Raw genomic sequence first — 71,922 nt, 5'->3', positions numbered from 1 at the left:
ATGTGGCCCTGTGCAGCCTGTTCTAGTTGGAGGTGTCCCTGCTGAGTGCAGGGGGGTTTGGGGAGCCTTTTGAGGCTCCCTTCCAAGCTGATGCAATGTGATTTACAAAGACAAGCAAAGAGAGGACAAAAAGGGTAGATCTATATCACCACACACCAGCATGGCCCAAAGAAGCAAAGGACAGAAGTTCCATCTACTGGGATCTTGTTCTCCTCCAGTATTGCAGATCCATGTTATGACTTCAATGGCAAGGAGGATTTGGATGAGGTACTAGGCACAGGCACACACCATTTGTGGACAGGGGGCAAACTGGTGGAGGATCCTGCAGCCACCCAGATGGCATCTCAGCCTGTGTCTTCAGTGTTGCTGCCAGTAAAAGGGAAACTTCAGGTGTGTCCAAATGCATGCTGCACTACTCCATGTATAGGCACAAGGCAAATCTGCACCCAAAAGCAGCCCTCTTATTCACTACATTAACACATTTAATGGAGAATTGAACCTTCTCCCTTCTTTCTTCCCTGCTCCCATTGCTGGTACTGGTGTGGTGATGGCACCAAATGATTTTCATATGTTGTGCTGCTCTGCTTCTTTCTTAAATCCTCTATGCCATGTGTCAGACTTGAGAAGCCAGAGCGAAGCAACACACAAGGGTGAGAAGAGAAAAGCAAGGTCTTCTCTCTGACAGACAGCCTGCCATGTGGCCTAGTCCCTGTCACATACTTCCAAATGTTTCACTTATTACTTTTCCAAACCCATTGAACTAGCAGTGGCCTTTCCAAACTGAATAATAAATGCTGACCAGAATTAGGACTGCACGTGAATGACTTCAATCCCAGCTGAACCAGAACCAGAAGAATACTGACACATACATCCTTTCCTTGGCTTGCTTTTGCTTTCTCCTTCCTCAGGACCTCTTCATCTCATCTCTACAGGTTGTCTTTCACTTTTCCATCAGTCTCTGAGACTCTTCTTTCTTCCCCTTCCTCGTTTTGCAGTGTGGCCAGGCCATTCACCAGCTGAAAACTACAAAGTCATCAGGAGGGCCAAATATTAATGGAGACAACAGCAAAGAGCAGATCTAATCCAGTGGCCTGGATCTCACACAGTTTCAGCCAGGGGAAGTCATTGTGCCCCTGTACTCTGCTCTGCTTAGGCCACACCTTGAGTCCTGTGTCCAGTTCTGGGCCCCTCAGTTCAAGAAGGACATCGAAACACTTGAAGGTGTCCAGAGAAGGGCAACAAACCTGGGGAGGGGTCTGGAGCACAGCCCTGTGAGGAGAGGCTGAGGGAGCTGGGGTTGCTTAGCCTGGAGAAGAGGAGGCTCAGGGGAGACCTTCTTGCTCTCTACAGCTACCTGAAGGGAGGCTGTAGCCAGGTGGGGGTTGGTCTCTTCTCCCAGGACACCAGCACCAGAACAAGGGGACACAGTCTCAAGCTGTGCCAGGGTTGAAGTGAGGAGAAAGTTCTTCACAGAGAGTCGTTTGCCATTGGGATGTGCTGCCCAGGGAGGTGGTGGAGTCACCATCCCTGGAGGTGTTCAAGAGGGGATTGGATGTGGCACTTGGTGCCATGGTCTAGTCATGAGTTCTGTGGTGACAGGTTGGACTTGATGATCTTTGAGGTCTCTTCCAACCTTGGTGATACTGTGACACTGTGATACTTTGACTTAGTGACTGGAAAAACGCAGCTGAATGCCAAAGCTACACCAGGCCACAGGAAGATAGCAGAGGTTGAAAAGGAGGTAAGCTTTGTACTGTCAGACCCAATTTGAAGCCTGGGCTGGCTTCAGTCCCTCAGAAAGACCAGGCAGACCCGTCCTGTGAAAGTCTGAAATGTAATGACTGCTATGTTCATCATTTCCAGTGACATTTTGCACAGGAATTAGTTTAGGTCTGCAAGCAAAGGAATAGAATAGAATAGAATAGAATAGAATAGAATAGAATAGAATAGAATAGAATAGAATAGAATAGAATAGAATAGAATAGAATAGAATTAACCAGGTTGGAAGAGGCCTTCGAAATCATCAAGTCCAACCTATCCTCCAACACCACCTAATCAACTAACCCATGGCACCAAGCACCCCATCAAGTCTCCTCCTGAACACCTCCAGTGATGGTGACTCCACCACCTCCCCAGGCAGCCCATTCCAATGGGCAATCACTCTCTCTGTGTAGAATTTCTTCCTCACATCCAGCCTAAACCTCCCCTGGTGCAGCCTGAGACTGTGTCCTCTTGTTCTGGTGCTGGGTGCCTGGGAGAAGAGACCAACCCCCACCAGGTAGTTGTAGAGAGCAAGAAGGTCTCCCCTGAGCCTCCTCTTCTCCAGGCTAAGCAAGCCCAGCTCCCTCAGCCTCTCCTCACAGGGCTGTGTTCCAAACCCCTCACCAACTTTGTTGCCCTTCTCTGGACTTGTTCCATCAAGTCAACCTCCCTCCTAAACTGAGGGGCCCAGAACTGGACACAGGACTCGAGGTGTGGCCTAACCAGTGCAGTGTACAGAGGCAGAATGACCTCCCTGCTCCTGCTGGCCACACTGTTCCTGATGCAGGCCAGGATGCCATTGGCCCTCTTGGCTGCCTGGGCACACTGCAGGCTCATGTTCAGCCTACCATCGACCAGCACCCCCAGGTCCCTCTCTGCCTGGCTACTCTCAGCCACTCTGCCCCCAGCCTGTAGCACTGCATGGGGTTGCTGTGGCCAATGTGCAGAACCTGGCACTTGGATGTGTTCAATCTCCTGCCCTTGGACTCTGCCCATCTGTCCAGCCTGTCGAGGTCCCTCTGCAGAGCCTCTCTACCCTCCAGCAGCTCAACTCCTGCCCCCAGCTTGGTGTGAGGAAAAGGAACGAAATCCCACCATTGTTTATTGCTTTCTTAAGCTGAAGGCTCCTTTGGGTCAGCCATGCTTAATAGGTATTGTTGAACCTGTCTTACCCCAAAGTCTAATTTCCCTTTCAAAAAGTAAAACTTCAAAATGACACATTTTATCTCCACAGCCTTGTAGTAATGAGTTCCACAGTTTGAGTATGTATTTTGTTTTAAGTCTGCTACTTGATCTCCCCTGAGTGCCCTCAATAGTGACTTGAGAGTCCCTCTTACTCTCTGCTTTTGTTTAATTTCATCTTGCTGCTTCCTCTCACTATAAAACCAAATATTTCCCCCTCTTAAATGAGATTGCTCTTCAACTGCCACCCTCTTTCTTTTTTGTCTTTTCCATTGCAAAAATCTGGAGGCTTTTCTTTTTGTTTTTTTTTCTGCTCAAAAACTACTCTGCATCCTCTTCAACCTGAATTCCACACCACTGAAGCTGGAAAACTGCACTTGAGACTCCCATGAGGCTATTCTGACCACTGGGGCACTGTATAAAACAGAGACAGTGGCAATAATTCCTCTTCCAGATGTGTTTGCTCTGGGAACAGCAAATTTTCACAAAGCTGTATCTTGTTTTTCTCTGCACAGCCAGCCTAGAACAGTCCCCTCTATGTGCAACCTATAGAAAACAATGCTCAGACTGCTGCTTGCTTTAATGTTCCACTCAACTTCCTTACATCCATCTACCATATTTTCTGCCAGCCCCTGAAACTTACTGAGACATCTTTTTGTACCCTGGCTCTGCCTCTCCTTGGACACACAACTCTGCTCTGCAGCCCAGACTCCCAGAGACTACCAGGCTGCAAATAGTCCTAATAACAGCACTAATACTAGCATTAATACTAGTGCTAATACTAACACTAGGGTTGATACTAGGATGTTGAGTTGCTGGAAGGTGTCCAGAGAAGGGCAACAAAGTTGGTGAGGGGTTTGGAACACAGCCCTGTGAGGAGAGACTGAGGGAGCTGGGGTTGCTCAGCCTGGAGAAGAGGAGGCTCAGGGGAGACAGGCAGAGGTTGGTCTCTTCTCCCAGGCAGCCAGCACCAGAACAAGAGGACACAGTCTCAGGCTGCACCAGGGGAGGTTTAGGCTGGAGGTTAGGAGGAAGTTCTACACAGAGAGAGTGATTGCCCATTGGAATGGGCTGCCCAGGGAGGTGGTGGAGTCACCATCACTGGAGGTGTTCAGGAGGAGACTTGATGGGGTGCTTGGTGCCATGGGTTAGTTGATTAGGTGGTGTTGGATGAGAAGTTGGACACAATGATCTCAAAGGTCTCTTCCAACTTGGTTTATTCTATTCAGTGGTGTCCCCCAGGGATCAGTGCTGGGCCCCATCCCCTTTAACATCTTCATTGATGATCTGGATGAGGGGGTCGAGTCAGTCATCAGCAAGTTTGCAGATGACACCAAGTTGGGAGCAGATGTTGGTCAGTTAGAGGGTAGAAAGGCTCTGCAGAGGGACCTCGACTGACTGGACAGATGGGCAGAGTCCAATGGGATGGCATTCAACGAGTCCAAGTGCTGGGTGCTGCACTTTGGCTATGGCAATCCCATGCAGAACTACAGGCTGGGGTCAGAGTGGCTGAGAGCTGCCAAACAGAGAGGGACCTGGGGGTGCTGATTGACAGCCGCCTGAACATGAGCCAGCAGTGTGCCCAGGTGGCCAAGAAGGCCAATGGCATCCTGGCCTGCCTTAGGAATAGTGTGGCCAGCAGGAGCAGGGAAGTCATTGTGCCCCTGGACTCTGCTTTGGTTAGGCCACACCTTGAGTCCAATGTCCAGTTCTGGGCTCCTCAGTTTAAGAACATTGAGACACTTGAATGTGTCCAGAGAAGGGCAACAAGGCTGGGGAGAGGCCTTGAACACAGCCCTGTGAGGAGAGGCTGAGGGAGCTGGGGGTGTTTAGCCTGGAGAAGAGGAGGCTCAGGGGTGACCTCATTGCCCTCTACAACTTCCTGAGGGGTGGTTGTGGCCGGGAAGGGGTTGGTCTCTTCTCCCAGGCAAGCAGCACCAGAACAAGGGGACACAGTCTCAAGCTGTGCCAGGGGAGGTTTAGGCTGGATGTTGGGAAGAAATTCTTTCCAGAGAGATTGGCCATTGGAATGTGCTGCCCAGGGAGGTGGTGGAGTCACCATCCCTGGAGGTGTTCAAGAGGGGATTGGATGTGGCACTTGGTGCCATGGTCTAGTCATGAGGTCTGTGTTGATAGGTTGGACTCGATGATCCTTGAGGTCTATTCCAACCTTAGTTATACTGTGATACTATTCTATTCTATTCTATTCTATTCTATTCTATTCTATTCTATTCTATTCTATTCTATTCTATTCTATTCTATTCTATTCTATTCTATTCTATTCTAAAAGCATCCAATGAATAAACTGGGGGGGGGTGGGGGGAAGCTGTAACTACAGTTGAGAATTTGGGAATTTTTAACATCAGAAGGAGAGAAAAATTCAGACTGACCCTAACCCTGCAGACACTGCTGTGAGCCACTTAGGTCCTGTGTGCAGAGATTCGTTTCACCATCTGAAACCAGAAATGTGTGAGTTTTCAGCTGATACTTTCCCTTTAAGAAGGCACAGTAATTAAGTCATGAAAACTTTTTAATCTCTGCAAAAAAAAAAAGAGAGATGTGCTTGTAAGTAGAGCAATACCCTAAACAGAGCTGAATGCTCACTCATGCTGGACCTTTAGTAATAGACTTGCATGTCGCTGTCAGATGATTTGTGTCCATAAGATGCCTCGTTTTTCATATGTAATTTAGGCAGTTCAAGCCATGAGCATTATCCTGACCTAAAAGAAAGGGGAGGGGGTGGGGGTGGGGGTGGGGAAAAAAGTCTTCATGTACACAGAGTTTTGTCTTATTCTAGCAAAACTCCCCCATGGAAGAGCTGCTGTGCTTCAAACGCCCCACTAATGGTACAATAAATTACATTTTCTCATTTGGAACATTGTAATAGATTTCTCTGCAGAGTGATTTATCATGCAACAATTAGGCTCCCCAGGGAATGAGATGACCATTTTAAATTTTATCAGCTTGTTTCAATAAACTGTTAATGTGACCCTAATGTTTGGGAAGCACTTTAATATAATCAGATTTCAGTTGTTCAATCTACTGACATTAATGGCTAGCTCATTAATCATAGGATTCTCACTGAGGCCTCAGAGGCTGTGCTAAGTTCAGTGGACCAGCTCTTACAATAATAAAAACAACAGGCAATTTTCAACAGGGGTGGGGGGAGGGGAAATCTCACTTGAACTGCAAAACATTGGCTTTTGTCATCCTCCAGGAGTTGACAAGGGCATTTAATAAACTCCCAAAGCCTGGAATAACAACAATTTTTTTCGTGCAGTTCAGCTTTACTTGGAAATTGCTCAATTAAAAACGATACAGCCAGAAGAAGTGCAGCTTCTGCTGGAAACCAGCAGTGGAAGCCGACATAAGAAGGACATGGAGCTGCTGGAGCAGGTCCAGAGGAGGCCACAAAGATCACAGTATCACAGTGTCACCAAGGTTGGAAGAGACCTCAAAGATCATTGAGTCCAACCTGTCACCACAGACCTCATGACTAAACCATGGCACCAAGTGCCACATCCAGTCCCCTCTTGAACACCTCCAGGGATGGTGACACCACCACCTCCCTGGGCAGCACATTCCAATGATGAATGACTCTCTCTGTGAAGAACTTTCTCCTCACCTCCAGCCTAACCCTATCCTGGCACAGCTTGAGACTGTGTCCTCTTGTTCTGGTGCTGGTTGCCTGGGAGAAGAGTTCAACCCCTTCCTGGCTACAACCTCCCTTAAGGTAGTTGTAGAGAGCAATAAGGTCTCCCCTGAGCCTCCTCTTCTCCAGGCTAAACAACCCCAGCTCCCTCAGCCTCTCCTCACAGGGCTGTGCTCAAGGACTCTCCCCAGCCTTGTTGCCCTTCTCTGGACACATTCAAGTGTCTCAATGTCCTTCTTAAACTGAGGAGCCCAGAACTGGACACAGGACTCAAGGTGCGGCCTAACCAAAGCAGAGTCCAGGGGCACAATGACTTCCCTGCTGCTGCTGGCCACACTATTCCTAATGCAGGCCAGGATGCTATTGGCCTTCTTGGCCCCCTGGGCACACTGCTGGCTCATATTCAGGTGGCTGTCAATCAGCACCCCCAGGTCCCTCTCTGTTTGGCAGCTCTCCAGCCACTCTGACCCCAGCCTGTAGCTCTGCATGGGGTTGTTGTGGCCAAAGTGCAGCACCTGGCACTTGGACTTGTTGAATGACATCCCATTGGACTCTGCCCATCTGTTCAGTTGGTCGAGGTCTCTCTGCAGAGCCTTTCTGGCCTCTAACTGACCAACATCTCCTCCCATCTCCCAAGATGATCAGAGGGCTGGAGAACCTCCCCTACAGGGATGGGCTGAGTGTTGGAGCTGTTCAGCCTGGAAAAAAAGATGCTCAGGGAGACTTTAAAGCAGTCTTCCAGTACCTGGAGGGGGCTGCAGGAGGGACTTTTGACAAGGGCTGTAGTGATAGGATGAGAGGGAATGGATTGAATCTGGAAGAAGAGAGCTTTATACTGAATATTAGGAAGAAATTTTTCCTAGTGAGGGTGGTGAGACACTGGAATAGGCTGCCCAGGGACACTGTAGATGCCTGGAGGTGTTCAAGGCCAGGCTGGATGAAGTCTTGTCTGGTCTAGTGGGAGGTGTTCCTACCCATGGCAGGGGGGTTAGAACTGGATGATGCTTAAGGTAGAGTCCAACCCAAACCATTGTAAGAATCAATGAAGAAATCAGCAGCAATTCTGCTCTAACATGTCCATTTAGACATTGAAGAGATTCCCTGTTAGAATTTGCAGCTCAATATCTAGGGAAATTTTTATGACTATCTTTATAAAAACCTTGACCCTAGGTGTCCTTATAGAAGGTTAGGAAACACACAGTCATACATGCCAGGGCAAATCAGAGGTCTAGGTATGCTTGAAGGAAAGTTGAGCCTTTTGCAAGGGCAGATGAACAACCAACCACTTTGATATTTATTTCCTTTTGTTAGGGAAGGTACTAAAAAGCAGTGTGAGAAGAGGACATGAGGAGATATTACAACAGTTCCTGAGTGAGTGAAACAGCAGTAAAACAAACTAGTATCAGAAAAAACTGTGAACTGAATTCAATAGAAGAAGCTGTTCCCTTATACAATCATAGAATTGTTAGGGTTGGAAGGGAATTCAAAGATCATACAGTTCCAAATCCCCTGCCATGGCCAGGGCCACCTCACACTACAGCAGCTTGCTCACAGCCACATCCAGCCTGGCTGCAAAAAACTCCAGGCAGGAGGCTTCCACCACCTCCCTGGGCAACCTGTGCCAGGCTCTCACCACCCTCATGGGGAACAACTTTTCCCTAACATCCAAGCTGAATCTCCCCATTTCTAGTTTTGTTCCATTCCCCCCAGTCCTATTACTCCCTGACATCCTCAAAAGTCCCTCCCCAGCTTTCTTGTAACCCCCTTCAGATACTGGAAGGCCACAATTAGGTCTCCTCAGAGCCTTCTCTTCTCCAGACTGAACAACCCCAACTCTCTCAGTCTGTCCTCATAGCAGAGCAGCTCCAGCCCTCTGCTCATCCTTGTGGTCCTTCTCTGGACACCTTCCAGCACCTCCAGATCCTTCCTGTGCTAGGGGCTCCAGAACTGGACTCAGAGCTCCAGCTGTGGTCTCAGCAGAGTGGAGCAGAGGGGCAGAATCCCCTCCCTGGCCCTGCTGGACACACTTCTCTTGCTGCAGCCCAATCCTACAAGCTGATTCAATAGCTGACATCCCACCTGGGCAGCAGTAGAGTGGAAGCTACCTCTGCCTCCAGAAGAAAACACTCTTACTAATGAAGTGTATTTTGGAAATGAAGGAGTCATCAGCTGCTTGTAGCTCCAACACACAGCCTGAGAATGCCAACCAGCACTAAGCACTGAAAGAATTAATCTTAGAAGTTGATTTTAATAGGTCTTGGTTTCTTTATTGATAGAGCAGTCTGACTTAGGTATATATAATTGATAAGTTATTCACCTGACAGTCAATAGACTTAATGTGTACTTAGTTTATTTGCTGAGTTAATCTGTCTGAAACAGGAAAATGGTAGCAAGCCAAAGAAGATATGGATGCTGTCACCACATTTATCCAATGGGCTGTTGGGGCTTCAATAAAATTAGGTTTACCAAGCTAGAGAGTTGCTTCTTTAACACATTATTTTACTCAAGACATTAACAAGGATCATGCATTTTCATTCCTACTCTGTTTAGTAATGGAGATAACCAAGACTCCTACACTAAGTCTGGTTTTAAATACATTTGCAAATAAAAAGATGATTTTTCATTGTCTGCTCCAATTCATCTCATTCTTCTGGAATATTCACAGGCTCACAGATTGCATTGGGTTGCAAGGGACCCTCACAGGGTGTCTTGTCCAGCCCCCCTGCAGTCAGTCAGCTGGGACACCTCAAACTAGAGCAGGCTGCACAGGGCCACATCCAGTCTGAGCCTGAAGTGCTGTGGATGAGGCATGTATGTTTCATGTGTGTTATAGGTGAGGAGAGTTTCACAGAGTCCCACTGGATTGAAAACCACAGCTTCCCAGCTTCACAGATTGCATTGGCTTAGAAGGGACCCTCAAAAGGCATCCAACCCCCCTGCACTCAGCAGGGACACCTCAAACTAGAGCAGGCTGCACAGGGCCACATCCAGTCTCATAGTTTCATAGTTTCGTTCAGGGTTGGAAGGGACCACAAGGATCATCTAGTTCCAACCCCCCTGCCATGGGCAGGGACACCCCACACTACATCAGCCTGGCCACAGCCTCATCCAGCCTGCTCTTAAACACCCCCAGGGACGGGGCCTCGACCACCTCCCTGGACAACCCATTCCAGGGTCTCACCACTCTCATGGGGAAGAACTTCCTCCTCACCTCCAGACTGAATCTCCCCACCTCCAGCTTCATTCCATTCCCCCTAGTCCTATCACTCCCTGAGATCCTGAGCAGTCCTTCCCCAGCCTTCCTGTAGGTCCCCTTCAGATACTGGAAGGCCACAATGAGGTCACCTGGGAGCCTTCTCTTCTCCAGACTGAACAGCCCCAACTCCTTCAGTCTGTCCTCACAGGAGAGGTGCTCCAGCCCTCTGATCATCCTTGTGGCCCTCCTCTGGACACCTTCCAGCACCTCCACATCCCTCTTGCAATAGGGGCTCCAGAACTGGACACAGTACTCCAGGTGGGGTCTCACCAGGGCTGAGTAGAGGCGGAGGATCATCTCCCTTTACCTGCTGGCCACACTTCTCCTGATGCAGCCCAGGATCTGATTGGCTTTGTGGGCTGCAAGTGCACATTGAGAGCTCATGTTGAGCCTGACATCTTGAATGTCTTCTCGGATGGGACCTCACCCACATCCCTGGGCAGCCTGTTCCAGTATTTCACCACTCTCACTGTGCAGAACTTCCTCCTGATGGCCAACCTAAATCTGCCCTGCTCCAGTTTCAAATCATTGCCTCTCATCCTATCCTCACAGGCCCTTCTGAACAGTCCCTCCTCAGCCTTCCTGTAGATCCCCTTCAGTTAAGCTCTAAGGTCTCCCTGGAGCCTTCTCTTCTCCAGGCTGAACAGCCCCAATTTTTTCATTCTGTCTCCATATGAGAGGAGCTCCAGCTCTCTGATCATCTTTGTGGCCTCCTCTGGACCCCCTTCAACAGGTCTATGTCTCTGTTTTGTTGGAGGCTCCAGAGCTGGAGACACTACTGCAGGTTAATATGGATGATGTGTCTTGCAGAAGTGGTCTCAGCAGAAAAGAACCTAATCTTGGGGTGCAGAGTGCTAGGACAAACACATCATGTTGTGGTGGAGTTAGAAAAACCCAAATTCTAATATTAAAAAGACTGAGAGCTGCTGTTCTGAACTATCCAGATGCACATATTTGTGGCTGTATCAAAAACTATACAAGGATAGCCATGAGAAAAAGTCAACTCACAAGGTTCTTAGGAAAAAGTTCTTCAGTACAAGGGTGGTGAGACTCTGGAATACGTTGCCCAGGGAGGCTGTGGATGCCTCCTCCCTGGGGGTATTCAAAAAGTTTGGATGAGGCCTTGAGCAGCTGAGTCTAGCTGAGAGGTGTCCCTGCCCATGGCAGGGAGGTTAGAGTAGATGATCTCCTAAGTCCCTTCCAACCTAAACCATTCTATGACTCTATGAAGGTGAGCTATTGTAGGAAATGTTCTCAAAAGTTTATCTTACAGTTCTGTACAGATGTTTTACTTACCAGAAAAAATCCTGTGGAACGACAACAACAACCAACCAACCAACCAACCAACCCTAACGTAATCTCTAAGGGCCAGTTTGATGGAGTCAGCATTAGCAAAAGGGCAAGCACACTGCAGTGACAGCTATCATTAGAAGCTAACTGAAAAGCTTGAAAGGTTCTGTAACACAGGACCTTTCTACAACATGCAAGTGCAGGAACAAAAAGGAGGGCAAGGGCTTCATGGAACAACATCAAGAGCATTAGAAAAGTGTGGCCAGCAGGTCTAGAGAAGTTCTTCTACCCTCTGCTCTGGCCTGCTGAGACCACAGCTGCAATCCTGTGTCCAGTTTTGGGCTCCCCATTTCAAGAGAGACAGAGACCTGCTGGAGAGAGTCCAAGGGAGAGCCAGGAGGATGATTAGGGGACTTGAGCATCTCCCCTGTGAAGAGAGACTGAGAGCCCTGGGGCTGTTGAGTCTGGAGAAGAGAAGGCTGAGAGGGGATCTGATCAATGTCTATCAATATGTGAGGGCTGGGGGGCAAGTGGAGGGGGCCAAGCTCTTTTGGGTGGTGCACAGTAATCAGACAAGGAACAACAGGTTCCAGCTTGAACACAGAAGATTTCACCTGAACATCAGGAGAACCTTCTTTACAGTGAATGTGAGGGAGCACTGGAGCAGGCTGCCCAGAGAGGTTGTGGAGTCTCCTTCTCTGGAGACTTTCAAGGCCTGTCTGGATGTGTTCCTGGGTGACCTGAGCTAGATTGTATGGTCCTGCTCTGGCAGGGGGGTTGGACTCGATAATCTCTTTGGGTCCCTTCCAACCCCTGACATCCTGTGATCCTGTATGCAAATAAGAAAGGGGTTTTCAGTCACAAATAGTGGGGAGAAAGCAGAGCTGAGGCTCTTTCTTGTCTTCCATCCATGGCCTAGAGCATACCTGAGACACTGGAGGACAGCTGCTGGACTCTGGATTTCCCTTCTCCCAGGAGAACTGCATGAAGGGCTACAGCAGGGTGTGGGGATTGCTTGAGCTGCCCTGCTGGCACTCTGCTGCTGGAGTAAGGGGCTCCAAACCCTACATATCTCATCTCCCTGATGTTTCTCAAACACCAGGCTTCAATGTCCTTTTAGTGGGATGGAGTGAGGAGGATTTGGTATCTATAGCAGCTGGAATACCATCAATAGAAAGTCTTTAGCAGAATTCTGCCTCTGGAGACTTTCCAAACCCACCTGGATGCATTCCTGTGCAGACAACCCTGGGTGATGCTGCTCTGGCAGGGGGGTTGGACTGGATGATCTCTGGAGGTTCCTTCCAGCCTCCAAGGTACTCTGATACTGTGAAGTGGCTGAGGTGAAAAAAGAGCTATCAGAGAACAGAGCAGTGCAGGCACAGGGGATGGGCATGAAGACAAAGCAAAATGAGGGCACTACAAGAGCTGGAGAGATTGAACAATTTACATTTTGACTAAAATCCTTTACAAAATTTTCAAGCCATAATCTGTTAGTTTATGATGTATGTGGCCTTGGCTGATGGTCCAGTGGAGGAGTTAGCTGATGTATGGCTCTAGTGTGCAATGTGACATTTTTAGTACGTGATATTGGTGGTGATTCATCATGGCGTAATGTGTGAGATTACCCACTGGAACTCAGGCTTTTTGCTTCAGGTGATTTTATTTATAGCTTGTGAGGGCACAGATGAGGCTGTGAATCTGGGCTAGCATAGGAGGAGCCAAACCAACAACATAGCTTCCTTCTGGATCATGCTCTGAGACAGAGGGGGTACTGCCAGGTGAGCATCTTGCATTGAAAAGCTATGGCAGGCTTTAAAGGGACACAGCTCCAAGGCCCAGGGCTGGCTGAGTATTGACGGGGAGAAAGAATAGCAAGGGTTGGTGTTTTAAGGGAGGATGGTATTCTTTGGCTTTAATTTATTTTGCTCTTTCTGATGGCCATTTGGGAAGGAATGGCTTTGAACTCTTCATTGTACACTTTGTTTTTATCAGGGCACAGATCCCTCCTGTCCTTTCTCACTTCCCCTCCTTTTCTCCTGCAGTCCTCACTTTACTGCTTTCCTCCTTTTTTCTTTCCTTTCATCTTGCACTATGAAAATAAACAGTCTGGAGTTGAATCCAGAGAGCAGAAACTGGTCTGATTCCCTCCCCACCCAACAAACAAACCCAGTAAAACTTTGAAATGGCATCCAGATCTCAGCTGTGTGGTACGGGTCCGCCTCCAGTGAAGAAGAGAACAACACAGCATGACGAGTCAAGGGGGAGAATTTTCCTCCAGCAACCTTCCACACTAAAGAAGGTGTTCCCACATCAGCAGGAATGTTTTTGTACAAGGAAATGAGCCTTCAGAATGGGAGAAACAGCAGCTTGGGAAGAGGTGGAGCCTGTGCAGAAAGGATGATGAAGATGCTGAGGATTAAGAGCCTGGCTGCCTCTTGATGCACCAGGTATTTATGTCAGTAATTCTCATTAGTTTGAATGTGAATAACAGTCACAAATCTCCTAGGGACTGAAAGAAGAACAGATTCCTTAATGTTTCCATGAGGAATACTTTGAAACCTTCATAAAACATTCATATTTGATGGAAAGGGAGATCTACTTTAATAAAACATGTTTACCACTATTACACAATCAGCAGTTGGTAGTTTATCTAACTTGAGGATCATGGATAACAAACTTGCATTGCCAGTACATATTATAAGGCTAAGATCACTTTGCTTCATGCTATTGATTTCTTTACCTAACATTAACAACTCATTTTACTGCAGCCTCAAAGTGGAGTATTTAAACTAAGCCAGAATGAACCCAAGCTTACAAATCAGGTGCTTTTTTTCTTTCTCTAAGACCCTACTTCTAAATGTGGCTTCACAAGCAGACATCTGTAGCACAAAACTGAAGATTTTGAAGCAATTGTTATTTATTATGTTGCCTTAAGAAGGTTAGGTTGCTGTCCCTTGTTTTGGGCACTGAACAAACACAGCAGACTTTCAGAGGAGTTGTTTGTTGACTAAAAAGTGGTGTCAGAAGATACCTGATGTGCCCTAAAGGTGTTTCACTTGTCTGCTTCAGAAGGCCAGACGGTCCTGCAGGCTCTGTGCCTTACATGAGTCCTGCAGTGAGGCTCTTAACACATCAGAGCACACAAAATGGCACTAGATGCCCCTGTCCAGGCAACTCAATCCCATCTTTAAAACATCTGCTGCGCCCAGAATGCATCCAGGTATGTTTTTCTTGTGACTGCACACCCTTAATGTCCTCTGACTACAGAATGGCACAGTGCGTTCATAAAGCAAGGCATACCGCTACTGAAAATACTCAGAGCTGCATATTCACTGGCACTGAAATAGATGCAAACAATTCAGAGGAGAGCAAGAAAAACAAGCTCTGCTCCATAGAGTACTTCTCTGTCCGGGTGTAATTATCTTTATGTCATAAGAATAGTCCAAGTCAAACTAATGAGTCTTTGCTTGACCAGCTGAGATGGAACATGGTGGAGTTAGCAGAGCAGGGTTGGACTTGATGATCTTGAAGGTCTTTTCCAACCTAAATGATTCTATGGTTCTAACATCTATTGTTGATTAAATGTTACTTATCATAGGTTGTTACTGTTGGAGCAAGTCCAGAGGAAGGCCACAAAGATGATCCAAGGGCTGGAGTACCTCTGCTGTGACGATAGGCTGAGGGAGCCGGGGGTGCTCACCCTGGAGTGGAGAAGACTCCAGGGGGACCATAGAGCTGTCTTCCAATACCTGAAGGGATCCTACAGGAAGGCTGCAGATGGACTTTTCATAAGGGTTTCCGGGGACAGGACAAGAGGGAGTGGTTTGAAGTTGAAGGAGAGCAGGGTTAGACTGGATCTTAGGAAGAAGTTCTTCAGTACCAGGGTGGAGACACTCTGGAATAGGTTGTCCACAGTAATTGTGGATGTCCCCTATCTGGAGCTATTTAAGGCCAGACTGGATGAAGCCTTGAGCAACCAAGTGTAGTTGAGAGGCATCCTTGTCCATGGCAAGGGGGTTGGAGCAGATGATCTCTGAGGTCCCACCCAACCTAAGCCATTATGTGATTCTACGATTTTTAAACCCATGTGCATACAGTTTAGAAATGAAGCATAAAATCTGTCCAAGTTCCAGTGCAGCTGGGTAGGTACAGGTGTGATGATCTCCAGTGCTTTATATACCTTTTAAGGGTTGCTGGTATTTCAACCATTCTGAAACTAAAGATTAGCACACACTTAAAACTCACATATCAGGAGTAAAATCTGCCACCCCTTCTCAAGGAAATGTTAAAATGTTCCACATCCGTGTTCTCAACAAGTAAATAACACATTATAGGGCTGCATTATGACCAGATTATATCTATTAGTTACTGCTGTGCACCATGTAAATCTCCAGCTTCCCCTGGGAAATGAGAAAATCATTTCAGACTTCAATAACTAACAATCAGTTATTGCTCTGGGCAATAATAAAGCCGAATGCAATTACCTAAAGTGAAGTTAGCAGTGTAACAAATGAAATACAGATTTCTTTCTCTCCTAAAATAAATGTAGCATCTCCTCATCACACACTACTGCGTGGTATAATAGGGGCTTCTAAACACTGCAGTGTCTCAACAGCCTCTTTGAGATTTGAAATATATGTGATTAAAACTTATAAAAGTTACTTTTTTCCCGGCGCCACTTCCACGATTAGCGCCGGAAACAGACCAAGGGCTATGAAACCGCGAGAGCGAAGCACTCGGTCTAGAAGAACAGATTTCAAACCAAGATTCTCTGCTCCCAGTAGTGCTCCTCTTCGCACAGCAAAGACAATTTACCCCCCGAAAGGGAAATACACAGTTTCTGTCCACAAAATGCCTTTGATCAGCTGTGGTTTATTTTTTCCCCCAAAACACGTTAAGAGTTGTAACTGCAGCGTTTCACTCTTCGTCCTTTACCCTACCTCCTGTCACAGTAATTTATGATTTATTCTGCCAATGTGAAGGGGGAAAAAATGTAAATTCTGTTAAGGAGAGGGGGGAAAAAATGTCCTTATTTTAAAGTGACTTTTAAATGAAGTGTTTGAGAACTGAAGTCCCTGGAAGCTAGAACTTCTCTCAGCTTAGCACCGGATTTTAGGCTATAAAGCAGACACAGAAATGTTAGAATAGAATAGATTTGGAATTGAATGGAATGGAATGGAATGGAATGGAATGGAATGGAATGGAACGGAACGGAACGGAACGGAACAGAATAGAATAGAATAGAATAGAATAGAATAGAATAGAATAGAATAGAATAGAATAGAATAGAATAGAATAGAACAGAACGGAATGGAACAGAATTGAACGAAATAGAATGGAATGGAATGGAATGGAATGGAATGGAATGGAATGGAATGGAATGGAATGGAATGGAATGGAATGGAATGGAATAGAATAGAATAGTCTTGTCTTTGACATGGCTAATAAGACTTCCTTCTTATTTTCTTCTGGAAAGCAATTAGAAATCAATTCTCAGACACTGCAGTGGAGGTAAATAAGAAAACATGTGAGCTTTGCCCTTTGGAAAATAGAGAAAGAAGCTAAAAGCAGCATTTTCCGAATCAGAATTAGGTAAACATAATTGTGTGTGCATATTCTTGATTATAAACTTAGACAGGAATATGTTGTTTCAGAAAAGACCGAGTTCCTCTTTCATTTTTGGTATGATGAGAGGATGAGGATTTTTTTTGCACATAACTCTAGAATAAATCCTATTTTCAGTCAGAAGGAATATATTAGAGACTGCATGGAAGAGAAATGCACACAAAGCTATTTGTACCTAAGAACAATACTGGGGTTTAGCTGTGCTACCTTTTGCCTTGCCATGTAGGGTATTAAATCTCCATATTGAATTATCGCTAATTAATTATCTGCATGTACTTCCTCTTGTCACTACAGAATTCAATTACCTTGGAACAGATTTCCCAGCAGAAAGCTAATCCTAATTCCTGATATTTTGAGGAAACAATCTTTTTGTTTATAAGTATAGGTTTGGCTTAAACCAAGAATGTTCCAGTTGTTTCCAGCTACTCAAGTCTTGTTTTAAGCATGACATTAAAGAAACAGCTTCTTATTATGCTATCGTGGGGGTTTTATGCTTAAACTGGTGTTGATGGTTTTTAGCAGCTCCTTGGAAGCTAATGACACCCTTTCCAAACTGCATCCACTGTTTTATTCTTGCAGGGTAGCTCATTAGTGTTGCACTAAGCTAATTTTCCGAAATTCCCAGGCATTTTTGTTGTGTATTTATGCAGTGCATAGTTCAATATATCTCTAGTACTACCAGCATGAGCAATAGTGTATTTACAAAATACGCTGAAGCAGTTCCAGTCAGATTTGGCTGCTCTTCGTTTGGGTAAATATTTTAGTGGAATAAAGAAAGTGAGTTAGTGGGGGCTTTAATCAGATGAAAATGAGAAGATGGCCTACTTTGACTAGACTAACCCTGTAAATAAATATTCTGAGGCAATTTTATCTTATACTGAGGTAATTATGGTACAAATCTCTCTGAAAAATACATACATATATATATATATATAATCACAGTATCACAGTATCGCCAAGGTTGGAAGAGATCTCAAAGATTATCAAGTCCAACCTGTCACCACAGACCCCATGACTAGACCATGGCACTAACTGCCACATCCAATCTCCTCTTGAACACCTCCAGGGATGGTGACTCTACCACCTCCCTGGGCAGCACATTCCAATCACCAATGACTTGCTCAGTGAAGAACTTTCTCCTCACCTCGAGTCTAAACCTCCCCTGGCACAGCTTGAGACTGTGTCCTCTTGTTCTGGTGCTGGTTGCTAGGGAGAAGAGACCAACCCCTTCCTGGCTACAACCAACTTTCAGGTAGTTGTAGAGGGCAATGAGGTCACCCCTGAGCCTCCTCTTCTCCAGTATAAACAATCCCAGCTCCCTCAGCCTCTCCTCATAGAGCTTGTGCTCAAGGCCCCTCCCCAGCCTTGTTGCCCTTCTCTGGACATGTTCAAGTGTCTCGATGTCCTTCTTAACCTGAGGGGCCCAGAACTGGACACAGGACTCAAGGTGTGGCCTAACCAGTGCTGAGCACAGGGGCACAATGACTTCCCTGCTCCTGCTGGCCACACTATTCCTAATGCAGGCCAGGATGCCATTGGCCTTCTTGGCCACCTGGGCACACTGCTGGCTCATGTTCAGGCGGCTGTCAATCAGCACCCCCAGGTCCCTCTCCGTCTGGCCGCTCTCCAGCCACTCTGACCCCAGCCTGTAGCTCTGCATGGGGTTGCCGTGGCCAAAATCCACAGAGCCATTATAGCAGAGCAGCATCAAGAGCCACACTATGCAACAGATAGGATAAAACATTGCACAGGGTGAAGCTGCATCGTCTCGGTTCAGGATTGTCTCAGTTAACTGCAGCAGTGCTTGGCAATTAATTGTAAGGTTTGAGGGGTTCCAGCTTGTTACTGCTCTCCCCTTATTCTTCCACTGCAAAATAAAGAGGATAATAAGCATAGGGATGCTCTCCATTAATACTTTCCACCATTAGGAGCTTAAAATTAAATGTTCAAACTCTGAGCTAGAAAACATTTAGACACACAGGGAACAATGAAACTCACTAAAGCCATATTGCATTCGAAGGGAATTAAGGAACTAATTAACTAATGTCTTTGGACTTGTGGCCAGCCAGGAACTGTGGGTTATGCCCACACTTACTTAAGTGAAGTGCTGACAAGGAAAGCATCCACAATATCCTTGAATTCAGGCTGTGTAAAAATCCCATCTGCTTTTCCTAGCAGGTGATGCCAGGATCTTTCTAGGAAGGATCCTTCAGCCCTGTGTCAATCACTACCAAAGGGAAAAGTGTTTAGTGCCACCACTGCCTCCATCTTTTCCTCCCAACAGCAAAAAAGGACTGGGAACAAATGTGGTCCAGAGGATAGCCTTGAGGTAACTCTGGGACTTCAGTCCCACTGTGTGTACACAGTTTCTTATTGCTGTGTTTCATCAGCCACTTTAAATTGCAGTCCCTGAATGCCACGGTAAGTGTCTGCTGATCTTTCAAGCCAGTTTTACTTTGCATTGCTTTCAATTATTTTGCATAATCAGAAAAACTTGTTGCTTTGACTACTGAGGCCTGCCCTAGGTCATCCTGCTTTGGCAGGGGGCTTGGACTTGATGATCTCTGGAGGTCCCTTTCAACCCCCAGCATTCTGTGATTCTGTGATTCATGCCTCACTTCCCCAGCAGTGCAGGGGAGGAGTCTTTGTGGAGAAGAAATTCCTGGTTTACCTTGCAGTCCCAAGGAAAAGGGAATGTGTTCAGAGTCTCTTTCTACTACATTCAAAACAGAGGCTAGCTTTCAGGTCCCACACGTGCTAGGACAAGGCCTTAAGGCATCTGCTGTTGGCTAACTGGGTGTAAGGAAAAGCTCGCTGTTTCTCTTACTGATATGTTCAACTGTCTATAAGAGGGAGAGGAGAGGTTCAGTTTAGGGAGGGAAGGGGAGGAGAGGAGAGGGGATGGGAGGTTCGGAGAGGGGAGGTTCGGAGAGGGGAGGTTCGGAGAGGAGAGGTTGGGAGAGGTTGGGAGAGGAGAGGTTCGGAGAGGAGAGGTTCAGAGAGGAGAGGTTTGGAGAGGAGAGGAGAGGACAGTATCTTCTCTTTGGATCTGGCTCTAAAGTAGCAAAACCTTTGTTGAATGTTTACAGATAAACACTTAGTCAATGCTGTCGTAAGAAAAGAAAAAGGAACTAAATTAAATGCATCTTACAGTGACACAAGCCTCATGAAGAATTAACTAGAATAAGCACTTACTGGAGTTGGGGCACAGTCAATCTGAACCACACAGACAAAAATAATAATTAAAACATAGCTTCATGCTGAGATGAAACTTTCAGGAGTGTCTACTATGTTAAGCTTATGATGGTGCTGGTTTTGTATCCACAAGAATAATTATGTCCCAAAGGCAACAGGAGCTAGTGTTTGGCAGTCCCCATATCCCCTTCCGATAGGAGATTAATTTCTTTACAGAAGAAATCCAAAAGTTGATGCCAGAGCAATAATAACAATGTAAACAAGTCTTGTATTCTTTTAATCTGGAATGCATAATTTAATGGCACAGTTATATAAATAATGAAAATACCACATCTACTTTAGGCAATTAAGGGTAAACTGAAGGTAACATTTAATGTAGTATTGATTGACTGTATCAACAAAATGAGGGCAGACATCTGTATGGATGATAGCAGTTAGGAAAATGCTACCAAGTCTATCGATACAGATTAAGTAGGGGTGGGATGGAGCAGACTTGATGGCTCAGGGTAATGGAATATGGAGCCCTTCATCTCCAGGACACTGACTCGAGCCAGCCTAGGTCAGCCTGTGACTGAAAGTCATTACCATCAGAGGGTTCTTCAGCAAAATGTGTTTGTCCGACTGGCAGGCTGGCTGTGTCACAAAATGCACCATCTATCACCACTGACACCCAGTTGAGATTTTCAGCTGGAAGGAGAGAGGATGAGCTCTGCATCCCTTCTGTCCAGGGCTGCTCTGCTCTGGGCTATGCTGCAGACATTTAAGGTATGTCTGATTTCAGGGACTGTCATGCAAAATACTAAACCAAGTAACAAGCAAGAAATTGCAACTGAAGTCTAAGGCAAGACATGAACTGACAGATAGAAACAGCAAATGTGGGAGAAGCAAGAGCAGGCTCTGCACAGAAGCAGCAGCAAGTTGCAGTGGCTGTCCTGCTATACTTGTTTTCAAGATGGATTTGAGAGTGTTACATGGGGAAACAAAAAAAGAGAGCTTGTTATAAAAAGCCCATGAATAAAAGCACAGTGGAAGCCAACATCCTAGGCTAGTCAGAAGCAAGAAGCAACATGTTAAAAATAAGTGAAACCAAGGCAGGACAGGAATAATGGATTTCAAAATGAAGGTAGAATGTGTAAGAGCTGGCACAGAGATGGCAGACACTGGTGACACACAAAGTGAGGAATGGCACAGAGAAAGGGATGAGTTAAGGGCGTAATTTCTATCAGCAGCATTTCTGGTTAGATATGAGCAGAGCAATGGTGCCTCTGTCAAAGCAAGAAATGACATTGTTAGGAAGTGACAGGAGCATAAAGAGAGTTTTTAGTTTAGTGGTTGGATGGGGAATACTGTACCTTTTAGAAGGTCTGGAGTAAAGCATTACCTGAATGATTTAATGGTAGCCTGAATAGTAGCTACAGTTAAGCAGCTGTTGTACAGGCAACATTCAGGCAATATTCAGGTTCAGGATGCAAGACAGGGCAAAACTCTTTATTCAGAGTGATGCAAAAATGAATGGAACAAAAATAATTAAAAGCATTGTTTCACATCTTTGAGCTTAACCTGGTGGTTAGACATACATGAGGAGACATCAGGTTAGACAGCAGACAAGTTGTTGCATTTTGAGGAGTTAGTTGTCTGTATGTTAATTTAATCTGTGTTGTCAACTTGGAATAAAGATGCTGAGCATCATTTTCCAGCCTTTTATCTACTGAAGTCTAAAAGCTCAGGGAATGCCTCTAGGAGCTCTGCAAAAGACAAGTAAGAAAAGGAAGCCTGTTTTCAGTAGGCTTAAGTTGAAAACCGATGCATAGGAGAACAAAAGGGGACAGACTCCTGTCAAATTGTCACAGCAAGTTGAAGACCTTGTGAGGAAATCAAAAGCAAGCCAATAAAAGGAGGAAAAGATGGTGACTGAAAAGTACAGCAGATACATTTGCTTCAAAATTGTGTGAAATAAAATAAACCCAGGGAAGTTTAAAACACGTGACTGGATTTATAAGTTGATCACTCAAGGGATACGGCACCAAATTCTTGGCTATATGAATATAATGAAGTACTCCTCTCTGCCTGATGCACATTTCAGTTACAGTCACATATTTATTGTTTTCCTTGTGTATCAACACCTATAACAGACTGTAAATACCCTATAACACATATACCCCACTCAGGTTGCTGCTTACCCTGCAAAACATAGCAAGCCAGTCAGGAGCAGTTTCTATCATCTAAACGTCAACCTCACTTCTGACTGTTTCCCCAGCACACACGTCTTCTCTGCAGAAGAAACCTGGTAATGGGAAACATTTTTCCCATAAAAGGAGGATTCAGAATGAAGAAATTAAAGACAGAGAAACTAAAAATGGTGACAATTTCTCAGTGACTGTAGAGGTCCTTTTCATAAAGTCATTAATTCCTTATGAATAACTTCTTTATGGATTCAGTACCAAGGCTGCTTGCCATGCACAGGTTCATTACTCAGCAGAATAACTTGGTGGTGAAATGACTATCACAGAATGGTAAGGGATGGACGGGACCTCTGGAGATCATCAAGTCCAAGTCTTCTGCCAAGGGAGGTCCACCTAGAGCAATTTTGCCCAGGAACATGGCCAGGCAGGTTTTGAGTATCTCCAGAGATGGAGACCCCACCCTGGGCAGCCTGCTTCAGTGCTCTGTCACCATTAAAGAAGTTGCTCATGTTTAGAAGGAACTTCCTACATTCAGGTTTGTGTCTGTGACTCCTAGTCTCTGATTTCTGTTTCCCAACATAGATGGCATCCTCTTCCAAGTGGTCAAGAAGACCCTTTGGTATAAGCATGTTAATCCAACCCAGGTGTCATAGTTTGGGCTGGGTGCCCTCTGCTACAGGGGTGTTTCCTGTGTCCAGAAGTCCAGCCCAGTGAGCTGTGGTGCAGCCCTTCCCTTTTCGGGGTGGGGTGTGCAGCCGGATGCTGTCATGCCTCGGTATGCCTAGTGGCGGGGCGGAGTGCCTCGGACATGCATCCTTGTAGTTTTGGACCGCAGTTGGAAGCAGTTGGTTGTGGCATTGATGGATTGAAAAAGGCAGTCGTGGAGTTGGATTGTTTTGACTGGCCTGCCCCAGGGGTGGAGAATATGCCGCCGAGTAAACATAGATGAGGATAAAGGCTTGGCTGAGAAGTTGTCAGGCTTTTCCAGGTGACCAGGATGTCCAACCAATCCATGGAGAACTTGCACCGCAGGAGAATGAGCTCAGCATCGCTGGGAGGTTCCATTGGATGAAGGAGGAAGAACTGGAATGGACAGACACTTGAGCCTGAATGAGAGACTGTTTGGGTGGATGCCCAGATGAAGATAAGGACTTCGCCGGACATGTCATCAGAAGTTTTCTGATTTGATGATGTGTTTGGGTGCAGGGATTATGGTATGAAATAAGGAGTGGCTCCTGTCGTAGACTGGGCTGGGTGCCCTCTGCTACAGGGGTGTTTCCTGTGTCCAGAAGTCCAGCCCAGTGGGTGGACACAGGAAGTTAGGTTATTTCCTACCATGATCCCTTGCACCACTATAAGTCTCACGGCGGGGTCTGGCACTTCCTCTTTCCTTCCTCTCCACCACCTGGTAACTGGGGGAGAGATCTCCCGGCCATGGGCCTGGTTAGGCCCAAGGCCACGGGGGGATGGGCAGTCTCAGATCTGGCCAGCTGAGACTAGCCTAGCGGTGGGGGGGAAGGAGGAGCCCTGGGGGTTTTGGGTGCACCCTCAGGTGGGGATGGGATCTCTCTGGGTCTGTTTTGGGGTTCTCCTTGTCACTGTGTTTCTAGTCCCTTGCACACACTCACTGTTTTCTATTTAAACTTTCCATCACTTTTGCAATCTGTTTGTCTGAGTCGTTATTTCTGCGCATGGTGGGGAGGGGGTTTGCCCCAACCCATTACAGCAGGCAGCATACATTCACTTCTGCTCCCCTTTGCTATCTATAGATGGATTAACAAGAACTTCTCTGCTGAAGGCCCAGGAACCCTCTTCACAAAGGCAAAGCTCCTGATTGTTTCATGCCTAACTTCTTTCTGGCCACTGCTGACCACACTTTGCACCCAGAATCTCTCTGAAAACCCACTGAAGTCATAGAAACTCAGAATGCCATCATGGTAGGAGTTGTAAGGAACCTCTGGATATCATCCAGCCCAAGCCCACTGAATTCACAGAATCTCAGAATTCCACAATGATAGGAATTGGAAGGGACCTCTGGAGATCATCTAGCCCAAGCCCACTGAATTCACAGAAGAATCTCAGGTAAAGATGAACTAGAACTAGATGCACTTTGCTACAAGGACTCACAAGGACAAACTCCTCAGTTCAGATGATGCAAAATCATGAAGCTGGGTAGACTGACTGTGATATTCCTTCATGTTTATTTATTTTTGTTGTGATTAGGCAGTCAGAAATCACGTAGCAGCTATTTGAATGTGATTGCTGTTTTGCCCAGAATGCTCTATTCAAATGTCCATGAATATAATAATGGCTTGAATTTAATTGAGTATTAATCAAGGAATCAAAATAACCTATTAAAATATTTTAGAGGTATATGGTTCCTGGCTTACCACTAGGAGTATGAATGAAATAAAACACTGATGACAATTCTGAACACAGAAAGTAGTAAAACCAGAGGTAGTGCCCACAGTGGGCTACAACCCCTGTCCCACAAGGGACAAGGTATCCAGGGAACAAAATATAAGGTTGAGTTCAGTGAGCCATGTTCAGAGCTGCTAAATACTTGTAGTGTGAGATTTCTTGGCAGAACAGGTACAAAAAACCCCGTTGTGTCTCATCACTCAGTATCAGGACAGGCTGCATTTCTAAGCAAGCTGTATCATTTCAGCCATCCATTAAGCTCGCTACAGAAAAGACCGGAGAGAACTCTGAGGTTTGGTACACATGCCAGACAGAAACTGATGAATCAACTATTCTGCAGGCTCATTCTCCACTCTGCCTGCATTCTGTATGCACGTCAGCTGCAAAGACGGGCAAGTTCAGCTGCTTATGGCTTTCACTTCCTAAGGTGCAGAGGTAAACAAATGCAAATATTTCTTTATTGTGCATCTTTCCTTACAGGGGAGTGTTACACTTAGTTATCAACTGCCATTTTGCAGGAAGCACAGTGTGCATTTGCAATACTAATCAGTAAGCTGTTCCATGAGTCAGTGGCTCTTGCTGTGCACTGACAAAATGCATTGCACTGAAGTAAACATAGGTGGTGGAACACTGGAACAGGTTGCCTAGGGAGGTAGTTGAGGCCCCATCCCTGGAAATATTCAAGGTCAGGCTAGACAAGGCTCTGAGCAAACTGATGTAGTGGAGGATGTCCCTGCTCACTGCAGGGGGGTTAGACTAGATGACCAGTGTCATCTAGTCCCTTCTAACCCAAACCCCATTCTATGGTTATATACTGCAAAAGGCCCTAGCATCATCTCAATGTAGTGAAGAACTACCGAACGGCCTTAAAAATTTTCCATGTGCTTTTAGAACCTTAAATCTAAGTTCACAGTATCACAGTATAACTTAGGTTGGAAAGGACCTCAAGGATCATCGAGTCCAACCTATCAACACAGACCCCATGACTAGACCATGGCACCAAGTGCCACATCCAATCCCCTCTTGAACACCTCCAGGGATGGGGACTCCACCACCTCCCTGGGCAGCACATTCCAATGACGAATGACTCTCTCAGTGAAGAACTTCCTCCTCACCTCGAGTCTAAACCTCCCCTGGCGCAGCTTGAGACTGTGTCCCCTTGTTCTGGTGCTGGTTGCTCGAGAGAAGAGACCAACCCCTTCCTGGCTACAACCACCTTTCAGGTAGTTGTAGAGGGCAATGAGGTCACCCCTGAGCCTCCTCTTCTCCAGGCTAAACAACCCCAGCTCCCTCAGCCTCTCCTTACAGGGCTGTGCTCAAGGCCTCTCCCCAGCCTTGTTGCCCTTCTCTGGACATGTTCAAGTGTCTCGATGTCCTTCTTAAACTGAGGGGCCCAGAACTGGACACAGGACTCAAGGTGTGGCCTAAGCAGTGCTGAGCACAGGGCACAATGACTTCCCTGCTCCTGCTGGCCACACTGTTCCTGATGCAGGCCAGGATGCCATTGGCCCTCTTGGCCACCTGGGCACACTGCTGGCTCATGTTTAGGCAGCTGTCAATCAGCACCCCCAGGTCCCTCTCTGTTTGACAGTTCTCAGCCACTCTGCCCCCAGCCTGTAGCTCTGCATGGGGTTGCTGTGGCCAATGTGCAGCACCTGGCACTTGGATTTGTTGAATGCCATCCTGTTGGACTCTGCCCATCTGTCCAGTCAGTCGAGGTCCCTCTGCAGAGCCTTTCTACCCTCTAACTGACCAACATCTGCTCCTGCCACTGAAGGAGGCTGGTGATGGTGATGGGGCCAACTCCTTTTCATTCTACATGCCTGGAACAATCGTAACACTGTAGGGACGCTGAAATGCTCTGCGGCTGGACGTGCAGCCCCCCCAGGCATCTCCCCAGGGAAACCGAGAGAGGCGAGGCACAGGGCAGGCGGGAGCGAGGCCTGCCAGAAGCGGAGGGGCCGGGGCCCGGAGGCGAGGGCGGACTCAGCCGCCGCCCAAGCTCTTTGCCGCACACCTGCGGGCGCAGGGGCCGGGCGGCGCTCCCTCGCTGCAGGTGCCGCTAAGCCGGGGCAGTCTCCACCCCGGCGGCCTCGGCGCCCCAGCCCCACTCAGGCCGCGGCCCAGCACGGCGGGCGGGCACGGGAGGCGGGGCGGCGCGGACGGTCGGGCAAGAGGCGGTGGCGGCAGCCTGCCAGCACAGGAAGTCGTCCCGCCGACAGAGGAGGGGAAAGGCGGAGCTCTGCCGCTCAGGCCGAGGTACGGCGCCGCTTCCCGGGGTGGGCGAGGGGCCGCGGGCACCAGGGCCAGCCGGCACCGCCGAGCCTGCGGTTGTCACGGCAACCCACCCACACACCCCCACCTCCCGCGGGGCCGCGCTGCCCCGCCGCTCCTCCGGCTCCGCCATTGGCCTGCGGGCACGCAACGTCCGCACTCGCGGCGTGCTCGGCCGGCCCGCTGCCCGCCGCCGGCCTCTGCTGCCATTGGCCCGGGGAAAGCGCTCGCCTCCGCGATTGGCCATAGCGCGCTGCCAATCGGGACGGCGCCGTGGGCGCCCGGGTGCCGCCCTCAGTTCGTGGACTGAGTGGGCCGGGAAGGGTCAGCGGCGCGGGCGGCGCGGCCATGTTGGGTGTGGGCGGGAAAAGACCCCACTCCTCCTCGGCTGCCTGTGCAGCGCGGGGGAGGCGGCCGCGGGCGGCGGCGGCCTTCCAGAGTTGGAGCCAGCTGTGCTACCTCACGCCACGCTAAAGCGCGCCACACCCCTGTGCCCGCATGTGGTGCCAGGCCGGGTCACTCACCAGGCCACGGCTGGCCGATTTGGATGAAATGAAGCCCTGAGCAGGGGCTGTGTTGGAGGCCCGAGCCGGGGGGCTGTCACGCTGGCTGAGCGGGGAGAAGCCTGCGGTGCCTCTGCGTGAGGGCACCCCGCTGCGTTCAGTGCAGAGCTCCTCGTGTGCCGCCTGTCAGCGTGGGGCGGTGCGGTGTGTTAAACCCCAGCGGCGTGGGGCTCGCGGGTGTCTGTGAGGTGGACACACAGCTGCTCTGTGTGCATGTGCCCGTGTGTCGGCTGATCCCACCCCCCGGCAGAGCAGGATGTGTTGCTGTGTGTGACAAGGCTGCATGTGGTCTGCCGGCTGTGCGTGTGCAGTAAATCAGAGGGAGCCTGGGCTTGCTGAGCTGGCTGTGTTTACCTTGCAGGCGTGATGTTTTCCGGGTACATTGGGCTCCTTTGTGTTTTCTGCGGAGGGCACCAGTCATGCTTACACTCAGAAAACCCTGGACACAAATCTAGGAGCTGCAGCATTTCCAGATGTGAAGTGTTGACAGAGGTTTCTGCCAGCGTGTTGGTGTGGCTCTCGAGCTGCCGTGCCTTGCATCAGCCTCCGTGGTTATAAGGAGGCTGCTTAGGAACCAGAAAGCCCCTTTAAAAGAGCTCATGGTGCGACTGGGCTGGATGTACAGCACACACATTCACACCCAGTAATTCACTTGTGTCGTGTAGGACTCCAGTTCTTTGCTATGGGGGAGCAGGCTCATTCCTGAATGTGAGAGTACCTGTTACGTGAAGGCATGTTGACTTTCTTCCAATCTGTGCTGCTGATGTGTGATTGCCATAGTGGGGAGCTGTAAAAAAATATTTTCAACTTGGGCCACAACAACCCCATGCAGTGCTACAGAGTTGATCTGCTGGAGGGTAGAGAGGCTCTGCAGAGAGACCTCGACAGGCTGGACAGATGGGCAGAGGCCAAGGGCAGGAGATTGAACACATCCAAGTGCCAGGTTCTGCACATTGGCCACAGCAACCCCATGCAGTGCTACAGGCTGGGGTCAGAGTGGCTGAGAGCAGCCAGGCAGAGAGGGACCTGGGGGTACTGGTCGATGGTCGATGGTAGGCTGAACATGAGCCTGCAGTGTGCCCAGGCAGCCAAGAGGGCCAATGGCATCCTGGCCTGCATCAGGAAGAGTGTGGCCAGCAGGAGCAGGGAGGTCATTCTGCCCCTGTACACTGCACTGGTTAGGCCACACCTTGAGTCCTGTGTCCAGTTCTGGGCCCCTCAGTTTAGGAAGGATGTTGACTTGCTGGAACGAGTCCATAGAAGAGCAACGAAGTTGGTGCGGGGTTTGGAACACAGCCCTATGAGGAGAGGCTGAGGGAGCTGGGGTTGCTTAACCTGGAGAAGAGGAGACTCAGGGGTGACCTTATCACTCTCTACAACTACCTGAAGGGAGGTTGTAGACAGGCGGATGATGGTCTCTTCTCCCAGGCAGCCAGTACCAGAGCAAGAGGACACAGTCTCAGGCTGCGCCAGGGGAGGTTCAGGTTGGATGTTAGGAAGAAGTTCTACACAGAGAGAGTGATTGCCCATTGGAATGTGCTGCCTGGGGAGGTGGTGGAGTCGCCGTCATTGGAGGTGTTCAGGAGGAGACTTGATGAGATACTTTGGTGCCATGGGTTAGCTGTTTAGGTGGGTTGGATTGGTTGATGGGTTGGACACGATGATCTTGAAGGTCTCTTCCAACCAGGTTTATTCTAAATACAGGCGGGGGGGGGGGGGGGGGGGGGAGTGGCTGGAAAGTTGTCTGGCAGAAGGAACCTGGTTGAGTGTGAGCCAGCAATGTGGCAAAGAAAGCAGTGACATCCTGGGTTGTATGAGAAATAATGTGACCCGCAGGAGTAGGACAGAGACTGTGCCCCTGTATTCAGCTCTGGTGAGGTCGAGTGCTGTGTTCAGTTTTGGGCACTTGAGTGCAAGAAAGACATTGGGGGCAAAGAAGAGCAGCTAAGCTAATGAAGGGCCTGGAGAATAAGGCTTCTGCAGAGAGGCTGAGGGAACTGAGACTGTTTAGTTTGAAGAAGAGGAGGCTCAGGGCAGACCTTATTGCTCTCTACAACTACCTGAAAGGACAGTATAGAGAGGTAGGTGCTGGTCTTGTCTCAGGTCATTAGCAGTACAAGAGGGAACTACCTCAAGCTGGTAGCTGGAGGGGTCACTGTCCCTGGAGGTGTTTAAAGGTCATTTAGATGTGGCACTTAGCGAGATGGTTTAGTGGTGAACTTGGTAGAGTAGGGTTAATGGTTGGACCTGATGATCTCAAGGTTCTTTTCCAGCCTGAATGGTTCTATGGTCTGCAAGTATGGGGAAAATGGAACCATTTCTTAAGTACTGCTACTTGGCCTGTCTTCCTTGGCTGAACCACTTTGTGCCTTGGTATGAAACAGGTTAGGGACAAGCTTGTTGTTCAGAAAATAGCTTGCCTGCTCAGCAAGGGAAAAATCTGTCAGATGCTTTTGTTAGCGCAATTATCTTTGGTGGTGAAATACTACAATTTTACCCTTCTAGGACTCGATTTCTGTCTTCAAGGAAGCTGTGAAGATGTAAACCTACTTCAGTAAATGTGAGCACAAAGAAAACAAGTGTTGACTTGGAAATAATCACAGCAATACAAACAGTTTACCTGTTTTTTTTTTTTTTAGGGAAGGGGAATTGCTCCCTTTTTTCCCTCCTCCTTGCTTCAATATGTAGACAGCTTTTATTCTTCTATAATTCTATAATTTATGCATAGTCTTCTATGCCCAGGAAGGTAGTTGAGGCCCCATCCCATGAGATATTCGGGGTAAGGCTCAGCAGGGCTCTGGACAACCTGATCTAGTTGAGGATATCCCTGCTTACTGCAGAGGGGGTTGGACTTGATGATCTTTGGAGGTTCCTTCCAACCCAGACCATTCTGTTATTCTGTGATTCTAGCTGAACCTGTTTGAACAGGGGGTAGATTAGCCCACGTAGATGAGCTCATGAGGTCCCTTCCAACATCGACCATCCTTTAGTTCTGTGAGTTTAATTAATTCATCAAACAAGCAGAGATTGCAGCAATGTTCTACAGTTGACTTCAGATAAAAAGAGTATTTTGTATCTGCAAAAATTATAAAGTACTCAACAGTTTCAGCACAGATGTGGGAGCTCTTCAGATATCTAGGTTTTGCAAGCTTCAAATGAACAAACCAGAGATTTCTGTTAGCTTTGGTAAAACTCCTCTTATTATTAACCTGAAATCTTGTGTCAATATACCTGACAACACATCTGTGTGTTTCATAGAATCACAGAATGGTCTGGCTTGGAAGGGACCTCCAAAGGTCATCCAGTCCAATCCCCTCTGCACTAAGCAGGGGCATCCTCCACTAGATCAGGCTACCCAAAGCCTTGTTGAACCCCACTTTGGATATTCAAAGTGGGGCTGAACAGGGCTCTTAGAATCTCTTAGGTTCCATAAAAAAGGACTACCCCTTCTGTTTCAGATGCAAGCAGATGAGTTCCTGCATGCAGTTACTGCCTCGAACAGTTTTTTTTCCCCTGACATCTTTCCTTAAAACCAGATTTTAGAAAAAGGCAGTATTCAACAAATGATTTCCTTCTTGAAGTCAAGGCTGAAGACAATGTTTTTATTACTGTTGTGGGTTGTCTGTTTAAATTTTCATAAACTTGAACTAGACAGAGTAACTTTGTGTACGTCAGAAGATTCCACATGCACTTCTGCCAGTTCCCTGACTTAAAACAAATCACAGAGTATATCTGCTTGGAAGACGCCTTCAAGATCATCCAGTCCAACCTTTGACCCGGCACTGAAGGGGCAACACTAAACCAAACTAGACTGAAGATCTATGTACTTCATGGCAGTAGCTCCAGAAAATACAGTTTTGATAGGCAGCATAGGAAACATCCCAAGGGTGCTGCGTGATGTGTTTTATCACAGTATCAATAAGGTTGGAAGAGACCTCGAGGATCATCGAGTCCAACCTATCAACACAGACCTCATGACTACACCATGGCACCAAATGCCACATCCAATCCCCTCTTGAACACCTCCAGGGATGGTGACTCCACCACCTCCCTGGGCAGCACATCCCAATGGCTAACAACTCTCTCTGGGAAGAACTTTCTCCTCGCCTCCAGCCTAAACCTCCCCTGGCACATCTAGAGACTGTGTCCCCTTGTTCTGGTGCTGGTTGCTAGAGAGAAGAGTCCAACCCCTTCCTGGCTACAACAACCTTTCAGGTAGTTGTAGAGAGCAATAAGGTCTCCCCTGAGCCTCCTCTTCTCCAGGCTAAGCAACCCCAGCTCCCTCAGCCTCTTCTCACAGGGCTGTGTTCAAGGCCTCTCCCCAGCCTCGTTGCCCTTCTCTGGACACATTCAAGTCTCTCAATGTCCTTCCTGAATTGAGGAGCCCAGAACTGGACACAGGACTCAAGGTGTGGCCTAACCAATGCAGTGTACAGGGGCACAATGACTTCCCTGCTCCTGCTGGCCACACTGTTCCTGATGCAGGCCAGGATGCATTGGCCTTCTTGGCCACCTGGGCACACTGCTGGCTCATGTTTTGGCAGCTGTCAATCAGCACCCCCAGGTCCCTCTCTGGCAGCTCTCCAGCCACTCTGACCCCAGCCTGTAGCACTGCCTGGGGTTGCTTTGGCCAAAGTGCAGCATTGGGCACTTGGACTTGTTTTCTTGGTTGGTTTGTTGGTTGGTTTGGGTATTTTTGCAGTGCAATGAAGACATTGTCCTTGGATGTCTCTGTCAAGTTTGTTTCTTGAGGCCATGGATTATTATTTTTTTGTTATTTCTTACATAGTTTTTAAAATCTCTGAAAAGAAACCAAGTATCATCCAGTTATAGTTAATCACAGCTGGGATGTGAGTGTTTCCATGGTATTTTCATAGAACCCTAGAATGGCTCACGTTGGAAGGGACCTCACAGATCATCTGCTCCAACCTCTGCACAATGGGATGCCTCTCAGCTAGACTCAGCTGCTCAGGGCCTCATCCAACCTGGCCTAGAGCACCCCCAGGGAGGAAGCATCCACAACCTCCCTGGGCAGCCTGTTCCAGAGTCTCACCACCCTCATACTGAAGAACCCTAAGGTCCAATATAAACCTACTCTCCCTCTGCTTCAAAACATTCCCCCTTGTCATATTTGGGTCTCTTTTCTCATGACTAGGAAGTTCTTGTGTTTCTTTTCCTCTGGGATCTTTCTGTATTAATCTAATTTTTTTCTTAGGCAAGACAAGCTATGAATTATTGACTAGGAAATTCTTTTTATGTTGCTAAAGCAGGCTAATGTTGTAAAATGGGGGTAGGCAGTAAAAAAACCCAACCCTAAACCAGTTCAGTACCACCAGGAGAGCCAAATCACTCTACTAAGGAAATTGTTGTCTACATGTCATGAGATACAGAAAGAGTATCTGGGGGTACAGGTGGCCAAGAAGGCCAATGGCTTCCTGGCCTGCATCAGGAACAGTGTGGCCAGCAGGAGCAGGGAAGTCATGGTGCCCTGTGCTCAGCACTGCTTAGGCCACAGCTTGAGTCCTGTGTCCAGCTCTGGGCCCCTCAATTAAAGAAGGACATTGAGACACTTGAAGGTGTCCAGAGAAGGGCAACAAGGCTGGGGAGAGGCCTTGAGCACAGCCCTGTGAGGAGAGGCTGAGGGAGCTGGGGTTGTTTAGCCTAGAGAAGAGGAGGCTCAGGGGTGACCTCATTGCTCTCTACAACTCCCTGAAGGGAGGTTGTAGGCAGGTGGGGGTTGGTCTCTTCTCCCAGGCAAGCAGCACCAGAACAAGAGGACACAGTCTGAAGCTGTGCCACGGGAGGTTTAGGCTGGATGTTAGGAGAAAGTTCTTCATAGAAAGAATAATTTGCCCTTGGAATGTGCTGCCCGGGGAGGTGGTGGAGTCGCTGTCCCTGGAGGTGTTCCAAAAATGATTGGACGTGGCACTTGGAGCTGTGGTTTAGTTAGTCATGAGATGTTAGGTATCAGGTAATAGGTTGGACTTGATCTCTGAGGTCTTTTCCAGCCTGGTGATTCTATGATTCTAAGAGAACAAAGCATCTCCAGGCTATAAACAAAGATTTCTAGAGTAGGAATGTCCCTCAATCCTCATTCTTACAACACTACTGTTGCAATGCAGTAGCTCCCGGGAAACAGGTTTCCCCTCTGACACAAACTGCTTAACATTTTTCTGCTCTTGTAGTTGTGGTTGGGTGTTGTTGTTTTTTTTTCATTTGCTTGCAGATTTACTGTTTTATTGAGGACACAAAAAAAAAGTGAGGAGATTTACAGCACACCTACAAGCTGATCATTTTTTACAGTGAAAGATGGAGTGCTCTGCAGTGAATGGCCATCCTCATTTCAGATGAAGCCTGCAATGATTAAATATTAAAATGATCGATGGCTCAAATTAATGTAAAAAACTTTTCAGGAGATTATTACAAAGATTAACATTTTTAATGTTTTAATACTTTCATAGTTTATCATTCAGGGGCTTAGAGGAACTGGCTTTAGTTACCAAGCTGATGATCTCATCTATCACGGCAGTATTATGCACAGCATAAACAACATGGTGGTGTTGGTAGAGGAGAGGAAGAAACATCATTTATGGTACAGCTCTTCAATAATCAGTTGTAGCCTTGAAGTATTTTTTGACACAGAGGGGAAAAAGCAGGCAAGATTTGATATTTTTTCCATTAGGATCTGAGAAGATAAGGAAGTTCTTCCCCATGAGAGTGGTGTAGCCCTGGAATGGGTTGTCCAGGGAGGTAGTTGAGGCCCCATCCCTGGAGGTGTTTAAGCCCAGGCTGGATGAGGCTCTGGCCAGCCTGATGTAGTGTGGGGTGTCCCAGCCCATGGCAGGGGGGTTGGAACTAGATGATCTTTGTGGTCCCTTCCAACCCTGACTGATACTATGATGCTATGATAAGAAGGAAAGGTAGGTCCAGGAAGCTGATGGGTTTTGCCACTTAGGAAGTGTTTCGTGTAATGACCAATGTAGATGGTCACTGGTAGTGCTACAGAAGAAGGAAAAAAATCCTTGCATTCCTTTTCCAAGTAGGACTTGCATTAATGCAGCTTTAATATCCCCAAATTACCTGGTGCCTGAGATTCTTGATACATTTTTATTCATCAGAATTATGTTTGAAGGTCATGGGAAAATGTCAAGGCACCCCAGGTGCTTTTGTGTTGCTAACTGCACACAGATACCCCTGTACCCTGTTTCAGGGTGTCCTGCAGCTTATAAGTAAAATCCTCTCAGTATTCATGCATCCTGTGACAGAGTTAACAAAGCACTTGTGGCCGGTTGACGTTGTCCCCTTAAGAAAGGGAATATGGTGGACGGAAGTTGGTAAACGGAAAGAATAATCTAAACTATTTCATTGGTGAAGTGGGAGGAAGCACCTTCGGAACTGGGAGTGAACTGGGCATTTCCAGCACTTCTCTGTCAGTCTTGCTTCCGCCTCTTCTTCGTGCAGCAGCTCTGTCTGTGCTGGGCTTTGTGCCAAGGCTCCGGCCTTGAAAAACTGATAAGGCCTGTATTAACTCCCTTCCAATTAACACAAACTGCTTCTAACTTTTTTTTCCTCTCTTTTCTTTCTCTTTCTATCCCATTCTGGGGAAAGGGGGGGACAGAGGGGAGAGCGGCGGTGGGGAACCCCCTCTGCTGAGGGGGGTTACTCTCATTTCTGTGTTACTCTGTTGTATATCTTTGTATATATTGTAAATATTGTAAATTTGTAAATATTCCCCTGCATATCCTTCATTGCTTTGTAAATATAGCTCCACTGCTTTGCTAATTCAGCTTGTGAGTTTTTTTTTCCTTTCCCTTCAATTTTTTTTTTCCCTTTTACCTTACAAGGGGGAAGGGAGGAGGCTTCTTGGCCTTACCCTTCCAACCCACTACAGCACTGTTACACATTTCACACATGTATCTCACCAGTCCTCTCTGTAGCTTTAACAGATTAAAAAGCAGATGAGCTGCCACGTCACTCTCAAGAAAAGGCTTTAAGGCAGCAAGACTTGTTTGCAGATCAGGTGAACATCCTGTGGGTTTTCCTAGAATATGATGGTGGTGGTAGAGTCCCCATCCCTGGAGGTGTTCAAGAGGGGATTTGATGTGGCACTTGGTGCCATGGTTTAGCTAGTCCTGAGGTGTTGGGTGACAGGTTGGACTTGATGATCTTTGAGGTCTCTTCCAACCTTACTGATTCTGTGATTCTGTAATCAACACTTCCTCCAAGCACCTGGACAGTGCTGATCCCTTTGTTTCCCATTTCTTCTGCCTCTTTTTTAGCAGCAAGGCTAAAGCTCAGTGTTAGTGAGGTTTAAGCTTGGGTTTTGCCTCTCTAACTACATAGCTCTGTGATTCACTGGAGCTCTATGCAGATGGTGTCCCAGGACTTTTGCAGTGTTAAACATGATAATTCATACATCAACAAAGTACTGTTAGTTCATGTGTTGTGATTGTTCTTGCATCATCCTTCATCCAGTATCTTTTACCATCAGAACCAAGACAGAACTGGAAGGGCAGGATGTGATGAATCGGCCAATGTAAACCCAGACGTAGGTGTAAAGAATGCTGGGAGACAGTCGGGAGAGCAGGGGTGAAATAGAAATCCAGGAAGAGATACTGAGCTGGTGAAGTGAAGAAATGTGAAAGGCTCTTCTGACAGCAGAAGCTTACAGTGGAGAATTAACTTACAAAAGAAAGGGCAAGGATAGACTAGACTAGACTAGACTAGAATAGAATTAGAATTTATTTAGAATTTATAATAGACCAGGTTGGAAGAGACCTTCAAGATCACCGTGTCCAACCCATCAACCAATCCAACACCACCTAATCAACTAACCCATGGCACCAAGCACCCCATCAAGTCTCCTGAACACCTCCGGTGATGGTGACTCCACCACCTCCCCGGGCAGCACATTCCAATGGGCAATCACTCTCTCTGTGTAGAACTTCTTCCTAACATCCAACCTGAACCTCCCCTGGTGCAGCCTGAGACTGTGTCCTCTTGTTCTGGTGCTGGGTGCCTGGGAGAAGAGACCATCATTCACCTGTCTACAACCTCCCTTCAGGTAGTTGTAGAGAGCAGTAAGGTCACCCCTGAGCCTCCTCTTCTCCAGGCTAAGCAACCCCAGCTCCCTCAGCCTCTCCTCACAGGGCTGTGTTCCAAACCCCTCACCAACTTCATTGCCCTTCTCTGGACACCTTCCATCAACTCAGCCTCCTTCCTAAACTGAGGGGCCCAGAACTGGACCTTGAGGTGTGGCCTAACCAGTGCAGTGTACAGGGGCAGAATGACCTCCCTGCTCCTGCTGGCCACACTGTTCCTGATGCAGGCCAGGATGCCATTGGCCTTCTTGGCTGTCTGGGCACACTGCAGGCTCATGTTCAGCCTACCATCAACCAGTACCCCCAGGTCCCTCTCCAGCTGGCTGCTCTCAGCCACTCTGACCCCAGCCTGTAGCACCAGGTTGGAAGAGACCTTAGAGCTCATTGAGTCCAACAGCAAAGGTTAGCACTAGGTTCATGTTGAGGATGGTGTTGGGAAGGTAAATTTGTTGTCTTCCACTGATGATATTTTTTCTTAAGTAAGAAAACAACCTATAATTGATTCCTCTCATCAGAAAGCCAAATTGATGCTCATTGTTTACATTGAAATAAAATAAGTAATGGAGGAAAAAGTAACCTTTTATGTTAGGAACTGTTTTTTGAATAGAATAGAATAGAATAGAATAGAATAGAATAGAATAGAATAGAATAGAATTAAGCAGGTTGGAAAAGACCTTTGAGATCAAGTCCACCCTATCACCCAACACCATCTAAACAACTAAACCATGCAACCAAGCACCCTGTCAAGTCTCCTCCTCAACACCTCCAGTGATGGTGACTCCACCACCTCCCTGGGCAGCCCATTCCAATGGGCAATCACTCTCTCTGTATAGAACTTCTTCCTCCCTGAGGGTGTTCAAGGCCAGGTTGGATGAGGCCTTAGGCAGCTGAGTCTAGTTGAGAGGTGTCCCTGCCCATGGCAGGGAGGTTGAAGTAGATGATCTGTGAGGTCCCTTCCAACCTAAGCCATTCTGTGATTCTATGAATGTTCCTCATCTTATTGTCCCTATTTACAGGCTGCTCACCCCTGCCAGGGGATTGAACACCCTGCATTGGCAACATCTGGAAGCCTCTCAGGTACTTCAGCTTGTTTCTGAGACTCCCTTGTAGTTTCAAGCTGCCATATTTTTCTATTTTAAATTACCTGCTTTCATCTTGTTACTATACCAAGTCAGTCTGGAGGACATTTCAGTACCTGGCTTTACCATATCACCATCTTCACTTCAACTCTGTGGTTTTCTCTGCTCTTAAAAGTGACCATGCCTAAAGCTCATAGTGAACCCCATAGTTCTTTCTTTCCAGCGCTGTGTGTGCCACAGAAATTCTCCAGCAGGCAGTTGGAGCGTCACACTCATGTGTGGAGCTGGTTGCACTGCCTCCATCACTGCTGGACCATAGAGTAAAGCTTTGGGATGGAAAGGACCTCCAAAGATCATCTAGTCCAGCCTCCCAGCAGTGAGCAGGGACAGTTTAGCACGGCTTGTGTTCCTGCCCATAGGAAACAGTCAAGCTGAAGCAGTGTGTTGCTGTGTGGGTTTCTTGTTTTCATCAGACTGGAAGTACACTACATGTATAGCTAGCATTTAGATTTGATTAGGTCCTTGATTTACTGTTACTCAACTAAAATTAATTTAAAAAGTAGGACTGTATGGTAACATTCAAATGGATGAAGATCTGGGGAGCTGCCAGCACTCAGAAGCCAGGGCTCGAGTCAGCAGATGAGAGCTTGTGGGGACTGGCCCCAGCAGTTGTGTTGAGTGTGATGCTTTTTTGCAGTTTTATTTATCTGGAGCACCTCTCCTATGGAGACCTTGCTGGGAGAGTTAGTGCTGTTCAGCCAGGAGAAGAGAAGGCTCCAGGGAGACCTTAGAGCAGCCTTGCAGTGTCTGAAAGGGGCCTACACTAAAGGTGGGAAGGGACTTTTGATAAGGGCTTGGAGTGAGAGGACAAGAGGGAATGGATTGAAGTTTGAGGAGGGCAGATTTAAGCTGAAGATTAGGAAGAAATTCTTTACAGTGAGAGTTGTGAGACACTGGGACAGGTTACCCAGAGAAGCTGTGGATGCCCCCTCCCTGGAAGTGTTCAAGGCCAGGTTGGATGAGGCCTTTAGCAACCTGGGCTGGTGGATGGTGTCCCTGCCCATGGTGTGGGGTTTGGATCTAGATCTTTAAGGTCCCTTCCATTATAAACCATTCTAAGAACCTATGAATCTGTGTGTAAAGATCAAAGCAAAACTGGCATTCTATGAATGGTCCAGTGGTAGATGGAGAAGAGATGAAGTTTAAAGCATTGCTGGATTCATTGTGACATGAATCTGTTAAAATGCAGTTTGTCTGCAGTTGTATGGAGGAAGAAGGAAAGCTGGATGTGTGCAGAGTGGAAGAGTTTTACATTGTGAAACTGTGGCTGTGGGAACACTTCAGATGTGTCAGGAAGCTGCTGTAGCCAGAGGGGAATCAAGGGCAGGGCAGTGTCCAGAAGGGCTGGTGCTGCCTAGTAGAGGTGGTGGGGAGAGCTAGGAGGGTGGTTTGATCTCTTTAATAGGCCCAGTACTGCAGTGCTGTATCTATCTCTATTTCTATGAAAAACACACCCTGAAAAATGAAAGCTTGATGAAGGCCCTGCAGGACACAGCCCTACTTCTGTCAATGGCAATATCTTCAGTAGGTAGGCTTGAGAGTGGGTTGAAGCTTGCTGTGGTATTTCTGACCACATGTACTTTTACCTACCTGTGTTAGACCTCAGCACACTGCATTAGCTACATCCTACCTGGCTGCTGCAGGGGCCCTCCTGCATGTATAGTCTTGAGTGTGCTGGGCAAGACTGTGCTGCAACTCTGGGAATGGGTTGTTCATTTCCACTACAATGGTCTTGGAAAGCATTTTCTTTGTGTACATACAACAGTATGTACTTATTAGGGGAACCTTCCTATACCCCATGCAGTGCTACAGGCTAGGGTCAGAGTGGCTGGAGAGCAGCCAGGCAGAGAGGGACCAGGGGATGCTGGTCGATGGTAGGCTGAACATGAGCCTGCAGTGTGCCCAGGCAGCCAAGAGAGCCAATGGCATCCTGGCCTGCATCAGGAACAGTGTGGCCAGCAGGAGGAGGGAGGTCATTCTGCCCCTGTACACTGCACTGGTTAGGCCACACCTTGAGTCTTGTGTCCAGTTCTGGGCCCCTCAGTTTAGGAAGGAGGTTGACTTGCTGGAAGGTGTCCTGAGAAGGGCAACAAAGTTGGTGAGGGGTTTGGAACACAGCCCTGTGAGGAGAGACTGAGGGAGCTGGGGTTGCTTAGCCTGGAGAAGAGGAGATGCAGGGGAGACCTTCTTGCTCTCTACAACTACCTGAAAGGAGGTTGTAGACAGGCAGAGGTTGGTCTCTTCTCCCAGGCAACCAATACCAGAACAAGAGGCCACAGTCTCAAGCTGTGCCAGGGGAGGTTTAGGTTGGATGTTAGGAAGAAATTCTACACAGAGAGAGTGATTGCCCATTGGAATGTGCTGCCTGGGGAGGTGGTGGAGTCACCATCATTGGAGGTGTTCAGAAGGAGACTTGATGGGGTGCTTGGTGCCGTGGTTTAGTTGATTAGGTGGTGTTGGATGATAGGTTGGACGCGATGATCTCTGAGGTCTCTTCCAACCTATTCTATTCTATTCTATTCTATTCTATTCTATTCTATTCTATTCTATTCTATTCTATTCTATTCTATTCTATTCTAATGTTTTGGGTTTTTTTTCCAGCTTATGTGATTTTGATTTTGGGTGTGATCAGCCTTAAGTATGGTCTTAACAGAGCCACAAAGAACTGGAGCAGCTAATGATTGGTGGTTGGGTTTGTTTTTTTCAATTCTACAGCCATAAATTGGTCACAGCAAAGATGGATGTTGCTTTCTTTGGAATTTTTTCCATGGTCTATTTAATTTATGAATGAATCTTCCTGTAACTGGGAGTGGAAAAGTTAACAAAGCATTCTTAGATTGCTGGTTACTCTTTTTAATTGAAAAGATGGGGTGATTGGGTTATTTTGGTATGTTTCTGGGTATACAAAGCAGCAGAGCAATAGGCTAAATAGAAAGGAGTTATTCTGGGGAAAATATTACTACAGAGACAAAACCTAGTTAGAAAAAGCTTCAGACTGTTTTCAGGCTAAGTACACCAATGGGGTTAAATAATATTAGTAACTTCTGTTAGAGTAACAGATCATAATAATTTAAAACAAAAGGTCCCAGTGCACTTGCTAATATCCTTTATGGCTTCAGTAAAATACATCTGAAGTGATTTACAAAGCAAAGCTTCTGGATGAATTCTTCTAGTTCTGCATGGTGAGAGAGCCTGTTTATCTTCATGTATGTTTATATAGACCCATGGAAATGATGACCTAAATGTGGGTGCCGTACTAAAACATAGCCATATATGTAGAGTCAAGAATCCCAAGCACTTGCATTCTGTCATTTATTGCACACAAGTAATGTATGTTGTATAGGCTCAGCTCAATTCTGTGTCCTGACCATAGAAGGACTCTGTAGATGTGTATTGTACCTTGAGGAGACCTTCAAGGGGAGGGAATGGAGTGTGTAGGAAAAAGTTCAGAGCGATGGCTCTTTGACCAAACTTGTCTATTTTTGAGCCTCCAGGCTTAAGCACTGGCAGTGCTGGGAATAGTAAAGAGCTGGAGGGATGTTTTTTTCCTATACCATATTGTATGCCTTTTCATGAACTCACCTTATTAAAAAAGGAAAGAAAAAAAAAGGATAAAAAAATCCATGTGGAAACAACTGAGATGTCTCTAAAGCTGAATGCAGGGAGCAGTGCATAGGAATTACAAAATGAAGCACCTTGGCTAAAGTCCTTTGCAGAGCTGACCCAGCTTACCCTAAACTGCCTAAGCTTAGTTACAGGGGTGTACAAATCAGGTAGAGTTGTGGCCAGACTGAGCAATTAAAAGATTCACAGAATGGTTCATGTTGGAAAGAAGCTTAAAGATCACCGAGTTCCAATCCCACTGCCATAGGCAGGGACAGCTCACGCTACACCAGGTTGCTCAAGGCTTCACCCAGCCTGGCCTGAAACACCTCCAGGGAGGGGACATCCACAGCCTCCCTAGGCAGCCTGTTCCAGAGTCTCACAACCCTCATGCTGAAAAACCTCCTCCTAAGATCCAGTCTAACCCTACTCTACCTCACCTTCAAACCATTCTTCCTCGTCCTGTCTCTTGACACCCTCATGAGAAGTCCCTCTCCCACCTTACTGTAGGATTTCTTCAGGTATTGGAGGGCAGCTCTGCGGTCCCCCCAGAATCTTCTCAAGGCTGAACCCCAGCTCCCACAGCCTACCCTCATAGCAGAGGTGCTCCAGCCCTTGGATCATCCATGTGGCCTCCTCTGGACTCGCTCCAACAGTATCATCTACACCATTACTATATTCTTATCTTGAAATCATCATTGCCTGTAATGGGATCCATGGGTTGGTTTGAGGAGAGGCAAGCCTGGAGTAATTTAGATGTAATCTGCAGGGAGTGTGCTTGGTCTATTGTTTCGAACTGGGCTGGAAAGGACTGAGCTGATGTTATTTAAGCCGTATTAAACTCCTCACCCAATTATGGCCTAATCCTTCAAAGCCAATAGAGTAGGCCTTGGTTTTGAAAATGCTACTGCTAACATCTCTGGGTCTCTTCACTAAGCCTGGCTGTTAAGCTCATTATTAAGTGCCAAAGGGCTGAACTTTCCATGTGGTATTTTAACACTAAGTTATCTACTGGTTTATCTGCTGCTTTGCACCTCAGACTATTTTAAAGATAAGGGGGAAAAAATACCCAAAAAAGGATGTGTTTGTACTCAGGCTGAGGAAATGTGTGCAGGCTTTATCTGCTGGTCTTTGTGGGGAGGGATAACAGGTTATCCTCTCTTTAATGACTTACTGCAAAATAAGTGCCAAAGCCACCAAATTAAAACTCTTTACACTTAATGTTTCTTTTCTCTGCTGAGTGGAATAGATTATTTTTTTTAGCCTTTTTTTTTTTTTTTGCTTTTTCTTTGTTAATATTTTTAACAGCTGAGTTGCTTTCCTGGATGCCTAATCCAGCATGTGAGACAAGGAAAGTACATGAAACTATTTTTCTGCGTTCATAGATCAGTCTATTTAATACTTATTGAGCTGCAGTAGTTTCAGAGAAGGGGGGGGCAGAAAAATAACCCACCATTCACTCTGAACAGTGGATGGGAAGATTGCCTTTTAAGTCCTTTCAAACACCAGCTTTAGTAATGGAACTCATAATTCACTTGTGCTGGAGTGTTACGATTAGGTCGGCGGGTACTGAAGTGTTATTTGCTGCTGTCGTTTGTAGCCTGCTTTCAACTTTTGCATGCTTGCTCAAGGTAAGAAGTGAGGCAATCACCAGGCTATAAATGTGGTGACCAGTTTTAGCAATTATTATGACTGGAAGTCACGGGTGCTGGGACATTGTATTATGCTACAGTGAAATGTGTGACAGAAGGGCACATTTGTCTGCCTCCTGGCTCTGTGTCTGCCTGGCTTATTTGTAGCTGTTTTCTGATTTTCAGCTACCAGGTTGCTTGTCAAGCAGGAATGAGCCCATTCCTGCTTGACAAGCAACCTAGTAACTGTGAGCTCATTTTCTTCTTGAATGAGAGACAAATTTCAATGAAAATGGAGTCAAAATAGATGAGATACCAATATTAGAATTCATGGGGAAAATATTAAGCTGAAACTTAGCTAAACATACTTTAAAAGCAGGGTGAGAGGAAAGGAAAAAATCCATCAGTTTCAAATTGTCTGGTTTTCATGTATTAGAATAGAATAAACCAGGTTGGAAGAGACCTTCAAGATCACCGTGTCCAACCTATCATCCAACACCACCTAATCAACTAACCCATGGCACCAAGCACCCCATCAAGTCTCCTCCTGAACACCTCCAGTGATGGTGACTCAACCACCTCCCCAGGCAGCCCATTCCAATGGGCAATCACTCTCTCTGTGTAGAACTTCCTCCTAACGTCCAGCCTAAACCTCCCCTGGCACAGCTTGAGACTGTGTCCTCTTGTTCTGGTGCTGGGTGCCTGGGAGAAGAGACCAACCCCCACCTGGCTACAACCTCCCTTCAGGTAGTTGTAGACAGCAAGAAGGTCTCCCCTGAGTCTCCTCTTCTCCAGGCTAAGCATTCCCAGCTCCCTCAGTCTCTCCTCATAGGGCTGTGCTCCAGACCCCTCCCCAACTTTGTTGCCCTTCTCTGGACACCTTCCAGCAAGTCAACCTCCTTCCTAAACTGAGGGGCCCAGAACTGGACACAGGACTCAAGGTGTGGCCTAACCAGTGCTGAGCACAGGGGCAGAATGACTTCCCTGCTCCTGCTGGCCACACTGTTCCTGATGCAGGCCAGGATGCCATTGGCCCTCTTGGCTGCCTGGGCACACTGCAGGCTCATGTTCAGCCTACCATCGACCAGCATCCCCAGGTCCCTCTCTGCCTGTTCAAAGAGACTGTTTCAATTTTTCAATAATTCACTCAGAAATGTTGTATTTTCAGTGGTCCAAGATAATGCAATCAAAAAGAAGACTCAGTAGAAATAAAAGCCCAATCAATAAAGCAGAAATTATCAATATGGACTTGCTAATTGTTCCATATTTTTGTGTGTGAGACTAACTTCAGAAGTCATAACACTTATTCTCAACTGAAGGTTGTGTATTGAAAATGTCATAAACCAGGCTTGCTGTCCTCTGGATGGCTGGATATGCTGAATATGCTGGATATGCTGATGGATATGCTGAAGGCAAGGATAATTACTCCTTCAAGATTTCTTACTACTTAAGGAAGAATTAAGAATTTCATTTCCATCAAAACTGAGCCTAAGTGTAAAATCTACAAATGAGGAATTAACCAATGCAGATGATTAAGGCACCCAGGCTTCCAGCAAGCTGTGACTCGGGGCAGCCCCAGGAAAGGAGTAGCATCTGGAAAAAAGGGACATTTTGTCACTTCCTAAAACTAGAGAGGGCTTCCTTTCTGATTTTAAAAGGGAGAGAAGTTGCTCTTCCCCTGCTTTCATACCTAGCAGGGGTAAGACAAAGTTTCTGAGGTTTTGCAATTAGACCTCAGTGAATCCATGTGGCACTCAATTAAATCAATTCAAGAACTGTAACTTCATCATATATTAGAAGTGAAGTGCTTAGGCAGACTTAACTGATTTTGAAATGTGAGGTCTGTGACCTCTAGCTTTATACCTGGTATTTAAATCATTCCCTACTTCATCAAAGGAAATGAGTGTTGAATGGGTGTGTGGGGGGGGATCAAAGAGGGAATAAAATTGCCTGGATTTAACTGAATTGCAAAATGTTTGCTGCTGAACCTTCAGTTAGTGAGACAGAGCAAGTGATTCTTGACTTGGTGAACTTTTAACTCAGGAGGCAGAGAGCATGTGCTTTGATTCTGTCTTGTGCAGTTGTGGGGTCCTCTATACTTTCCCTCAGACCACAGACTACTGTCTAAAGTCTCCAGTTGCTGTACATTGAGACTGTCTCTGTCCTTGTTGGATGTGCCTCTGGGAACTGGATGGCTCTCGTTGCCCATTCTCTTCCCACCCTTTTTAGATGTGGTTTCACAGAATCACACAATTGTCATGGTTGAAAGGGACCTCAAAGAGGAAAAATCATTTCACTGTGAGGGTGACAGTGCGCTGGAGCAGGCTGCTGGGGATTGAAGCGGGGTAGAGTCTCCCTCTCTGGAGATACTCAAAACTCACCTGGATGTGTTCCTATGTGACCTGGTGTAGGTGATCCTGCTCTGGCAGGGGGTTTGGACTGGATGAGCTTTCAAAGTCCCTTCCAGCCCCTGAAATTCTGTGCTCATCCAGTTCAAACCTTCCTGCCCTGGCAGGGACACCTTACACTGGATCATAGAATCTTAGAATGTCTTAGCTTGGAAGGAACCTCAGAGAGCATCTACTCCAATGCCCCAGCCTTGGGCAGGGATGCCTCTCCACTAGACTTAGTTGCTCAAGGCCTCTTCCAACCTGGCCTTGAACATCCCCAGGGAGCAGGCAGCCACAGCTACTCTGGGTAACCTATTCCAGAGTCTCACCACCCTTATACTGAAGAACTTCTTCTTAAGATCCAGTCTAGATTTCTTCCACAGTCACAGTATCACAGTATCACCAAGGTTGGAAGAGACCTCAAAGATCATCAAGTCCAACCTGTTACCACAGACCTCATGACTAAACCATGGCACCAAGTGCCACATCCAATCCCCTCTTGAACACCTCCAGGGATGGTGACTCCACCACCTCCCTGGGCAGCACATTCCAATGACGAACAACTCGCTCGGTGAAGAACTTTCTCCTCACCTCCAGCCTAAACTTCCCCTGGCACAGCTTGAGACTGTGTCCTCTTGTTCTGGTGCTGGTTGCTAGAGAGGAGAGTCCAACCCCTTCCTGGCTACAACCACCTTTCAGGTAGTTGTAGAGAGCAATGAGGTCTCCCCTGAGCCTCCTCTCCTCCAGGCTAAACAATCCTCCACTAAAAACAAGAAACAAACCAACCACACACACAAAAGAACCCACAAAAACACAGACAAACAAAAGAGGCCCAAACCAAAACAAACACAAAAAATAAAACACCAAAAAATTGAGACAAATTCTCCTATTTTGAAGAATGTTATTCCAAAGTACTACATCTGGTGTCATTTATCATGTAGTGTTCCCTTTAGCAGGCATTACTCCTTCCTCTGGGATACATTTTGAACTGCCTGGTAAAGACAGAATCAAACCACATGTATGCTTTTCTCCCTCCATGAAGTTCTTCAGGGATATTTTCTTGACACACCAACGGTGTCATATATTCATTAAATTAAAAAAGGAATATGTAATCTTTGAAGGTTTGGAATTTTGAATGTGCTCAGATGGAGATCTGTCTTCACATTAAAATGAATGTATGTTTCACAGATGGCACAGCGCTGCTCGCCCCTGAAGCTAGTAGGGAATTTGGTTCTGAAGGCAAATAGCAAATCATAACAACAAAAAGTAGATGTAAGGATTCTCCTGCAAAATGCCATGCTGGGTTTGTGACAAGTCTAACTTCCATTGCTAATTGGGTATCTTCTCTTTCACAAGAAACATTGGAATGGAGTGGAATGGAATGGAATGGAATGGAATGGAATGGAATGGAATAAAATAGAATAGAATACAATAGACCAGACCAGGTTGGAAGAGACCTTCAAGATCATCGTGTCCAACCTATCATCCAACACCACCTAATCAACTAACCCATGGCACCAAGCACCCTATCAAGTCTCCTCCTGAACACCTCCAATGGGCAATCTCTCTGTGTAAAACTTCCTCCTAACCTCCAGCCTTAAATGGCCATGCAGATGGTGGAGAGAGGTAGTTTTACCTCTCTGCTCTGCTCTGGTGAGACCTCACCTGCAGTTCTGTGTCCAGCTCTGGGGCCTCCAAGACAAGAGAAACATAGACCTGCTGGAGCAGGTGCAAAGGAAGCCACCAAGATAATCAGAGGGCATGAGAACTTCTGCTGTGGGGATAGGCTGAAAGAATTGGGGACGCTTAGCCTGGATACTGTGATACTGTTCACTGAGAGAGTCGTTCGCCATTGGAATGTGCTGCCCAGGGAGGTGATGGAGTCCCCATCCCTGGAGGTGTTCAAGAGGGGATTGGATGTGGCACTTGGTGCCATGGTCTAGTCATGAGGTCTGTGGTGACGGGTTGGACTTGATGATCTTTGAGGTCTCTTCCAACCTTGGTGATACTGTGAGACCATAGAGCTGCATTTCAGTAGCTACTGCAGTTAGTCACCAGGCATTCACCTGTACTTTCAATGAGAGCTCAGAACTTTTTCCAGTACTTTTAAATCCTGTAGTGGTTCTTTTCTGTCCTGAAGTTTTACTTGGTTTCTTCTCTCTCTATCTATATTTGAAGGGCAGTGTTAGGAGGACAGAGCCAGGCTCTTCTCAGTGATGTCAAGGGGCAATGGGTGCAAACTGGAGCAGAGGAGGTTCCACATGAACATAAGGAGAATTTTTTCACTGTGAGGTTGGCAGAGCCCTGGAGCAGGCTGTCCAGAGAGGTAGAGTCTCCTTCTCTGGAGACATTCAACCCCCACCTGGATGCATTCCTGTCTGACCTACTCTAGTTGATGCATCTCTGCCATGGATATTGGGCTAGATAATCTTCTGAGGTATTTTCCAACCCCTAACATACTGTGATTCCAGCTACAAACCAGTCATTTGATTGATTATTTTCATTACTTTAATGTGTCCTCAATGTTTAGGCAGCTTATAGGTAAAGAATGCAGACAAGCTATCAAATATCACCCCTGAGAAAGTTTGTAGACATTCATGTGTGTAGATCTTTGATTGTTCAGTGATTCACACTTTTAAACCCTAGCACTGTTACTATTTGGATTGCACCATAAATTCACCAAGTGCAGTCTTTGTGCCACATAGTCTCTGTACTTATTTTTTGTATTACTATTTCTAAAGTCATTCACAAAGTAATTTCTGAGCCCCTCAATTTAGGAAGGACATTGAGACTCTTGAATGTGTCCAGAGAAGGGCAACAAAGCTGGGGAGAGGCCTTGAGCACAGCCCTGTGAGGAGAGGCTGGGGGAGCTGGGGTTGCTTAGCCTGGAGAAGAGGCTCAGGAGACCTCATTGCTCTCTACACCTCCCTGAAGGGAGGTTGTAGCCAGGTGGGGGTTGGTCTCTTCTCCCAGGACACCAGCACCAGAACAAGAGGACACAGTCTCAAGCTGTGCCAGGGGAAGTTTATGCTCAAGGTGAGGAGAAAGTTCTTCACTGAGAGAGTTATTAGTTGTTGGAATGTTCTGCCCAGGGAGGTGGTGGAGTCACCATCCCTGGAGGTGTTCAAGAGGGGATTGAATGTGGTACTTGGTGCCATGGTTTAGTTGTCATGAGGTGTTGGGTGACAGGTTGGACTTGATGATCTTTGAGGTCTCTTCCAACCTTGTTGATTCTATGAAAGTGTTTCTCTTTCAGTGAAGTTTTTGCTTTGTTAGTATTGTTCTGGTTGATACAGGCTGTGTATGCATCAAGAGCAGTGAGCTGGGATTTAAAGACTCTTGTAGCCAGACCTTGAGTGGTCATTCCAAACGGGTTTTTATCACAGAAAATGCTGTTGCCTGCTGGAGGGCCTAATGAGCAGTTTATTTTATGTATTAGTCATTGCTTTTGAAGAAGAGAGGATGAAAAGAAAAATCGTGATCCCATGAGGCTGTGAGCTTCAAAGATGAATTAATAGAGGGGCAGGAAAAGAAAGTGAAAAAATGGTGAAGGGAATCACAAAAACATTCTTTTTTCTTGACCTTCTCTAAAATAGCAGTAAACAAACAAAACACATTCCATTGGATCCTCATTTTCTTAAACCCAGGTTTTTGTAAAGGCTTGAAAGCTGAGGAGGGCCCATGTTGCCTTCCTAGGATCTGAAGTTATTCTCCAAGTGTTTTTAGTAGCCTGTAAAAAGAGCAATGGAGAGCTCCTTTTCATGCTGGTTATGTAGTTATTACAATGGTTATGTAGTTATTACAATTCCAGGGGCCTGAAGGCTGTTCTGGGTGCAGGCAGCAGAGCGTGCTCCCTGTCCTGGCAGTCTAGCATGGAAAGAGAGGAATGGCCAGGTCCTGTCCTTGGAGACAACAGAGTGGCCAGAGGCAGCTGGGAAAGACCTGGCTGCACATTTTATTGAGAGAAAAGTTAAGATGGCAAATTCATAGATTCATAGAATGGGTTGGGTTGGAAGGGACCTCAAGGATCATCCAGTTCCAACCTCTTGCCATGGGCAGGGACACCTCCCACCAGCCCAAGTTGCTCAAGGCCTCATCCAGCCTGGCCTTGAACACCTCCAGGGAGGGGACATCCACAGCCTCCCTGGGTAACCTGTTCCAGTCTCCTACCGCCCTCACTGTAAAGAATTTCTTCCTAATCTCTAGTCTCAATCTGCCCTCCTCAAGCTTCAATCCATTCCCTCTTGTCCTTTCACTACAAGCCCTTGTGAAAATTAGCTTTCATGTAGCCCACTTCAGGTACTGGCAGGCTCTTTGTTCTAAGGTCTCTCCAGAGCCTTCTCTTCTCCAGGCTGATTATTGTAGGGTAACCACTGCTATTTTAAATGAGGGAACGATGCTTTGGAAAACAGCTTGTGTCTCATAAAGATTCCAGGTTTTTCCTTTATGAAATCTGATCAGAAAGTTACAGTTGAAAACCACTCCCACAGCAAGCTTCATAAATAATAAATATTATCTCTTATTAATCCATATTTTAGTTTAACTCTGGCTCATGGCAAGTTCCTTCCTCAGGGGAGTGCAGGATTCTTTACAAGAGAAGGTGATGAGCCGCAGTCCCTGAGGACTTAAATAGTGAAACCAATCTGAGTTTCATACATGCTAATCTAGATCTGCTATTCCCTTTCCACATCTATCACAACACACTCTAAATTGTGGCTGATCTTTTATGCAAATAGCTGTCTTATTAGGCATTGTGGCTGGATGTGCTAATGTCTCCACGGGCTTCTCCAGCGTTTGCTAGCTCACCATCAAAGTGGTGCAAGTGAATGATGATTACTGCATCCCTTTGAAGAACAAAGAGGAGTCGAGGCTCTAAATGTGGGAGTCGGTGACACCAAGCCACACAGGCAAATGTGAGCGGCTCTGGGGCTCGTGTGAAGTTGGGAAATAATTTTGGTTGCCTGTGTTTTCTTCTTGGGTTTTGTTGGCACTGCTGAAACGGCAAAACGTCTTTCACAGCTGAGGTTTTGTTAGGAAGCATTAGCAGGCTCTTGAAATTGCAAAAAGTGAGTCAAAGCAGCCTCTAAGAGTGGCATGACAAAGCCAAGAATGAGCTTTGCAGTGTAAAGCACAAAGCCAGGCAGGGTGAGGAGGACGAACTGGGGGGGTCATTTGGGGAGAAACCCAACGTGGGCCAGCGATGGTCACTGGCAGCCCAGCAGGCAGCTGTTTGCTGGGCTGCATCCAAAGCAGGGAGAGCAGCAGGACGGGGAGGGGATTCTGCCCCTCTGCTCTGCCCTGCAACCCCACCTGCAGCACTGCCTCCAGCTCGGATTCCCCAGGGTGAAAGGGACATGGAACTGCTGGAGCATTTTCCAGAGGGAAAATGGCTTGAAACTGGACATAAGGACAAGTTCTTTACAGCGAGAGTGGTGAAATACTGGAACAGGCTGCCCACGGATGTGGTTGTGGCCCTGTCCCTGGAGACATTCAAGATCAGACTAGTTGTGGCCATGTGCAGCCTTGCTCTAGTTGGAGGTATCCCTGCTGAGTGCAGGGTGGTTGGACAAGATGACCTTTGAGGACCTCTTCCAACTCAATGCAATCTGTGAATCAGACACATCTGGAAAATGTCAGTCCTCATGTGAGAGCAGGGGTTATCATGGCTTAATGACTGATGGCTTTAGCCCAGCCAAAATGGTTAAAAACCAAAGATGTCTAGAGAAGCCAGCTATTGTTTGGCTGTGGGAAAAGGGATGGAATGAGCACTCTTGCAGTATCTTACTGTACTTTTGAGTGGCAGCCCTGTGAGGGGATGAATAAGAGACCATAAGGTTTCACACTTTAAATAGATATATTGGGACTTTGCTAGAACACTACTCAGATGGCACTTGTTCAGCTGCACGGATGGTGTGGGAGCACCAAACTACCCAAAAGAGCATCTTTAGATGAGTGATGGTGCAGTTCTCTGTGCAGTCCTTGTGCCAGCTGCTTGCACTGTGCAATGTGAGAAGCCCATCCAACAGTCAGTGTGGCTGTTCCTAAATGCATTGAAGGTGATTTACAACTCAATACCATGGCTGAAGAGTGTAATATCAACACAGACCCAACTCTCTTTTTTCTTTTCTCCATTTTCTTTTCATTGCCTTCTCTTCTCCAGACTAAACAGCCCCAGGTCTCTCAGCCTTTCCTCCTAAGAGAGATGCTGCAGTTCCTTAACCATCCTTGTATCACAGTATCACAGTATAACTAAGATTGGAAGAGACCTCAAAGATCATTGAGTCCAACCTGTCTCCACAGACCTCATGACTAGACCATGGCACCAAGTGCCACATCCAATCCCCTCTTGAACACCTCCAGGGACGGTGACTCCACCACCTCCCTGGGCAGCACATTCCAATGGGGAATGACTCTCTCAGTGAAGAACTTCCTCCTCACCTCAAGTCTAAACCTCCCCTGGTGCATCTTGAGACTGTGTCCTCTTGTTCTGGTGCTGGTTGCCTGGGAGAAGAGACCAACTCCCACCTGGCTACAGCCACCTTTCAGGTAGTTGTAGAGGGCAATGAGGTCACCCCTGAGCCTCCTCTTCTCCAAGCTAAACAATCCCAGCTCCCTCAGCCTCTCCTCACAGGGCTGTGCTCCAGACCCCTCCCCAGCTTTGTTGCCCTTCTTTGGACACATTCAAGTGTCTTAATGTCCTTCTTAAACTGAGGAGCCCAGAACTGGACACAGGACTCAAGGTGCGGCCTAACCAATGCAGAGTACAGGGGCACAATGACCTCCCTGCTCCTGCTGGCCACACTGCTCCTGATGCAGGCCAGGATGCCATTGGCCCTCTTGGCCACACGGGCACACTGCTGGCTCATATTCAGGCAGCTGTTGATCAGCAGCCCCAGGTCCCTCTCTGTTTGGGAGCTCTCCAGCCACTCTGACCCCAGCCTGTAGCTCTGCCTGGGGTTGTTGTGGCCAAAGTGCAGCACTCGGCACTTGGACTTGTTGAATGCCATCCCATTGGATCCTGCCCATCTGTCCAGTCGGTCGAGGTCCCTCTGCAGAGGTCTAACTGACCAACATCTGCTCCCAACTTGGTGTCATCTGCAAACTTGCTGATGACTGACTCAATGTCCTTATCCAGATCATCAAAGAAGATGTTAAAGAGGATGGGGCCCAGCACTGATCCCTGGGGGACACCACTGGTGACTGGCTGCCAGCTGGCTGTGGCACCATTCACCACCACTCTCCGGGCTCAGCCTCCAGCCAGTTCCTAACCCAGCTCAGAGTGCTGCTGTCCAAGCCAGGGGCTGACAGCTTAGCCAGCAGTTTGCTGTGGGGGATGGTGTCAAAGGCCTTGCTGAAGTCCAGGTAGACTACATCCACAGGCCTCCCCACGTCCACCAGACGGGTCACCTCATCATAGAAGGAGATCAGGTTGGTCAGGCAGGACCTGCCCTTCCTGAATCCATGTTGGCTGGACCTGAGCCCTTGGCCATCCTTCAGGTGCGCAGTTATTGCCGCCAGGATAATCTGCTCCATCGCCTTCCCTGGCACTACATTGGCCAGTTTCCAGTCATCTGGGACCTCTCCAGTGAGCCAGGACTGGAGGAAAATGATGGAGAGTGGCTTGGTCAGCTTATCTGCCAGCTCTCTCAGCACCCTAGGATGGATCCCATCTGGTCCCATGGACTTGTGAGTGTCCAAGTGGCTCAGTAGGTCCTGAACGAATTCCTCATGGATTACCAGGGCATCACACTGCTTGTAGATCTCCATTTAGCCCTCTTCAGCAGTTCCCTGTCTCTCTTCAACTGGGGACCTCAAAACTGGACACAGTATTCTAGATGTGGTCTAGCTAGGGCTGAGCAGAGGGGGAGGAGAACCTCCCTCAACCTGCTGAATACATTCTCCTTAATGCACCCAAGCATACCATTGGCATTCTTGGCCACCTGGGCACATTGCTGCCCCATGGATAACTTATTATCAACCAGACTCCAAGTTCCTTCTCTGTGGAGCTACTCTCCAACAGGTCAACTCCTAACCTGTATTGGTGCATGTTGTTGTTCCTTCCGAGGTGTGTCTGTACACAGAAAGCTTATGGCTTGGTGTACAGTCCTGTAAATGTTTGTAGTGGTTTGAGCCTTAACTGAGAGTTAAAAGCTCAAATGGGGAAAAGGCTGAGAATCTCTTCCCCACTCCTCCCCCTCTTCCCTCCAAACAGGGACATGGAAAAAAAAAGGGTAAGGAGCAAATCCACTAAACAACAATCTGGAATCTGGAGTCAGCTTGGAAGTAGAGAAGCAAATAATTTTTCTTCAAATTATTTATATGACAATAACAGGGGAAAAAAAGGTTCACAAGGGCAAGGAACAAGAATGGATGGGAGGGGGACAGAAAAGAATAATACAAAACCAGTCTTTCTCTGAGGAGGCGTGGAGGCAGCAGGGAAAAGGATCAGGTCTGGCCATGTGGCTAAGGAGCAGGAGGGCAGCTGCAGTAGCTCTCATCCAGAAGAGGCAGGAGCCAAAAAGGAGATCCAACAGCTATGATGTCCTGCTCTTTATACCCTAGCTGGGCAGGGAGGGGGGAATGGAACAGACTCAGCTTTCCCAGGGGGAATGCCCTGCAGGGAGGGTAAAGTACCCGCAAGCCCTCCCCCCTGCTTTCTTCTTTTGTTGTCAGAAAAAGGCCTTAACCCACCACAATGTTGCTTGACACATGTCCTTGATTTCCTCAGTAGATGTTTAGGAATAATGCTTGTTTGTTTGTTTGTTTGTTTGTTTTCTTGTGATACAAACAGTGATTTTTGGATTGAAAACCATGGGTAGAAAAGATGCCTCTACAGCAAGGACTCCTGTGGACCAGTACAGGAAACAAATAGGTAAGAGACCTGAAGCAAAATTTGTGTGCTTAAAAAAAAAAAAACCCAAAGTATTTAGTTTCTTTTGGGTTTGTTTGGTTGGGAGTTTGGTTTTTTTCAGCCAGACAAGTCTGTGTAACAAAATTTAATATTCCTCTTCAAACACTTGGGTTTGCTTACAAGTGCTGCAAACTAATGCACACTGCTGTGGAACATTTTGTATATGGTGTGGGCTAATTCATTCAGCAAACCCTTTTATGAAGACACTGTTTTAAATAAAGTGATAGAGCCCCTGTTCTGTGTTTAGAAATAGCTGTGAAATATGTAGTGCTGTGGCTCCACTCTTTCTGAAGTGTTGGAGCTCTGCTGATTTTCTTGTTCATCTCCAGTTTCAAATATCAACATTTCTAGCTAAATGCTCTTCCTGCTTTCTAGCTGGTTTTGATGCACTGAATGGTCCAGGCCTTCACATTGTAGGACTGGATTTGTTCTCACACTGAGACAACAGGCTAAGGTGCTAATACTTCCTTTTCCTACATCTTTGACATGGTCTCCCACAACATCCTTCTCTCTAAACTGGAGAGATACAGATTTGATGGGTGAACTGTCCAGTGGATAAGGAATTGGTTGGATGATGGCATGCAAAGGGTATTGATCACCAGCTGGAGATGGGTGAAAAGTGGTGTCCCTCAGAGTCTGTATTGGGAGCAGTGGTGTTCAGTATCTTCATCAATGAGATCAACAGTGAGACTGAATGCACCCTCAGGACATTTGCAAATGATACCAAGCTGAATGGTGAGGTTGATAAGACTGAAGGATGGGATAGGTGCCATCCAGGGGGACATGGATGGGCTGAGGAGAATCTCATGAGGTTCAATAAGGCAATGTGCAAGGTCCTGCAGCTAGGTTGGGGCAATCCTAGATATCAGTGCAGGCTGGGGGATGATGAGATTGAGAGCAGGCCTGTGGAAAAGGACTTTGAGGGTACTGGTGGCTGAGAAGCTGGACATGAGCCAGCAATGGGCACTTGAAGCCAGAAGTCCAATGGCATCCTGGGCTGCATCAAAAGCAACATGGCCAAGAGAGGTGATTCTGCCACTCTGCTCTGCTCTGGTGAGACCTCACTTGCAGTACTGTCTCCAGTTCTGGGACCTCCAACACAAGAGGGACGTGGACCTGAAGGAGCAAGTCCAGGAAAGGGCCACTGAGATGATCATAGGAGTGGAGCTGTTCAGCATGGAGAAAAGAAGGCTCCAGGGAGACCTCAGAGCTGCATTTCAATATCTGAAGGGGACCTACGGTGAGGCTTAGCAGGGACTGGTTAGAAAGGACTGTTGGGGATAGGACAAGGGGCAATGGTTTGAAACTGGAGCAGGGCAGATTTAGGTTGGCCATTTGGGGGAAGTTCTGCACAGTGAGAGTGGTGAAACACTGGAACAGGCTGCCCAGGGATATGGTTGAGGCCCTGTCCCTGGAGACATTCAAGCTCAGACTGGTTGTGGCCCTGTGCAGCCTGCTGTAGTTGGAGGTGTCCCTGCTGACTGCAGGAGGGTTGGACAAGATGCCCTTTAAGGGTCTCTTGTAATCCAATGCAAACTGTGTAGCTATGAGAGCAGGCTGGGCTGCTGGAGGATCAGAGGGGTATAAAGTTGCATCTAAACATGACAGTCACAAAATTGCCTCCCACTTTTCCACAGCTTGGGCTAGTTCTTGTGCATTACCACTGCATGGCTCACCTGCCTTGGAGGTGGACATCTGCTCACCCTGTCCCAGTCAGGTTAAATCCAGGAGCTGTGGGCTAAGGGAAGCTGCATGAGTCTTGGCTTTTAAAAAGCTCATTTAAAGTTCTGGATCCATGTTTGGAGCAATTGCTCTCCTTCCTTCCCAACTGCCTGGTATCTGTGGATTCTTGTAGATATGAGGATGGATGCTGTCTGAACAGGTACCTCTTGCTGTGGTGCTGTTTTGTGGCTCACAATGTCATGTTTTCTTGCCTTGCTGGATAGAAGATAACCAGATTGAAATGGGTTTAATACCTTTTTTTTTTCCTCTCTTGGGTGATGGTAAATGGCACTCTTCAAGGAACAACATGTCACAAAGTCATGTCAACTTCAGCAGGGTGTGCAGTTAGATGTTTGGTGGAGTAATTTTAAATAAAAGCAGATTTTTAATTTCATTTTGTTCCAAGCTTTCTGTTTTGCTGTGGGTTCCCATACGGCACGCCACATGTTTGCCCTGTGCCACCGTTCCGCTCCCCGCTGATCACTTTGCTTCCGCCGCTTGCCTTTTTCTCTCCGCATGCCTCGCCCTCCTCTCTGCCCTTAGTGCTCACTGTTTGCTTGAGTGGCGTTTTCAGAGGATTTCCCCAGCTACAAAGATTGATGCTGCTCTTCTCTGTCAGCTGGCTTTCAGCCATCTCTCCTGCCACCAGCCAAAATTTGTGTGTAGCGCCTCTCGTTCGGCAAGCGCTCTGCTATCCGACAGCAGCGCGGCGTTTCCTGCGGGGAGCAGAGGCAGCCTTTTACTTACCAGGGCAAAGTGGCACTGGCTTCATGAAGACTGTCCCCAAGTGGGACAGGAAACAACAGCAGCAACCTTTTCTCACTGGCCTAGACTGTGCCTGGAGGAAGGAGAATGGGGCTGTGGGAATCTCTCCATGTTCGGTTCCCCATGAGCAACCAAGGCTCTGGAGGGGACGTGAGGAAAAGTCCTTTTTAACGCCCTTTATTCAGCTCTTTCTCACATACCCATAGACCTGTAATGCAGCAGCAAACAAGCAGGGCAGCTCTCCTGCACTCTGTTTCCTTCTCACTGCTGCTGTTGGTGCTGCTGTGCTTAATTTGCTGGGCTTGGAGGGAAGTTGTGAGGCAGTACGCATCTCCCTGCGTTTATGCAGCTTTGCTCGGCAAATGCTGTGAAAATAGCAACAGGTTTTGCACCATATTTGCTTTGTTTACTGTTATGTGTGCTTTAAGTTCCCAAAACAATTCCACATGTATATTTTCCATCCTTCTTCATCTGGTGTGTTGCTTGCTCGGCATGGAAGCCGCGGGATTTGTGGGTAGTGTTCATGACTCGTGTGATTGTGGGATCCTAAGCAGGCATACTGAGAGGATTATAGCATAACTAAAACCTGGTCTGCAAATCAGGAATAGACATACTTTTGGCTCCCATTACTATTGTGTTGCTGTAGCATAATTTTTCATGAGGAGAGGTTGTTTTCCAACCATTCAGCCTCCAATTTGTAGACTCAAAGGTCTGCTTATTGTCTGCTCTGTATCTTCTGACTTGCTGGCTTAATCCTTTCGGGGCGGGAGCTTGTATAGGCATAGCCCAGGGGATCTCTGGAGTAAACAAGGCTCCTCACATCTCCTGGGAAGGAGTAAAATTCATGAATGAAAATGAATTCCTTTTGTGTTTTGGAAAGCTGAAGGTGTCAGGCTGAGCACGGCGGCATGCCGCTGGAAGTGGGGCTCGTTGGCATAGTGCACACAGAGCCATGGGGCTTTGCCACGGAGTGGGTGGGAGTCCTGACACCCTGGCGGTAGCAGCACAGGAGGGGAGAGAGAGCTGCCCACCTGAGCTAACAGCTGCAATACTGGGGGTTAGGTTGCCCCTTGTTGAAAACTCTTGGCTGTGGGGAAGTGGTGACTTGGGCAGAGAGAGGCACCTCATCCCAGTGCCAAGGGTCACTGTCTGACTGCAGCCCTGATGAGATGGAGAAGACCTCTTCTTGAGTGTGAATGTGGTGTGCAGAGCTGGGCTCTTGCTTCCCAGCCTCCCACACAGAGTAACTCAGCTGTCAGCTGGGTGATTGTGAAGGAAAGCAGTTCCAGTCTCGCAACCAGGAGCTGGTTGTGGTTGCACTGACAATCTGAGGGAGCAGACCTGGGCTGGCTGAGGACTAACAGCAGCAACAACATCTCTGGGGTTCCTATCTCCAGCTTAGTAGTGAGCATGGACCTGGTCCCCAGAAGGAGGCCTTTCTTATGGCAGATTGTCACCTCCTCTGGATGGCATCTTGTCCTTCAGTCTCATCAACTGCACCACTTAGTTTGGTATCATCTGCCATCTTAGCTATCTGTTGGAGGAAACTGAGGGCAGGGTAAAGTGCAGAAACAAAGAGTTGCTATTCTACATTGAGACAAAAAAGAGAAGAGACCTCACCTACTGTTTATTTAGAGCATAAAAACAAGCCCAGAAACCAGCAGTTGCAGCACACAGCATGGCCCTCTTTGTTGCATGAGGAACATTCCATCTGCTCTCTGGGGTTTTGCTAATAAAATGTACTATTAAGCTCATAATAAAGAGAACCCCAAACCACCACCAACCCTCCTTTTGCTATTACGTGTGACTGTTGGCAAGTTTGGGAATCTTTTCCTGTGCTGAGTTTCAGACCTCTCAGTCTCATGCCACAGATGTCTGGGAGGAAGTTTTCTATGAAGCATGAATTTCTTTATCACAGAAACGGAGCCACATCTTTTGGTCAGTGCTTGCTGGTTAGATTTCACTTTTGTGCCAGTGGCAGCACTTCTTGGAAACTAAAGCAGGAGCAGCTGAGGAAAACAGTGCTGTGAAGTGAAGCCTAGTCTGGCTGGACTAACATAAGCCACATTTTGTGCTGATGTGGATGTTTTTCAGTGCGCTCTGTGAAGGCTGATGATGGATTTTAAGCACACGCAGTATGTGATCACTTATATTTTAAAGACCAAAGCAGTAAAGTCATGTTTTATTGCCTTGGCTTGGAGCATAAAAGGTGATGGTAGATCTGGATATGTACTTGTGTTTGCATGGATATTATTTAGTTTTCAGTTGCTGGGCAGATGCAGCCCCAGCCTGAGCAGGGGCAAGATGAGATGGGAGCCAGAGGTCTGTGGGAGTGTGTGCACTAACCAAGAGGGGATGCTAAGGAGCACGGCGGTGTATCTGACCCTTAGCTCTCATCCCCTCTCCATTGCATAAGAGGTCTTTGAGCTTGCTTGGTTGTACTGGAATCACTAAATACTTTGGGTTGGAAGGTGTCTTGGTCCAGAGAGGATAAGAGCCTCAGCTCTTGTGAACATTCCCTGTTATGGAATTAGAGGCACAAACAAGGCCAAAATATCAACAGCCCTTGAGGCTATTTATTAACAGAATAAAGTGGCCAGAACAGAAGAAGGGAGAGAGAGAGAGAGAGGAAAAAAATAGAGAGGGGAAAAAATAGAGAGAGAGGGAAAAGGAAAGAGAATTGGAAAGGAATTATACTACCACCACCCCCTAAGACAGTTTGAGTCTGTGGAGGAAGGCTGCTGCAGCTTTGGCGTGGGGGAGAGGTCATCCTTGTTGGCTGTGCTGTCCCCTGCTAGCGGAGGAAGGGAGAGATCCCAACGTCCAAGTCCAAGTCCTTCCCTGAGCAGCCTCTTCAGCTCCATGAGTTGCAGCAGGTGGAACTTAGGACACAGAGAGAGGCTTCCTCCTGCTCTGCTGCCTGCAGGCTGCGTGCTGTTGTCTCTGCCCTTTTCTCTCCTGCCATTTTCTTCATTTTTCTTCTTCAGAGCAGGCATTGCCCAGGTCTTGTCCTTCTCCTGAGCAGGTATTGCTCAGAAACAGGGACACCTTCCAGCAGCTCAGGTTGTGCAAGGCCTCATTCAGCCTGGCATCAAACACCTCCAGGGAGCACACAACCTCTTTGGGCACCCTGTTCCAGTGTCTCACTACCCTCACTGTAAAGAATTTCTTCCTAATCTCCTATCTAAATTTCCCCTCTTACGGCTTAAATTCTCTCATCCTATCACTACAAGCCCTCATGGAAAGTCCCTTCTCAGCTTTCTTGTAGCCCCTTCAGGTGTTGGAAGGCTGCTCTAAGGTCTCCTCAGAGCTTTCTCTTCTCCAGGCTGAGCAACCCCAACTCTCAGCCAGTCCCCATAGGGGAAGTTCTCCAGCCCTCTGATCATCTTCATGGCCTCCTCTGGATCTGCTCCAGCAGCTCCATGTCCCTCTTATGCTGGGGGCAGAGTATTTGAACAGAGCCTTAGCAGTTTGGTTTTTTCTCTTGCATTTTGGCCCCTACTGGGACAAGGATTAATGGTCACATGGATAGCCAAACCAGTGAGTTTGCCTCTGTGCCTGCAAACAGCACAGTGATGGTGGTGACCTCCTGTGACTGTTGGATCCTCGAGGCCCCTACCAAAATGGAAGCTGCAGCATTAAGCTTGGCCACAACCTCACAGAGCCCAAACCATGCAAAGCAGAGGCAGGGGTGGAGTGCTGCACTGTCCATTTCACAGGTGAAATTACTTTATACTACATTTAGAATAGAATAGAATAGAATAGAATAGAATAGAATAGAATAGAATAGAATAGAATAGAATAGAATAGACCAGGTTGGAAGAGACCTTCAAGATCATCGTGTCCAACCTATCATCCAACACCACCTAATCAACTAAACCATGCAACCAAGCACCCCATCAAGTCTCCTCCTAAACACCTCCAGTGATGATGACTCCACCACCTCCCTGGGCAGCACATTCCAATGGGCAATCACTCTCTCTGTGTAGAACTTCCTCCTGACCTCCAGCCTGAACCTCCCCTGGTGCAGCCTGAGACTGTGTCCTCTTGCTCTGGTGCTGGGTGCCTGGGAGAAGAGACCAACCCCCTCCTGGCTACAACCTCCCTTCAGGTAGATGTAGAGAGCAATGAGGTCACCCCTGAGCCTCCTCTTCTCCAGGCTAAGCAACCCCAGCTCCCTCAGCCTCTCCTCACAGGGCTGTGCTCCAGACCCCTCCCCAGCTTTGTTGCCCTTCTCTGGACACCTCCAGCAAGTCAACCTACTTCCTAATTTGAGGAGGCCAGAACTGGACACAGGACTCAAGGTGTGGCCTAACCAGTGCAGTGTACAGGGGCAGAATGACCTCCCTGCTCCTGCTGGCCACACTCTTCCTGATGCAGGCCAGGATGCCATTGGCCTTCTTGGCTGCCTGGGCACACTGCAGGCTCATGTTCAGCCTACATCGACCAGCACCCCTAGGTCCCTCTCTGTTTGGGAGCTCTCCAGCCACTCTGACCCCAGCCTGTAGCACTACATGGAGGCTCATGGTCTGCTCTTATTTTAACCTCATCAACAGCAGCACCATTTCACTCAGTGGAAGCAATAGGTATTTTTTTATAGGTGTAAATGAGAGTGAAATTTGACACAGTGTTCCCAGTTGCTGAACCACATTTCAGCCTGGTGTTATTTCAAGCACTTGCAATTCCTGTAAAGTGTCTGCTGTCTACAGGGTTCTTGCAAGGAGATGTATTTTTGCTTGTACTTACCCTCACCTTCTGATCCATTCTTCAAGGGTTTCATTTCTGCAGCTTAAAGAAAAAAAATACCAAAACCCCACCAAACCCCCAGCCTTTGCATCCTCTCCAAAATGCATTACAGTTGCACCCAGGACCCCCCAGCATGTCTGCACTACATTCAGAGGCAGAACAGTTTGGCATTTTTAGAGATTCTTCCAGCAGGCTTTGAGAATCTTGGCTTGTAGGTGTGAAGAGTGGACTTGAAAGTGCTCCTGTCTCAATGGGAATCTGCAAATCTCACTTCCCCCTTCCCCAAAAGCAACTCCTAGGCATCATTTTTCCATGCATGCAGTGTTCAGATCTGTGCATTCTCTGCATGTGGTGCATGCACTTACATCTGTAAGTAATATTACATCAAAATGCATGCAGGGAAAGTTGGGCACTGACCTACAAATCTGATTGGTCTGGGACGTGTGCAGTGTGGCATTGAGAGCACCCTCAGCAAGGTTGCTGATGGCACCAAGCTGTGTGCTGTGCTGGACTCACTTGAGGGAAGGGATGGCATCCAGAAGGATCTTGACAGGCTTGAGAAGTGGGCCAGTGCCAACTGCATGAGATTCAACAAGTCAAAGTGCAGTGTCCTGCATCTGGGTCTGGCCAACTCCAGGCACAGCTCCAGGCTGGGTGCAGACTGGGTTGGGAGTGGCTCTAAAGAAAGAGACCTGGGGGTGTTGGTTGCTGAGCAGCTCCCCAGGAGCCAGCAGTGCCCTCATGCAGCCACTGTGTGCTGGGCTGCAGCCAGAAGAGTGTGGCCAGCAGGGCAAGAGAAGGGATTCTGCCCCTTGACTCTGCTCTGCTGAGCTCCCCCTCTCCAATCCTGCCTCCAGTTCTGGTGCCCCCAGCAGAAGAAGGACACAGAGCTGCTGGAGTGAGTCCAGAGGAGGCCACAAGGATGATCCAAGGGCTGGAGCAGCTCTGCTATTAGGATTGGCTGTGGGAGCTGAGGTTGTTTAGCCTGGAGAAGACTCCAGAGGGACCTTAGAGCTGTCTTCCAGTACCTGAAGGGATCCTACAGGAAGGCTGCAGAGGGACTTTTCCTGAGGGTGTCTAGAGACAGGCCAAGGGGGAATGGTTTGAAGCTGAGGGAGAGCAGGGTTAGACTGGATCTTAGGAAGAAGTTCATCAGTATCAGACTCTGAAATAGGTTGCCCAGAGAGGTTGTGGCTGCCTCCTCCCTGGAGGTGCTCAGGGCCAGCTTGGATGAGGCCTTGGGCAGCCAAATCTAGTTGAGAGGTGTCCATGCCCATGGCAGGGAGATTGGAGTTGATGACCTCTGGGGTCTCTTCCAACCTGAGCCATTCTACGACTCTATGATTTTTTCTTATTTCACCATAAGGCAGCAGTGTGGAAGGCATGAGAATGAAAGTTCCACTGCACATGCATCTCTCAACATGTCCTTGCTATGTGTTTAAGGTCAGCATCATGCATAGTTGTAACTGGATTTCTTCACTTCTAGTGCTATGAGATGTGGTGCTATTTTTTGGTGCTGCAGTTAAATTTGGTCCAGCCATTGTCCTGCAGTGGAGAGTGGCAAACTCCTAAACCTCCACAGCTCCTCCACTGTCTGGACCAGCAAAAACAAGACAACAAGGAGTCTGTCAAGATTTGGAGGGGGCACTAGTCTAAGAAGAAAGGCAAAGAGTCCCCTTGGCTCAGTTCAAGAGGTGTAACTGAAGGGACTGAGGTGTAACTGAAGTCCCCACAGACTGGAAAAGGAGAAGCATCACCCCCATTTTCAAACAGGGTAAGAAGGAGGAACCAGGGAACTCCAGGCCAGTCAGTCTCACCTCTGTGCCCGGAAAGATCATGGAGCAGATCCTCCTGGAGGCACTACTGGCTCAGAAGAATAGTGAAGAGGTGATTGGGAACAGTCAGCATGGCTTCACCAAGGGCAAATCCTGCCTGACCAACCTGGTGGCCTTCTCTGAACAGGTGACAACATCAACAGCTGAGGGGCGAGCAACTGATGTCATTTACCTGGGCCTGAGCAAAGCCTTCGACACTGTCCCGCACCACATCCTGGTCTCCAGGCTGGTGACACATGGGTGTGATGGGTGACCACTGGATGGATAAGGAACTGGCTTGATGGCTGCACCCAAAGAGTGGCTGTCCATGGGTCCATGTCCCAGTGGAGGCCAGGGACAAGCAGAGTCCCTCAGGGATCAGTCCTGGGACCAGGCTTGTTCAACAGCTTTGTGGGTGACATGGGCAGTGGCACTGAGTTCACCCTCAGCAAGTTTGCTGATGACACCAAGCTGTGTGGTGCAGCTGACAGGCTGGAGGGAAGGGAGGCCATCCAGAGGGACCTGGACAGGCTGGAGAGGTGGGCACAAGCCAACCTCATGAGGTTCAACAAGACCAAGGGCAGGGTCCTGCAGCTGGGTGGAGGCAATCCCAGGCACAAATCCAGGCTGGGCAGGGACTGACTGGAAAGCAGCCCTGAGGAGAGAGACTTGGGGGTGCTGGGGGAGGAGAAGCTCACCAGGAGCTCTGAGTGTGCACTTGCAGCCCAGAAAGCCAATCAGATCCTGGGCTGCAGCAGGAGAAGTGTGGCCAGCAGGGCAAGGGAGGTGATTCTCCCCCTCTGCTCAGCTCTGGGGAGACCCCACCTGGAGTACTGCCTCCAGTTCTGGAACCCCTATTGCAAGAGGGATTTGGAGGTGCTGGAAGGTGTCCAGAGAAGGGCCAGGAGGATGATCAGAGGGCTGGAGCACCTCTCCTGTGAGGACAGACTGAAGGAGTTGGGGCTGTTCAGTCTGGAGAAGAGAAGGCTCCCAGGTGACCTCATTGTGGCCTTCCAGTATCTGAAGGGGGCTACAGGAAGGCTGGGGAGGGACTGCTCAGGATCTCAGGGAGTGATAGGACTAGGGGGAATGGAATGAAGCTGGAGGTGGGGAGATTCAGGCTGGAGGTGAGGAGGAAGTTCTTCCCCATGAGAGTGGTGAAGCCCTGGAATGGGTTGTCCAGGGAGGTGGTTGGGGCCCTGTCCCTGGAGGTGTTTAAGGCCAGGCTGGCTGAGGCTGTGGCCAGGCTGATGTAGTGTGGGGTGTCCCTGCCCATGGCAGGGGGGTTGGAACTAGGTGATGCTTGTGGTCCCTTCCAACCCTGACTGATACTGTGATACTATGACTTCTGCATTTCATGCTTCAAGACGTGCCCATGGGCAGGATGCAGTTCAGCAGGTGGTGTACCTGTTGTGGCCTTAAAAGTGGTGTTAGATTTCTGTGTTCAGGCAAAGCATAAGCATGGAAGAGTCCTTTGGCCTTTCTAGTGGATTTCTTCACGTTGGTGATGGTGATCATGCCTGTGATCATTAATTGCACATTGTCAACTCTCCATGTGCCTGGTTTGGATTTGTGATAGTTTTCCAGTGGGAGCTTTTGTGGCTGTTGTGCCTTTTTTTGGAAGCAAGTTAGGAGCTGGCTAAGCTTTTGGTTTTCAAGGTCTTGAACTTTTTATGGGATTGTCTCTTAGGATCTTGCAGGCTTGAAGTGTTGGATGGGAAATGAAGCAACAGGGCAGCAGGAGAAGGATCTTAGTAGGCTCAAAGTGCTAGAATGAAAATACAAAAAGGCAGTTGCTTAATTTGAATTACAGTTACAGACACTGCAAAAGCAGACATTGCTTTTTGCTTTCACTCAATGGTAGAAGCTGATTAAAAATAGACACTAAACTATTCACACATGCAAAGGGGTTTTGGAGCTTTTTCATTGGTGCAGCAGTTGGAGCAGTACAGCAAAGCACCACAGAGTGAACAAATTTCTCCACAACAGGAAGTGGAATATAGGAAATCATAGAATGGTTTGGCTTGAACAGGACCTCCAAAGGTCGTCCAGTCCTACCCCCCTGTGGTCAGCAGGGACATCCTCCACTAGGTCAGGTTGCTCAGAGCCCTGTCGAGCCTGACCCTGAATATCTCCAAGGATGGGCCCTCAACCACCTCCCTGGGCAACCTGTTCTAGTGTTCCACTCCCCTCATGATAAAGAATTTGCTCCTAACATTCAATCTCAATCTGCTCTTCTCTCCTTTCAAACCACTGCCCCTTGTCCTGTCACTGCAGGCCTTTGTAAACAGTGCCTTTCCAGCCTTCTTGTAGGTCCCCTTCAGGTACTGAAAGACTGTAAGTCAAATCCTCTGTGCTGATTGAGTGCTCTGGTTACAGTTAATCAATTTCCAGATAACATAAGGTGAACCACGAATCTGTTTAATCTCTGAACTGCTTCACCTGAAATCTGGCCTTTGTCATCATCCCAGCCACATGGATACCCTGTCTACCATGGAGCCAACTGAACGAGCTTTGCTCTGCTAAACTGTTGGTGCATCACTCATCTATTAAATAATATGTTCAAGAGTTTTGACTGCCTGTTAAATAAGGTTCCAAGAAAGCCTGGGCTTTCCTTAGTTTATTTTCTCAGTTTAAGAAGGACATTGAGACTCTTGAAAGTGTCCAGAGAAGGGCAATGAGGGTGGGGAGAGGCCTCAAGCACAAGCCCTACAAGGAGAGGCTGAGGGAGCTGGGGTTGCTTAGCCTGGAGAAGAGGAGGCTCAGGGGAGACCTTCTTGCTCTCTACAACTCCCTCAAGGGAGGTTGTAGCCAGGTGGTGGTTGGTCTCTTCTCCCAGGACACCAGCACCAGAACAAGAGGACACAGTCTCAAGCTGTGCCAGGGGAAGTATAGACTTGAGGTGAGGAGAAAGTTCTTCCCAGAATGTTGTTAGCCATTGGAATGTGCTGCCCAGGGAGGTGGTTGAATCACCATCCCTGGAGGTGTTCAAGAGGGGATTGGATGTGGCACTTGGTGCCATGGTTTAGTGGTCATGAGGTCTTGGGTGACAGGTTGGACTTGATGATCTTTGAGGTGTCTTCCAACCTTGGTGATACTGTGATTTTTGACACAGAGAGACTTGTTAGCCATTGGAATGTGCTGCCCAGGGAGGTGGTTGAATCGCCATCCCTGAATGTGCTCAAGAGGGGATTGGATGTAGCACTTGGTGCCATGGTTTAGTGGTCATGAGGTCTTGGGTGACAGGTTGGACTTGATGATCTTTGAGGTCTTTTCCAACCTTACTGATTCTATGATTCTGTGATTCTATGAATATCTTGCCATCACAGCATCTGCATTAGTGCTTGGCATAAGATTTGCAGCAGTGCTAACAGCCTCCATTGTGATATTTGTTTTTTCATTAAAGAACAAGGAACAGTAGTTTTAGAATGCACCTGGGGGTTTTGTTAGAGTTAATTTGTCTGTGCTATTTTAGCCCAATACCTATGGGCTTTCTTGTTCAGAAGATTTGGAGTTGGGATGATCTAGTGTGTGATAGGTAAGAGGACGTGCTACAGCTCATCACTAAATCACTTGCCGAGGTTCAGCCTAGGTGATAGTCCTGGGAAGGTGGTAAGTGCCTGGCAGATGTTGGGTGGCATTTATGATGCGATGTTTGTGCATTCAGTTCCTCGCGGAGACGTGTTGAAAAACATCATTATTTGTTGGCAGTCAAAACAGAGGAGCTGGGTAATGAACTAGCATATGGAGTGAAACGGTGTCACTGCATTAGACATGGTCCCTTCAGCTCAAGGTTGCAGCATACTGATGAGAGCACAGCCCGGCTTCACTGAAGCTGTTGAGAGTAAGCCTGAGCTCAGAGGGCACGTGAAATCCCTCAGCTTTGGACCTCCTGAGCATCAGACTGCTTGTGCTGACCTGCCTTTTACCAGCACTAATTAACTGGCCCACGATGCAGCTCCTGTTTTGAAGCTGGATTCCCCCTGACCAGTTCACATCACAAGCAGCTGTTTGTGTGGGCTTGACCTGAGGGGTCTTTAGTCACTGACGCTGTAGAGCTGGAAGAAGTTTTAAGTTAAAGTAGAATGCAAGTGGGGGCCTCCTATGAGTTTTGCAGGCATTGAGTTCAGAGGTAGGAATCAACAAGGGGGGATAAGAATCATCTCTGTAGGCTTCTGTTGTAACATGTGAAAGGTCAGAGTTTGGGCTGGTGATTCCTGTCTGCACTTGTAGGTTAAGCCTTGTGCTGCTTTCTGGCGCAGAGGCCGGCTGGCATTGAATGACCCTGACCACACTGTTGAACTGTTTGATCCCTAAAGCAGAGTGGCTGCTATAAATTTTGGACTGGATGATCTCTGAGGTCTTTTCCAACCTGGTTGATTCTATTGTTTATTGAAAACTGCTCCAGAGCCATGTAAACTCTTGAACCATGTGTGGGACTTGCTTGGGAGGGGCCTTCTCCAGGCATAAACTCTGCCAGGGACTGCTGTAACAATTGGAGTGTGCCACTGGATTCCAGTTCCTATTGGCACTGTGCAGTATTCATTGATACACCTGCAACCAGATAGCCAGAGGGTACAGCTTGACATGGCAGAGTGCCCTTTAGCAATGCCTACCCCTCCCTGCTTGTTCCTGTCCCCATGTCACAGTGTGTACTACCCCATCCTCTGGGATGGCGCAGCTGTTTGTGTGCCACTTTGATCCAGCTTGAAGAGAAGATGTGCTGGGCAGTTTTTCAAGTTGAATCAGTTCCCTGATCTACTTTGTCATCTGGCTGTCTACACAAACTGAGATAGTATGCATGGAGGAGCAGGAGGCACACTGCAGGGACAAAGGTGTGTGACCAAACTCAGGTCCACAAGTGCCATAAGCCAGTACTGCTGTGGAACACAGTGCAAAGCCAAGCCAAGCTCGAGTGAGTCTGAGAAGAGTCTGTAGCATGTAACACACATCACATCAAACACATTAACAACTGTAGGAAGGATTCACTTCCTGCATAGGCTTCCTCCTGCTTCTGTGAACCTCTTTTGGTCTCAGTTCAGTGGCCTCTGTAGGTCAGATCAATCCTACTGGCTGAATTACTTTAGGAATGTGGATGATGATAGTTTGCATCAGAAGAAGTATGACCGGCAGGACAAGAGAGGTGATTCTTCCCCTCTGCTCTGTGCTCATGAGATCCCACCTGGAGCACTGCATACAGTTTTGGTGCCTCCAGTATAAGAGGGACATGGAGCTACTGGAGTGGATCCTGAGAAGGACCACGAAGCTGGCTGGAGAATCTTCCCTATGGGGACAAGAGAGTTAGGGCTGTTCAGCCAGGAGAAGAGAAGGCTCTGGGGAGGCCTTAGAGCAGCCTTCTAGTAGCTGAAGGGGTCTACAAGAAAGCCAAAAAGGGATGTTTTGCAAGGGCTTGAAGTGATAGGATGAGAGTTAATGGATTGAAGCTATGGGAGGGCAGATTTAGACTGCAGATTAGGAAGAAATTCTTCAGAGTGAGGATGATGAGACACTCCAACAGGTTGCCCAGGGAGGTCATAGAGGTGTTTAATGCCAGGCTGAAAGAGACCTTGAGCTGCCTGATCTAGTGGAATGTGTCCCTGTCCATGGCAGGGGGTTTGGAACTAGACGATCTGGAGAGCAGCCAGGTAGAGAGGGACCTGGGGGTGCTGGTCGATGGTAGGCTGAACATGAGCCTGCATTGTGCCCAGGCAGCCAAGAAGGCCAATGGCATCCTGGCCTGCATCAGGAACAGTGTGGCCAGCAAGAGCAAGGAGGTCATTGTGCCCCTGTACACTGCACTGGTTAGGCCACACCTTGAGTCCTGTGTCCAGCTCTGGGCCCCTCAGTTTAGGAAAGAGGTTGACTTGCTGGAAGGTGTCCAGAGAAGGGCAACAAAGTTGGTGAGGGGTTTGGAGCACAGCCCTGTGAGGAGAGGCTGAGGGAGCTGGGGCTGCTTAGCCTGGAGAAGAGGACGCTCAGGGGTGACCTTATTGCTCTCTACAACTACCTGAAGGGAGGTTGTAGACAGGCAGAGGTTGGTCTCTTCTCTCAGGCACCCAGCACCAGAACAAGAGGACACAGTCTCAGGCTGTTCCAGGGGAGGTTCAGGCTGGAGGTTAGGAGGAAGTTTTACACAGAGAGAGTGATTGCCCATTGGAATGTGCTGCCTGGGGAGGTGGTGGAGTCACCATCACTGGAGGTGTTCAGGAGGAGACTTGACAGGGTGCTTGGTGCCATGGTTTAGTTGATTAGGTGGTGTTGGATTGGATGATGGGTTGGACACGATGATCTGGAAGGTCTCTTCCAACCTGGTGTGTTCTATTCTATTCTATTCTATTCTATTCTATTCTATTCTATTCTATTCTATTCTATTCTATTCTATTCTATTCTATTCTATTCTATTCATCTTGAAGCTCCCTTCTAAGCCAAGCCATTCCATGAATCTGTGAAATGGCTGTGTTTTGAGAGGTGTTTCACAGTGTCTGCAGTGAACGCTGTTGTCTTCCATGCACGTGGAAAGCACAACCAAACCCAAATGCAGTTTGGTTTTTGGCACGGCCCATTGCATAATGTTCAGGTGTAGGACAGTGTGTTTTGTCCACTGATCATTGGACAGAAATGGAGTGAAGTGAGTAGTGAAGAAATATTTTCCCCCCAAAATGATAGGCTGCAGTCCACTCTGTCTTTTCTGGAACAGATGAGGACTCTGCAAACTAGAATGAAGTGCACAGGGAGAAACATTGAATAAATTGCAAACCAAATAGAACTGAAGGTACAATCCTTAACATACTTCATAGTGTGAAGTGTCTCAGAAAATCAACCTGTTAAGTACAATACCAGATGGAAATGGTTGGTAGAGTTACAAGAAAATCAGACTCATGTCTGCAGCACAGGAGGCTCTGTGTATCTTGATAGGCAGCTTGGAAAACCACGGAGCCCACAGCATAGATTCCGTGGAAGAGTTTCTGTCCAAACGGCTTCACAGAAGAAAGGAGTGAGTGTGACCTGGTTTATTTGTGCAGAGAAAACCATCATATTCTAATGAGCAATCATCAGGAAAAGGAGAAAGAGGGAAGTGCGTTCCTGTACTCTGCAGAGAGAGGGAATGAAATCTTTTGGCTGAGGCAAAAGCAGAGCAGATGCATTCCACAGAGGACTTTCTTCCCCATTTTACTTCTCTCACTGATGCAAAAATAGACATTAGAAAGCATAGCTCAGTGGTAACTCTTTTGCTGTATCCAGTTACCTTTCCAGCAATTTTTAGGCTGAAGAGAAACACTTCCTACAGTTAAGAGGCCATGAGCAGGAGGATTGGATTTTACAGTGGTGGAGATCTGGGACTGGGATCACACTGTGGAATTTAGCGGAGTTATTTCAGGTGCTCGTTCTTGTAAGTGGGAGCAAAATCCAGCCCCTAAGTGTGAAGATAAAATGGATGACATTTGGGTACTGGAAAGGGTTATTATGTTTCTTCCCTGTTTGCTTGTTGCCTATTGTCAAAACACTACCAGAGAACTACCAGAGTTAGCATGCTGCTAACTCAGTAATTCTTATGGGAAACTGTCATGCTGAGCAGCCAGCTCAGTACCAATGATGTCAGTTAGTATCATAGTATCATAGAATCAGTCAGGGTTGGAAGGGACCACAAGGATCATCCAGTTCCAACCCCCCTGCCATGGGCAGGGACACCCCACACTAGATCAGCCTGGCCACAGCCTCAGCCAGCCTGGCCTTAAACACCTCCAGAGACAGGGCCCCAACCACCTCCCTGGACAACCCATTCCAGGGTTTCACCACTCTCATGGGGAAGAACTTCCTCCTCACGTCCAGCCTGAATCTCCCCACCTCCAGCTTCATTCCATTCCCCCTAGTCCTATCACTACCTGAGATCCCGAGAAGTCCCTCCCTGGTTCATCAGCCAGAAAGCTTACAGGAAAGGTCTCCTTGTTTTTCATAATTCACAGCTTCACAGATTGCATTGGGTTGCAAGGGACCCTCACAGGTCCAGCCCCCCTGCAGTCACTCAGCAGGGACACCTCCAACTAGAGCAGGCTGCACAGGGCCACATCCAGTCTGAGCTTGAATGTCTCCAGGGATGGGACCCCAGCCACATCCCTGGACAACCTGTCCCAGTATTTCACCACTCTCACTGTGCAGAACTTCCTCCTGATGTCCAACCTAAACCTTCACTGCTCCAGTTTCAAACCATTGCCTCTCATCCTATCCCCACAGGCCCTTCTGAACAGTCCCTGCCCTGCCCTGCCCTGCCCTGCTGGTCCCCTTCCGATATTGAAATGAGGCCTTTCCTGGACTTGCTCCTTCAGGTCCATGTCTCTCTTGTGCTGGGGGTCCCAGAACTGGAGACACTACTGCAGGTGAGGTCTCACCAGAGCAGAGCAGAGTGGCAGAATCACCTCTCTTGGCGTACTGGCCATGTTGCTTTTGATGCAGCCCAGGATGCCATTGGACTTCTGGGCTTCAAGTGCCCATTGCTGGCTCATGTCCAGCTTCTCAGCCACCAGTACCTAGGAATCCTTCTCTGCAGGGCTGCTCTCAATCTCATCATCCCCCATCCTGTATAGGCATTGAGGGTTGCCCCTCCCTAGGTGCAGGACCTTACACTTTGCCTTATGGAATCTCATGATCACACATAGTGATGGGGGGAAAAAAAAAAGAGTGGATTTTCCTTGTATGTATT

The sequence above is a fragment of the Melanerpes formicivorus genome, unplaced genomic scaffold (assembly GCF_026170545.1).
Source record: "Melanerpes formicivorus ecotype bairdi unplaced genomic scaffold, bMelFor1.0.p_v2 SCAF_94, whole genome shotgun sequence".
NCBI lineage: Eukaryota > Metazoa > Chordata > Aves > Piciformes > Picidae > Melanerpes > Melanerpes formicivorus.
The sequence above is the reverse complement of the archived record's forward strand: the minus strand, read 5'-3'. Positions refer to the sequence as shown.